General features: G+C 45.0%; 4 protein-coding genes and 1 long non-coding RNA gene across 12 annotated transcripts; 2 read left to right on the forward strand and 3 right to left on the reverse strand.

The window, feature by feature from the left end:
- The first annotated feature begins 24396 nt into the window (after positions 1-24396).
- On the forward strand, positions 24397-32367 carry LOC132206859 (zinc finger protein 239-like). Of its 5 annotated transcripts, none has more exons than XM_059641965.1 (4): positions 24397-24525; positions 25879-25928; positions 29838-29938; positions 31452-32367. In XM_059641965.1, the coding sequence occupies exon 4, from the start codon at positions 31551-31553 to the stop codon at positions 32019-32021; it is 471 nt and encodes a 156-aa protein (XP_059497948.1). In that variant the 5' UTR covers positions 24397-24525; positions 25879-25928; positions 29838-29938; positions 31452-31550; the 3' UTR covers positions 32022-32367. The 5 variants fall into 5 exon arrangements, with proteins under 5 accessions (XP_059497948.1, XP_059497949.1, XP_059497950.1 ...); XM_059641966.1 differs by having other exon boundaries at positions 29838-29924; XM_059641968.1 differs by lacking the exon at positions 24397-24525 and adding an exon at positions 24842-24860.
- Positions 32368-36817: 4450 nt separating this feature from the next.
- LOC132206947 (late histone H2B.L4-like) lies at positions 36818-37222 on the reverse strand. Its single transcript, XM_059642057.1, has one exon. The coding sequence runs from the start codon at positions 37196-37198 to the stop codon at positions 36818-36820; it is 381 nt and encodes a 126-aa protein (XP_059498040.1). The 5' UTR covers positions 37199-37222.
- Positions 37223-45600: 8378 nt separating this feature from the next.
- Positions 45601-53537, reverse strand: LOC132206866 (uncharacterized). 2 transcript variants are annotated; one of them, XR_009443214.1, is made up of 4 exons: positions 53426-53537; positions 52510-52585; positions 47539-47620; positions 45601-46758 (listed from the first exon to the last, which is right to left on the reverse strand). It is a non-coding gene; the product is annotated as an uncharacterized LOC132206866 (long non-coding RNA). The 2 variants fall into 2 exon arrangements; XR_009443213.1 differs by lacking the exon at positions 45601-46758 and having other exon boundaries at positions 47527-47620.
- A 10777-nt stretch (positions 53538-64314) lies between these two features.
- On the forward strand, positions 64315-66675 carry LOC132207120 (late histone H2B.L4-like). Of its 3 annotated transcripts, none has more exons than XM_059642295.1 (2): positions 64315-65453; positions 65590-66675. In XM_059642295.1, exon 1 carries the CDS (start codon positions 64315-64317, stop codon positions 64693-64695), a length of 381 nt encoding a protein of 126 aa, XP_059498278.1. In that variant the 3' UTR covers positions 64696-65453; positions 65590-66675. The 3 variants fall into 3 exon arrangements, with proteins under 3 accessions (XP_059498278.1, XP_059498280.1, XP_059498279.1); XM_059642297.1 differs by having other exon boundaries at positions 66366-66675; XM_059642296.1 differs by having other exon boundaries at positions 64315-64802; positions 65295-66675.
- A 2013-nt stretch (positions 66676-68688) lies between these two features.
- On the reverse strand, positions 68689-69681 carry LOC132207121 (histone H4). Its single transcript, XM_059642298.1, has one exon. It carries the CDS (start codon positions 69679-69681, stop codon positions 69370-69372), a length of 312 nt encoding a protein of 103 aa, XP_059498281.1. The 3' UTR covers positions 68689-69369.
- Positions 69682-71137: the final 1456 nt, after the last annotated feature.

Genomic DNA, 71137 nt, shown 5'->3' on the forward strand with positions numbered 1-71137 from the left:
AAGAGAAAAGCTGTAAGTTCTATGCTGCACGTCTTCATTGTATAAATTTAGGAAAATCTTGATGCATGGAATAGCCATGATTAAGAGATGGCCTGGTTGGGATTGTCTCTTGCCTTCAGCCGTGGGAGAAAAGAAAAGATTAAAATGCACCAACACAGGCTCCGAGCTTTGAGCGTGTGTTTACAACAGAGAGGTAAAGACATTAGCTGAGCATAGGCGCAGATACAGACACACATACAAATACACAAAAGCAGATATACACACACATACAAACACAGCACTATCGTACCATGCAGCACGGAAAGGTTCTTTTGGGTCCCAGCCAGTTTTGCGAATGTCAATGCACTCAAATGGGGAGTGATTTGCTCAGTCCTGCATCTTGTATCAAGTTTCATTTTTTCTCCCTTATTCAATCAATAATCTATGTCAAGTACTTACTGGCAGATGATATTTAAGGTCTGGGTAGCTTTTGACAGCAAAAGCAGAAAGACATTTAACAAGAAAAATCGGAAAGGGGATTATTATCTGCATGGCTGTGAACTGATAGAGGGGAATGTCAAACCAGACTTGCGTGTCTCTTGTACACAAGTTACTGAAACTGTAGATACCACAGTGTAGAGCTGGATGAACACAGCAGGCCAAGCAACATCAGAGGAACAGGAAGGCTGAAATTTCGGCCCTAGGCCCTTCTTCAGAAAATGTAGTGCCTGGTTTGCTTCAGGATGTGGTCAAGCAGTTTCAAGGCCAAAGAGATTACGAGAGAGTTGCCGTGGGAGAGAGATCCACTGAGGTTTTTCTGGAGGGAGGAGGGTGACTTCTTCAAGATAGGCATCCTTAGAAGAGGCTTCGCAGTGGAGTAAAATTGTTCTAGAGATAGGAGGAACTGCAGATGCTGAAGATTCTGAGATACCAAGGTGTAGAGCTGGATGAACACAGCAGGCCAAGCAACATCTTAGGAGCAGGAAGGCTGATGTTTCGGGCCTAGACCCTTCTTCAGAAAGCAAACGGTATATTGGCCATCATAGTGAGAGCATTAGAGAACAGGAGCCAGGATATCTTGCTGCAATTGTACAGTCAGAAGTCACACAACACCAGTTTATAGCCAAACAGGTTTATTTGTAATCATAAGCTTTCAGCGTGCTGCTGTTTTGTCAAGTGAAGTGGCAAAGGAGCATTTACCTGATAAAGGATCAGCTCCAAAACCTATTGAATGGGCAGGGCAGACTTTAGGGGTTTAGTGGTCTACTCCTACTCCTACCTTCTGTGATCCTATAATTTTTCTTTGTCAAAGTAATCCGGGTGTTAATAACACCAATTTCCATTTGCAAAAATGTCTCTCAGTGTTTCAGGATAAATTTCATGCACCCTCAAAGACATTTCTCATGAATTCTTGAGGGCAATTCTGAAGATGAACAATATTGATCCTGGATGGGATGAGAATCATGATTGTTTAGCAAATGGATTATGGCTTGCAGAGGTGTTGCAATTGAGAATGCAGCCATTAATGCTGATTAACTTCAAACAGCAGATATTGTTGCAGTTTCACACAACACTAACCGGTCAGGGTGTTGCTCTGGCAAGAGCACAATCTCAGGATAAAGGGATGCTAATTACAGACTGAGAGGAGGAAGAATTCCTTCTCTCAGAGGGTTGAGCGTCTTTGGAACTGCTTGCGACAGAGAGCTGTGGGGGCAGAGTCCTTGTGTATATTGAAGGCTGAGACAGGATTATGGGCATCACTGGCGAGGCCACAATTTCCTGCCCATCCCTAAATGCGCAGTTCAGAGTCAAACATAAAGGGGCTCCTTGTGACACAGTGATAAGTTTTCTACCTCAGAACCAGAAGGCCTGGGTTCAAGCCCCACTGCTCCAGAGGTGTGTAACCTCTGAACAGTTTGACTAGAAATTCCATGAGAATTGCATGCCCTGAGGAATATATAGGCCTGACAAGGTAGGGACAGGTATCGTAGCTGATAAGGTGACACTGAAACAGCTGATTTGTTTCTTCTCTTCTCCAGTAATCAATAACAGCATCATGAGACATTTAATTCTTGATTTTTTCTATTGACTTCAAATTCCACCATTGGCCATGGGCAGGATTTGAACTGAGGTCCCTAGAATAAGAGATAGTTTGTGGGTTAATAACCCAGCAATAAGGACATTAGGTCATTGTGATAACCCTTCTAAGGCTCATGCAAAGTTACTAATCTCATGGAGATCACTGCGAGTGGGTTGTTTAGCAACAGGCAATGGCTTGTCCATTGAGAACTCATTGCCTGAGCGCTTTATAATGCAGTATGGGCCTGCTGAACTGGCCACCACGGGGTGTGGCTAGCCCAAGTACACCATGAGTAGTGGCTCCTTATTTTGGTGTTCAACAACAAATGATGGCCTCTTTCCAAAATTTGTTCATGTGTTATTAAAGCCAGTGGTGCCATCATTGTCTCACATGTCTATAGGAAAATGATTATCACTGAAATGTATTCCTGCATTCAGAATTCTGTCCCTCTTTGGTTTGCTGCACTTTTCCAAATTATGCGCTCATTTCACTTGTTGTTTCTGTATTTATCGTCAAAGCCCAGTTCATGGGAATGAAAGAACATGGGGTTTCAAGACTAATCTTGAGGATCCAATTTAAATTTGTATGGTATGCATTGTACATGAGAAACAATTTCGTGAAATGTGTTTTTGCCAATGAAAATTGTAAGGCTGTATTGAATAAGTGCCCTGGTTTGCTCTCTACAGAAGCATTCTATCCAAACTCAGTGCGGCCATAGTGGGGATAATGTGTATAACCCATCGATGTTGAGTCCTGAAGGCTGCTGGGTCCCCAAGAGGGAGATGAGATGCCATTCTCCAGCTTGCTCTGAGCTTTGCTGGAGCACCGCAGCAAGACCCCAAGGTGAAAATGTGGGTTGGAGTGGAACGTAGTGCGATGTTAAAGGGACACAAGACTGGAAGCTCAGGATCATTTTTACAGACAAAATATCAGCATTCCTCAAAGCAGACACCCAGTCTGTTTCATCTCCCCGGTGTGAAGGAGACCCGGCTGTGAGCACTGAAGACAGTTGAGGTGTAGTGCAGCGAGATCACTGCTTCACCCGGCAGATGTGACTGAGCCCTTGGATAGTGAGTGGGGAGGAGGTAAGTGGGCAAGAGTTCCACAACATAATATCCGGTTAGCGACAGCAGCTTTTGTTTTAAACCACAGGTGGAAGTTCAAGTGGCCCAGGAACATACTATTCCAATCCCCAAACACATCACAATTCACCTTATTGTACACAGCAGCCTGACTAACCCGCAAGGTTATGTGGCCCATTTTGGATACACCATTCCCCCTCCGCCAGAATATTTCCCTTCCCTACTCAAAGCAGTCGAGGTGTCCCAGAAGCACATTTACACACAAGAACAGAAACCTGGGGAAGTAGGGAAAGGAATAACAGAACTAACAGCACAGGTCAATCTGATAAGAGTTTGGTTTTACTTCCTGCCTTTGGTTGAGGTCAAACAGAGGAGCTGTACTCAATCATTGCGCAGAGCATCGTTTGCCGTTGTGGTGAATCAGTGATTTTCTGAGATCTTCAAAACTAACGTCCTGCATCTGACACCTTTCAATGATTCACACTATTTGTCATCGCTCTATTCGTCCATCCATTCATTTATCAATTTATCTTCACATGGCTCATTTCTTCAGGTTACATTCCAAGAATTAAATAAGCTGCTAATGCTGCTTTTTTCTGCACCAAGAGTTGAATAAAAATACATTGAAGCTGCCACTTACAGAAGCACAAACCTGCCCGATATTCTTACTGGACATACTTGCTTCGATACAACAGAGAACAGCACAGCAAAGGAACAGGCTCTTTGGCCCACAATGCTGTGCCAAACTTGATGCCAAATTGAACTAATCCCTTCTGCCTGTACATAGTCTATATCCCTTGCATATTTGTGTGTTTATCTAAAAGCCCCTTAAATACCCTTCTGACTGTCAACCTACTGTATCTATGCCTCTCATCATTTTATAAAGCTCTGTGAGGTCTGCCATCAGCCTCTGCCGCTCCAGAGGAAACAACCCTATTCGGCCCATTGAGATAACAAGGTGTAGAGCTGGATGAACACAGCAGGCCAAGCAACATCCGAGGAGCAGGAAGGCTGTCTTCTTCAGAGTAAGGGTCTAGGCCCGAAACATCAGGCTTCCTGCTCCTCCGATGCTGCTTGGCCTGCTGTGTTCATCCAGCTCTACACCTGTTATCTCAGATTCTCCAGCATCTGCAGTTCCTACTATCTCTGAACCTATTCTGTCCAGCCTCTTCTTCTACCCTCTAATCCAGACAGCACCTTCTGCACCCTCTGCAAAATTTCTGCATCCTTCCTGCCGTGTAATGGCCAGAACTGAAGAAAATACTCTGAAGTGCGGCCTAACCGAAGCCTTATAAGGATGCTACAACATCACTTCCTGACACTTGCACTCGATGCCTGACCAATAAAGTCGAGCACACCCTATCCACACATGGGCCCACTTTCAGGAAGCTATGGGCTGGGACCCCAAGCTACCTCTGGAAATCAATGCAATTAAGGGACTTGCCATTAACTGTACATTTTCCTTGAAGAAATGATCTCCCAAAATGCAACAAATCTGCAACTGGTTCATCTCCCAGTTTACCCCACACTGTCCACAACTCCTCTGATCTTTCTGCTGCCTGTAAAAGCACTAACCCACATATCTAGTTTTCATCAAAGTCATTTTTAAAAATTAGAAACAGCAGAGATCCCAACATGAATCCCTGAGAAACACTGATCCACCACAATCCTCTGTCGGCGATGGGCAAGCCAATTCTGGATCCAAATGGAAGTCACCGTTGATCCCATGCATCTTATTCTTCTCGATGGGCCAAACATGAGGGGCTTATCGAAAGCCAAACTGAAATTCACTGCTCTGTCTTCAAACGCACCCTCATCGCCTTGTCAATTAAGTTAGGAAGACATGACCTGCCCCACACAATACCATTCTGACTGTCCCTAATTAGGTTATGCTTTTCCAAAAGGGCATAAATCCTATCCCTAAGAATTCTCTCCAATAGTTTCCCAACTATTGTTGTGAGATTCATCAGTCTAAAATTTCCTGGATTATCCCTGTTCCCCTTCTTGAACAGATGGACGACATTATCTACTCGCCAGTCGGCAGGGACCTCTCCATTGGCTACAGAGGATAAAATAATCTTGGTCAAGGCCCCATCAATCTCCTCTTGTGCTTCTCTCAATAACCTGTGGTAGATCGCAATGGGCTTTGGAGACTTCTCCACCTTTATACTCTTCAAGAGATCTAGAACCACTTCATTCTTGACCTCAAAATGCCCCAGCATATTAGCATGCCCTACACGAACCACACTATTATCCAAGTCCTTCTCTGTGGGGAATACTGACACAAAGTACTCATTTAGGATCCTGCCCATATCTGCTGCCTCCAAACACAAGTTCCCTCCTTTTCCCTTGAGTGATCCTATTTTAATGTATGTATAAAATGCCTTTGGATTCTCCTTAACTCTATTTGCAAAGGGCATTTCATGGCCCCGCATTGCTCTCCAAATTTACTGCTTCAGTTCTTTCCTGCTAACCTCATATTCCTCACAGGCCCTGTGTGATTCCAACTTACTAAATCTTACATATACTTCCTTTTCCTTTTCGACTCACAAACCTCTCCTGCCATGCAAGGATCCCACAGCTTGCCATCCTCATCTTTCCTTGTCCTTCCTCCTCACTGGAACATGCTAATTCTGAACTCTGTTCAGATGGCATTTCAACAATTCCCACATGTCGAATGTGGACTTGCCAGATTACAGCAACTCCAGATGCTGGAGAATCTGTAATAACAAAGTGTAGAGCTGGATGAATACAGCAGGCCAAGCAGCATCTTTGGAGCACCAAATCTGATGTTTCTGGCCTAGACCCTTCATCAGAAATAAGGGAGGGGAAGAGGGTTGTGAAATAAATAGGGAGAGGTGGGAGGTGGATTGAAGATGGATCGAGGAGAAGATGGGTGGAGAGGAGACAGACAAGTTAAAGGGGCGGGGATGGAGCCAGTAGAGGTGAGAGTAGGTGAGGAGGTAGGGAGGGGACGGGTCAAGGGGTCGGGCTGAGGTTAGTAGGAAGGAAATGGGGGTGCGGCTTGAGGTGGGAGGAGGGGACAGGTGAAAGTAAGAACAGGTTAGGGAAGTGGGGACGAGCTGGGCTGGTTTTGTGATGCAATAGGGGGATGGGAGGCTTTGAAGCTTGTGAAATCCATGTTGATAACATTGGGCTGCAGGGTTCCCAAGTGGAATACGAGTTGCTGTTCCTGCAACCATCGGGCAGCGTCGTTGTGGCCCTGAAGGAGGCCGAAGATGGACATGACATCTGTGGAATGGGAGGGGAGTTGAAATGGTTCACGACTGGGAGGTGCAGTTGTTTATTGTGAACTGAGTGTAGGTGTTCTGCAAAGCGGTCGGTTACTTCAACGTACAGGAAGCCACAGTGGGTACAGCGGAAGCAGTATACCACATTGGCAGATGTGCAGGTGAACATCTGCTTGATATGGAAAGTCATCTTGGGGCCTGGGATGGGGGTGTGGGAGGAGGTGTGGGGGCAAGTGTAGCATTTCCTGCAGTTGCAGGGAAAAGTGCTGGGTGTGGTGGGGTTAGAGATAGTGTGGAGCGGACAAGGGAGTCACGGAGGGAGTGGTGCCTCCGGAAAGCAGACAAGGGTGGGGATGGAAAAATGGCTTTGATGGTGGGTTGGGATTGCAGATGGCGTAAGTGTCAGAGGGTGATGCGTTGGATCCGGAGGTTGGTGGGTTGGTACGTGAGGATGAGGGGCACTCTCTTTTGGTGGTTATTGCGGGGACGGGGTGAGTTGCGGGAAATGCGGAGACACGGTTGAGGGCATTCTCGACCACTGCAGGGGGTGGGGGTTGCGGTGGGGAAGTTGTGGTCCTTGAAAAACGAGGACATCTGAGATGTACGGGAGTGGAATGCCTCATCCTGGGAGCAGATACAGCAGAGGTGTAGGAATTGCGGATAGGGGATGGTATTTTTGTAGGAAGGTGGGTGGGAGGAGGTGTATTCTAGGTAGCTGTGGGAGTCAGTGGGCTTGAAATTGGTATCGGTTTCTAGGTGGTTGTCTGAGATAGAGGCAGAGGTGTCCAGGAAGGTGAGGGAGATGTTAGACATGGTCCAGGTGCAACAGGGCTCCAGCCTAATACTGATGGGAAATTACAATGTTGGAGTGTTCCTATTTATCTGCTGCCCCGGTCTTCTACATGGAAGTGGCTGTGGCTTTGGAAGGTGCTGTGAATCGGAGCCTTGATGAATTTCAATGGCACATAGCCCTGACTTGGTGCATCAGTGGTGAAGGGACTCTGCTCATCTCAAAGTATCCACCCCTCAGTACTGAAACACTGACAGTGCGGCACTCCCTCAGTACTCAATGCCCTACCTCAGATCAATCTCTTTCTTTCTCTCGACCTCCCTTCACTGTCACCCTCCCTCACTCACTCCAGTTCAGTCTCGACCACTTTTTAGCCTCTCCATCGTGACTTGACGTTTCTCTTTCTACCCTTTGTGTCACATTTGATTTCCCATACAATACTCACATTCCAGCTCTGAGCAGTAGGCAGAGGAGAACAGCCCCAGGAACATATTCCTGCTCCCTGTCTCACAATCACCAACAAAATGAGATTCTGACCTCCCTGCACCAGTTACATCAACTTGAGAACTTCACTAACCAGTGATTTAACATCAGCTGTAAGGCTCTGGCTTGACCTGTCGCGTACCTGACCAGGGTGTGGTTGATTGGGACAGCTTTCAGATTGAAACAGTAGGGGGTTCTTTGCTTTCACTTTAAGAGAAGAACTTTACTTTGGATCTAACACTGCACTGTCCCTGATCTTGGGGTGTTTCATGGGGACAGTGTGGAGACAGATTTCAGCTGGAAAGAGCAAAGGCAGCTTTATTTTCAGTTTAAAGGAATGGAGAAAGCTTTACGGTATATCTAATTTTATTCTCTCCCTGTCCGGGGGCGAGGGGTTGTTGGTGGGGATACTGTCCAGGGAGCCTTACTTTCAGTTTAAAAGAGTAGGGGTAGCTTGACTTTCAGTTCATAGAAGCAGAGAAAACTTTGTCTAACCCCATGCTAGATTTGTCCTGTGAGTGTTTGACGGGCCATGTAGAAAGAGGTCTATTTTCCATTTGCTTTTATATTAAAAGAGTAGAGAAGTCTCCATTCTGTATCTGATCCCGTGCCATACCTGTCCTGAGAATACTCAATGCAGAGAGTTTAAGAGATAGCTGGGCATGTTAAACTAGTAGCTTAATATTCCCACTCGCCCATGTGCCTGTGGGATGTAGTGATTGTGTTGGAGAAGGAGTTGGAATAAATGCTTGTTGGATTCTTCAATACCACTCTTCTCCCAGTTTTTTATCTAAGGTGTGAAAAACACCATCAGATGAGCATCCTGTAGGAGGAAATCTCACTCCTCTGGGTAAGGAGGTTCATTTTAATCACCAAGAGTGGCTTGGCAGCCGCATTACTGATCAAGCTGGTCGGCTCCGAAAGGGCACAGCTGCTACAATGTGTCTGCCCAAGTAATAAGGGAAGAACCAGCAAGAGGAAAAAAAAACTTACTTGACTTCATCCTCACTGATCTGCAGGCTGTAGATACTGTCACAAACAAATGTATCAGTAAAAGTGACCTCTGCACAGTCCTTGTGGAGATAAAACCCCACCTCCACATTGAGAATAACCTCCATTTTGTTGCATGGCACTGTCGTTGTGCAAAATGGGACAGACTTCAAACAGATCTAGCAACTCAAGGCTGGACTTCCCTGGGGTGCTGGAGGCCATGTCCAGCAGAATTGTACTCCAGCACAATCTGCAACTTTATAGCCCAGCATATTCACCACTTAACCGTTACCATCAGGCCAGGGCATTAATCCTAGTTCAATGGAGAATGCAGGAGGGCATGTCAGGAGCAGCACCAGGCATACCTAAAGAGGGGTCAACCTGGGAAGCGAGTTCCTCAGGGCAATGTCCTCGGCCCAACCATCTTCAGCTGTTTCATCAATGACCTCCCCTCTACTTTAATGTCAGAAGTGGAGGCGTTTGGTCATGTTTGCACAATGTTCAGCATCATTCATAACTCCCCAGACAATGAAGCAGTCCGTGTCCAAACGCAACAAGGCCTGGGCAATTTTCAGGCTCGGGCGGAAAAGTGGCAAGTAACATTTGTCCCACACAAACGCCAGACATAGTGGTCTCAAATAAGGGACCATCTAACATTTAATGGCATTACTACCACTGAACCCACACAATCAAAATACTGTGGAGATTATTGACCAGAAACTGTGGCTGTGAGAGCAGGCTATGAATGTTCGCAGTGTGTCGTTCACATCCTGATTCTCCAAAGTCTTTCCAGTGTTTATCAAGTCAGGTGTGTGAAGGAATATTCCTCACATGCCTGGATGTGCGCAGCTCCAAGAACGTTCAAGAAGCTTGATACCCTCAAGGACAAAGCAGTTTGCTTGACCGGCACCGCATTCACAAACATCCACTCCCTCTACCACCTATCCTCAATAGAAGCACGGTGGACTATCTGTGAGATGCACTGAGGAAATTCAAAGGCTCCTTTATACAGCACTTTATAATCCCACAACCACTTGCATTTGAAAGCTCAAGGATAGCAGGCACATGGTAACATCACATCTGTAAGTTTCCCCTCCAAGTCACTCATCGTCTTACTTGGAAATATATCGCCGTTACTTCAGTGTCACTGGTTAAAAGTCCTGGAGTTCTCTTCCTTAAAAGCATTTTGAGTCTTCATAGAGCACACAGATTGCAGCAGTTCAAGAAGGCAGCTCACCACCACTTTCCCAAGGAACAATGAGAAAAGGACAACAAGTCCTGGCCTAGCCCACATCCCATGAGTGTTTTTTTCTTCATGAAACCTTTCAAACCTCTCAATTAGTTCCAAGCTATAACTCACTCTGGATATCTATTACTCTACCTGCGATCCAACCAGAATGTCTCCATTTAATTCCAGTGTGACTTGTTCTGCTTAGTTTAACCTGGGCTCACCATGACTCTGCCTAGTTTACTCAGTTTTCTGGGAGTTGGCAGCCTGCCCTGCACTGTCTTGCTATTCAGGGCACTATGTAGAGCTCTATAATAGATGAGCTGCAAAGCTCGGAGATGCTGAGGGATCTGCGTGCTCGAGTGCATGAATCACACAAGGTTCGTCATTGTTTGTGTCTGTGTGTGCGGTTGATTTCGTGTGAAACCTCCCTGAACAGTGGATGGTGCGTTTCATTGTTCAGGCCCACAGATGTGATGTGGTGAAAGGCTAAAGCCAGTGGGGTTAGATTCTTAATGAGTTGTGAGTGAGTTTCTGTTTACTGCTTATGGTTTCAAAGCTTTAATATACCTCTAAACTTGACATGCACTTTGCCAAATTAGGTGTTTGGAATTTCACCTCAGCAACTAACTAGTGCCCTGAGAATGGTCATCCCATCACCCCCCCCAACACCCAGGTCACAGTATTGATCCAGTGTCACTCCCCAGTCTCGCCAGAGCTCAGTGAGTGAGTGTGCATGGCAAATGTGAGAGGCCAGGCAGGCAAGAAAAATGAATAATAAGGCACACATACACACAGTTTCAAAAACAGTGAGGCCAAAAATAAGCAGACGTTGAAAGGCACACAGGTCAATCTCTGTCAGAGGTTTGTGAAGAATAGTTTCCAGAACAATGACTATTGAACAATTGATGTCAGGATGCTTGGATTTTACAATTTTGTGTAAATCATTTTAAAGACCATAAGATGTAGAAGGAGAAGTAGGCCACTCAACCCATCGAGTCTGCTCTGCTATTCAGTGAGATTATGCCTGATCTGATTATCTTCAACTCCAGTATCCTGCCCTTTTTCCCATATCACTTGGTTTCCATTACTAATTTGACATCTATCGCATCTTTGAATATACGTAATAACCCAGCCTCAAAAGCCCTCGAAGTAAAGAATTCCACAGATACACTCCCTTCATAGAGAAGAGATTCCTCCTGATCTGTATCTTAAGTGGACAATCCGTTATTCTGAGATGATACCCTCTGGTGCTAAAGTCTTCCCACAATGGGAAACAGCTTCTCCACATCCAGCTTGTCAAGTTCCTCCAAGAAACTTCTATGTTTCAATGAGGTTACCTCTCCTTCTTTGAAACTAAATGAATGCAGGCCCAAGCTCCACGACTTCTCCTCATCAGACAATCCCTCCATAACTGAGATCAGCCTTGGAAGCCTTCTCTGACTGCCTCCAATGCCAATATATCTTTTCTTAGATAAAGAGCTGAAAACTAGAAAACTATTCACTGTTGTCCAGCTGCGATCTGACTATCCTCTTGTATAGGTTCAGCAGAACCTCCTCACTTTGATACTTTATCCTGTTTTGTTTTGATGGTGGTTGGCTGGTAGCATTTAGAGTGAGAGATTCTTTTACCTGCAAAGCAAGGGCTGCTGTTGGGTGAGTTTTTGGCTGCGACTTTTCCGGTACTGTGGTGCTTGATCCCCAGCTGGTGGAGACAGGCTTGTAGTTCACTAGCAAACCTCTGCCACTAGCCCTTACCAGGGTTGCACTCGATATTTAACCACTTGTATTTTATATATTCCTGGGAAGATAAGACATAAACTTTAGGAGAGGTCTTTCTGTTAAAGGGTAAGCGGGGGGTGGGGACGGTGAGGGGAGCGGGTGATATAGTCAGCTCCTTTATGATAATTTTCTGTCACATTTCTCTCTCTCTCTCATTTGAAATTTTGCTGACATATTGCAGGCGTCACGGCATTGTTTCAGGCAGGGGTCATAATTTCGGGAGGGAACATGAGGGAGGTCAGAAAATAGCTCATGTTTAACAACAAAAAAATGAAAGGCAAACAAACAAAGAAATTTTACAGCTGACCTTAGAGAGACTTCAATATTGGAAATACTCACAGCTGGGAGTGTCAGCATTTCACAGCATTGATCAGCTAAATGTTTGTTGAATCTGTTTTTTAAAAAATCTATTGTAATGAGTAGGGTGAGATTTTTCATGTTTTACTGAGATCACTCTCTTGATTTAAAAAAAATAAACAACAGGTATTAAGTTATCCTAGAGCAGTAAGACTGCGCTATTTTCTGGGTTGTTGATGAAGACACAGAGATGGCCTTTAGTAGAGTGATGTGCTCTTCCTGCCTGATGTGGGACATTCAGGAAAAAATCAGTGGTACTGGTGATAATGTCTGCAGGAAGTGCAAATCCTATTGGATCACATAGAGTAGCAGTTAGAAGTAATGAGGAATTTGCTGGAGCCAGGGGTGTGATGAATGGAAGTATCAAGAAGGTAGAAAAATTCCAGGTACCATTAGGTAGATGGGTTACCTCTAGGAAAGGTAGGAGGGAAGGCCGGTAATTCAGGAGTCTCCTGCGGCTATCTCAATATCAAATAAGTTTGCTGTTTCGGAAAATATAGTGGGTGATGGACTCTCAGGGGAATACAGCATTAACAGCCATATTTCTGAGGCTGAGGCTGGCTCTGATGAAATGGGGGTGATAAATCACATTTCAAGTGATCAATTGTGACAGGGGACTTTCTGGTCAGAGGCACAGATAATCACTTCTGCGGCCAACAGTGAGACATCAGAATGGTGTGTGGCCTCCCTGTTGTGAAGATCAAGGATATCTTGGAGAGGGTGCAGAATATTCCCAAAGAGGAGAGCGATCAGCAGGAGGTCGCTGTACATATAACATAGAACACAGAAAAGTACAGCACAGTACAGGCCCTTCAGGCCACGATGTTGTGCCGTGGAATAATCCTAATCCAAAAATAAAATAACCTAACCTATATTCCCCTCAATTCACTGCCGTCCATGTGCATGTCCAGCAGTCACTTAAATGTCACTAATGACTCCGCTTCCACGACTACCACTGGCAAAGCATTCCATGCGCTCACAACTCTCTGGGTGAAGAACCTCCCTCTGACATCTCTATACCTTCCTCCTAACACCTTAAAACTATGACCCCTCGTGGCAGTCAATCCTGCCCTGGGGAAAGGTCTCTGGCCATCGACTCTATCCATGTCTCTCATTACCTTGTACACCTCGATCAGGCCACCTCTCTTCCTCCTTCTCTCCAGAGAGAAAAGTCTGAGCTCAGTCAACCTCTCCTCGTAAGACAAGCCCTCCAGTCCAGGCAACATCCTGGTAAACCTCCTTTGCACCCTCTCCAAAGCCTCCACATCTTTCCTATTATAGGGCGACCAGAACTGGACACAATATTCCACGTGTGGTCTCACCAGGATCTTGTACACAGCAGCAAAACCTCATGGCTCGTAAACTCGATCCCGCTGTTAATGAAAGCCAAAACACCATATGCTTTCTTAACAACCTTATCCACTTGGGTGGCAACTTTGAGGGAGCTATGCACTTGAACACCAAGATCCCGCTGTTTCTCCACACTGCCAAGAATCTTGCCTTTAATCCTATATTCAGCATTTAAATTCGGCCTTCCAAAATGCATCACTTCCCATTTATCCAGGTTGAACTCTATCTGCCATTTCTCAGCCCAGCTCTGCAGACTGTGAATGTCTCACTGAAGCCTGCAATAGCCCTCGATACTATCAATGGCACCTCCAACCTTTGTGTCATCAGCAAACATACTAACCCACTCCTCAACCTCCTCATCCAAGTCATTTATAAAAACTACAAAGAGCAGAGGCCCAAGAACAGAGCCCTGCAGGACACCACTCAGCACTGGGCCTCCAGGCAGAATACTTACCATCTACAACCCCTCTCTGCCTCAGGTCAGCCAACCAATTCTGAATCCAGACAGCCAGATTACCCTGTATCCCATACCTCCTGACTTTACTTCCCATCTGTTTTTACTCAGGAGAAGGATGTAGGTGCAGAATTCTTGAAGAGAGACTGTGAGGTTCTTGAGCAGATTGACATCGGGAGTGAGGAGGTATCAGAGGTTTTGGCAGGTTGAAAGTGCACAAAGCCCCAGGTCTGGCTGAGTTGTATCCCAAGCTGCTGTGAGAGACAGAGCAGGAAATTACAGCTGCTCCGACCCAAAATGCTCATTGCTCTCTGGCCACAGTGGAGGTGCCAGGGAGCTGGAGGACAGCTAATGCCATTCTACTTTTCAAGCCGGTTGTGAGATAAACAAAGAAATTAAACTCTAGAGAGTCTCACATCATGGTAGGGAAACCTCAGGATAAAATTCAGAAGGAGAGACTTAATCTCCACTTGGGAAGCCAGATTTGATAAGGGATAGTCAGCATAGCTTTGTCAGAGGGAAATCTTATCAAATATGTCAGACTGAATTTTTTTGCAGAGGTGACCAGCTGTGTGGGTGACGGTAATGCAGAAGATGTGGTTTATAGGAATTTCAGCAAGGCCTTTCACAAGGTCCCACATGGGAGACTGCTAAAGAAGGTAAAATCATCTTGGCAAGTTGAGTCCAACGTTGGTTTAGTGCCCAGAGACACAGAGTGGTAGAGGCACTGTTTGAGTGCCCGGAGTCTAGTGTGCAGTGGGAGGTCACAGGGTCCTTATTGTTTGGGAGGTATATAAACAATACAGATCAGAGTGGGGAGAAGGTGTGGAATGATAAGTAAGTTTGTGAATGACACAATGATTGTGTGGGCGGTTGACAGTGAGGAAGAAGTTGTTAGGTTAGAGAAGGATATAAATGGATTGGTCAGATGGACAGATCAGTGGCAGGTGGAACTTAACCCTGGTAAATGGGAGGTGATGCACTAAGACAAAGAGAGTTCAATGAATGATAGGACACTGGGAAGCTCAAAGGATCAGAGAGATCAGGAGTGCTTATCCATGAATCCCTGATGGCAGCACAACATGGTAATAGGATGGTTCGTAAGGCATTTGGGACACGATTTTATCAGTTGAGGCATCGATTTTAAGAGCAGGAAGGTTATGTTGGAGCTGTACAGAACATTGGCTCGGCCACAGGCAGAGTGCTATGTGCAGTTCTGTTCTCCAGACTATAGGAAAGATGTGATTACATTGGACAGGGTGGAGAGGAAAGTCACCAGGATGTTGTCTGGGACGGAGAATTTCAGCAATGGTGGGAGGCTGGATAAGCTTGGGTTGTTTTCCTTGGAGGGGAGAAGATAGAGGGGGAACCTGATAGAGCTTATGAGGGGCATGGACAGGGTGGATAGGAAGCAGCTGTTCAACTTAGTCGATGGGTCAGTAAGAAGGGGCATAAATTTAAGGTGAAAGGCAGGAAAAGCTTTTTCACCCAGATTGTGGTGGAATCGAGAAAGGGCTAGTGTTCCTGAGCTCACCCTGGAGGCAGCATCCCTGGAGCTGGCCACTTGTTCAACAGGTTGACTTTATGATACAATGGTGACTATGCATTTCAATTCAGATTTTAGCTGGACATATTAATAACATCCTCTATTATATAACATCTAAATAATGGGTTGTCAAAATGTACAGCAATCAGTCAATTTCTGTGTCATGCAGTGCGTGTGAAATGAGATTGCTGTGAGACAAGAATAAGTCATCTCACCAACCTGCCTCTGAGCGGAAAGTTGCTGCATGTTGTCTGTCCTAAAGTGATACTTAAGATCAAGAGAATTGTGCTACTGAAATCATACTGCTGTGTGTCATCCAGGGCTCCCTTATTGAGCCAGGTTCACAGCACCAATTAAAGAACGCATATTCTATGAGGTCTAGCTGGTTGGCTTCATTATAGTCACTACAGTGGGTGCCTGGAATTTGCTGCCCAAGTTGGTGGTGGAGGGAGACCCTTAACTCTTTTAAAAATACCTTAACCCGCACCTTAAGTGCTATAAAGCTGTACGGTTATGGGCCATGTGCAGGAAGATTGGATTAAAGAGCATCTGGATGTCTTCGAGTCATCATAGTCAAGATGAGCTGAATGCCACCCTTCTGTGCTGTATCATTTCTATAGTTCTAATAGGAAGTAAACTTCTGCACCTTCCCTTCACATCTTTGCAATAGGAACATCAGTTGTCCTGACACAAATTGGATTGGCAATATCACTGTTTGAGTTCACCGAAGTCAATGCAATGCAGGCGAATGTGACTGGTTTAACTGCCTGAGATTTGGAACAGTTATGATCAGCTGATTCCAGGTATGTCTGAATAGAAACTTACAAAGACAACATTTATGACCTCCAGGAAGCTGACTGAGCAAGTATGACGTCAGTTATTAGTCATTTTTTTGAACAGTTTGCAACAGGGTAGGTTGTCCTTGGTGGTGTCTGTTTGAAATATGAATTATAAAATCAAGCTTAACTTTTGTTGAAGGGTTTTAGGCTTTGCCATGCAATTAGTATCTGTACCCAAATTCTATGGGCCTAAATGCTGAAAAGTCCCGGGATTATGGTCTGTGCCAGAAATCTTTAAAAGATCTGTCTCTTGATTAAGCTTTAAAAGTATAAAACATAGGTAATAAGTTTGCCTGAACCAGTGCTTTTTAAAGCCATAAGACTGTACTATTTTCTGGGTCTGTAGATTGTTAAGGTGCACAGATGGCCTTTAGCAGAGTAATGTGCTCTTCCTGTCAGATGTGGGAGAGTTTCCACGTTACTGATGGTTATGTCTGCAGGAAGTGTGTTTTGTTTTGAATCCCGTCAGATTGCATGGATCTTTTGGAGCGGCAGTTAGAGGCAATGAGGGGTTTGCAGGAGCTAAGCGGGTGTGTGATGGATGGCAGTTGCAGAGTGAGAGAAAAACAGAAGGTATTGTCAGGTGGATGGGTGACTTCCTGGAAAGGTAGGTGAGCAAAGCAGGGCAAACAGGAGTCTCCTGTGACCATCCCCATCTCAAACAAGTATGCTGTTTTGGAAAATGTAGAGGTTGATCGACTCGCAGGGGAACGGAACACAAATAGCCAGGTTTCTGGTACTGAGACTGGCTATAATGTAACGAGGGGTACATCAGATCCCAAGCTATTGATTGTGATCGGGGATTCTCTAGTCAGAGGCACAGACAGATGTTTCTGTTGCTGACAGTGTGAAATCAGAATGGTGTGCTGCTTCCCTGGTGCCAGAATCAAGGGTATGGGGAGAGGGTGCAGAATATTCTCAATGGGGAGAGGGGTCAGCAGGAGGTTGTTGTATGCATTGGATTGAATGATAAAGGAAGAGAAAAGGATGAGATTCTGAGGAGAGAATATTTGAAGTTAGGCAGGAATATAAAAGGAGGTCCTTGAGGGGAATAATATCTGAATTACTCCCAGTGCCATGAGCTGGTGAGGGTAGGAATAGGAGGATAGAGCAGATGAATGCGTGGCTAAGGAGCTGGTGCAGGGGAGAAGGAATCACATTTTTGGATCATTGGAATCTCCAGAACGTTAACGTGAAGGGTAAGGCTGGTAGGTGTAGGGAATGCTGGGTGATGACAGAAATTGAAGTTTTAGTCAAGAATAAGAAGGAAACATATGACAAATATAGACAGCAAAGGTCAAGTGTACAGGTTAGTACCAACGACAGAGGAAGAGAAAAGGATGAGTTTCTAAAGCGAGAATGCAGGAAATTATGAAGCAGGCTGAGCATAGGCCCTCAAGGGCAATAATATGTGGCTTACTCCTGTGCCATGTGTTAGTGGCAGTCAGAATAGAAAAATAGAGCAGATGATTGTGACTGAGGAGCTGGAGTGTGGGAGAAGGAAACACATTTTTGGCTCATCGGAATGTCTTCTGGGGTACAATTGATCTGTCTAAGAAGGACATGTTGCACCTGAGCGGCACAATGGCTCAGTGGTTAGCACTGCAGCCTCACAGCGCCAGGGACCCGGGTTTGAATCTGGCCTTGGATAACTGTCTGTGCAGAGTTTGCACATTCTTGCTGTGTCGGCGCGGGTTTCCTCTAGGTGCTCTGGTTTCATTCCACAGTCCGAAGATGTGCAGGCTAGGTGGATCAGCCATGCTAAATTTCCTGTAGTGTTATAGGGATGGGGCTGAGTGGGATTCTCAAGGGGCAGTGTGTACTTGTTGGGCTGTAGGGCCTGTTTCCACACTGTAGGGAATCTAATCTAATCTGACACGGAACACAGATTTGCCCTCTCGGGAGTTTCTTTTGAGGGGATGTCGATTGTGTCGGAGAAATAGTGAGGAAAGATGTCAGTCCGAGGCTGGAGCAGTTGAGAAAAGGAGCAAATCAAACAGTCAAAGCAGTCTGGAGCAGGACTGATAAATTGCACTGCATTTATTTCAAAGCAAGAGGCCGGTCAGGTAAGGAAGATGAACTCAGGCCATGATTGGGAACATGGGACTGGGATATCATAGCTATTACAAAAACATGACTCAAAGATGAACAGGACTGGCAACTTAATATTGCAGGGCTCAGGTGCTCATGGAAGGATATGCTATGGAGGTGCCAGTGAGGAAAGGATAGAAAGGGGGACAAGAAAGGAGGAGGAGTGGTAATCCTTGTTAGGGATAACATTATGGCTGTGCTTAGGTAGGATATTCTGGGGAGTAGGTCCAGTGATGTTACTTGGGTCAAATTGAGAAATGAGAAAGTGGTGATCACCTTACTGACACTGGTGTATAGCTGCACCACCCCCAACCCCCCAATAGTCAGTGGGAAATTGAGAAGTACATTCGTCAGGAGATCTCCGTTATCTGTAAGGAAACTTGGCTTGTAATGTACGGGATTTTAACTCTCCAAATATAGAGTTAAGGACTTGGAGGGAGAAAAAATTGTCACGGGTGGACAAAAATATTTTTCTTACCTATTAGAGAAGGACCAAAACTTGAGCTTCTTTTGGGAAATGAGGCAAGACTGAGGTGTCAGTGGTGTGGTACGTTGGGACCAGTGATCATAACTCTATGCATTTCAAAATAGTTATGGGAAGTGTTAGACCCGATCTAAAACTTGAAGTTTCAAATTAGAGGAAGGCCAAGTTTGACTGTGTTGGGGAAGAACTTTCAAAAGTTGATTGAAACTGGATATTCACAGGTAAAGGTACGGCTAGAAAATTGGTGGTCTTCAAAAAATGAGCTAATGAGAATCCAGAGACAGTAAGTTCCAGTTACTGTGAAGGGCAAGGCTGGTATTGTATAGGGAATTCTGGATGACGAGAGGAATTGAGGCTCTGGTCAAGAAAAAAAGATGGAATCATAAGTCAAGTACAGGCAGCAGCGTTCAAGTGAATCTCAAGTAGAGTATAAGGACAGTCAAAGTATACTCAAGAGAAAAATGAGGAAGACAAAAAGGGGACATGAGATAGATTTGGCAAGTAGGGTATGGAGAATCCAAAGAGATTCCTCAAATAGATCAAAGATTAAAGAAAAAGTAACGATGGAGATAATAGGGCCCCTTAAATGTCAGGAAGGCCACCTATGTATGGAGCCGCAGGAGATGGGCAAGATAATAAATGAGCATTTTGTGCTAGTATTTACTGTGGAGAAGGGGACGGAAGGGAGGGAACTTGGAGAAACAAATAGTGATAGCTTAAAATGTGTTCCTATTACAGAGGGGGTGGTGCCGGACATCTTAAAGTGCATCAAGTTTGATCAATCCCCAGGACCTGATCAGGTGTACCCCAGAACTTTGTGGGAAGACAGGGGAGTGATTGCTGGGCCCCTTTGCTGAGATTTTGTATCATCAATAGCCCTGGGTGAAGTAGCAGAAAACTGAAGGTTGGCTAATGTGGCACCATTATTGAAGAAACATGTTACGGAACAGCGAGGGAACTATTGACCAGTGTGCCTGTTGTCAATGATGGGTAAGTTTTTGGATTCTGAGGGACAGGATTTACATATATTTGGAAAGGCAAGGAATGATTAGATATAGTCAACATGGCTTTGTGCATGAGAAATCATGTCTCATGAACTTGGTGGAGTTTCTTTAACACATTTATATGGAATTCAGTAAGGCATTTGAAAGGTCTTAAAATGCACAAAGTTAGATAAATCTCCAGGACCTGATCAAATACTTCTGTGGACATATGGGAAGCTAGGGAAGAAATGTGAGCCTGAAGTGGAGGTATTTGCATCTTTTACAGCCATAGGTGAGATGCCAGACGACTGGGGAGTGGCAAATGTTGTGGCATTATTTCAAACGTTTGCAATGAAAAACCAAAAAACTTATATTGAAACTACAAAGCAATGAGCCTAATGTGAGCCATGATAAGTTGTTTGAGGGGATTCTGAGAGATAGGATCTACGTGCGCTTGCAAAGGCAAGGACTGATTATGGATCATCAGCATGGTTAGGTGTGTGAGAAATCAGTCCTCACAGATTTGGCTGTGTTTTTTGAACATGTGACCAAGTAAGTAGATGAAGACAAAGTGGTCGATGTTGCCTATGTGGCCTTTATCAAGATGTTCAACAAGGTTCTGCATGGTAGACGGGTTATGAAGGCTGGAAGGTGTTGAATCCAGGGAAGCTCATCAGCTGGGTACAAAATTAGGCTGACAGTAGGAAACAGAGGGTAGTGGTGGATGGCCATTTTTCAGATCGAAGGCCTGCAACCAGTCGTGTACTGCAAGGGTCAGTGCTGGGTCCAGTGTTGTGTTTCGCTTATAAAAAAATGATTCAAATGAGAATGTAAGAGGCATGATTAGTAAGTTTGCGGATGACACCAACATTGGTGGTAGAGTGGATACTGAAGGTTATCTAAGACAACAACAGGACCTTGTAGTGTTACCTAAGACTACAACAGGAGGAAAGGTCACTGGACCTTCACAGATGCTGCCAGACCCGCTGTGCTTTTCCAGAAACTGTGTTTTTTTAACAACAGGATCTTTTTCAACTAGGCCAATAGGCCGAGGAATCACAAATAGAGTTTAATTCTGATGTATACAAGGTGCTGCCTTTTGGTAAAACAAACCAGTGCAGGATTTGCACAGTTAATGGTAGAGCCCTGGGAGTGGTGTCAAACAAAGAAACTTAGGGATGCAGGTACATATTACCTGGAAAGCGGCAACACAGGTAGACAGGATGGTAAAGACAGCCTTTGGCCCACTTGCCTTCATTGGTCAGAATATTGAAAATTGGGGTGGGATGTCATTTTACAGCTGTGTAATCTCTGGTAATGCCACATTTGAGATACAGTATACAATTTCAGTCACTCTAATATAGAAAAGATGCTATTCAACCAGATTGTCTGTAAAGTAGACTTACAAAGATATTATTGAAACTGGAAGATTGAGATTTAAGGAGAGACTGGATAGCCAGGGACATTTCCTCATGAGGGCCGAAAGAAAGTGAATAACGAAAGTCTCTTCTCCCAGGTGGGGGAATTCAGAACTCGAAGGCAAAAATTTAAGGTGAGAGGAAAAGATTTAAAACGGACCAAACAGGCAACTTTTTCACTCAGTGCGTTGTACATATATGGAATGAGATGCTGCAGGAATTGGTAGAGGCGTGTGCAATTACACATTTAAAATGCATTTGGACAGGTTCACCAATCGGAAAGGTTGAGACGAATATGCACCAAATGCAGGCAAACGGGATTAAGTTCAGTTTGGAAAAGTTGGTCGTCGCGGACGAGTTGCAAGTGTGTGGGGAAAATAAAAATAATTTATTCACATTACATTTCACCTGCCATGTACGTGCCCTCTCACAAGTTTGTCCAAATCAAAAATCACGCATAAGCCGATACAGATCAATTGGTCACAAACTCCTCAGACATGAGCAAGATTGCCCCCTAAAAAGATGGCGGCGACCCGTGCACTGCCGAGCAAACCGGGCCGCCGCCTCTGCGCCCCTCATTTCAAATCAAGATGGCGGCAATGAACCGAGCTATAAATTCCGGGAGAGGTGAAAAAAAAACCCGGTAGCATTGGAAGGTCGTGGTCAGAGGTAATGAGAAGCGCAAACGCTGGAGATTCCAAGATAACAAAATGCGGGGCTGGATGAACACAGCAGGCCAAGCAGTATCTTAGGAGCACAAAAGCTGACGTTTTGGGCCGAGACCCTTCATCAGAAAAGAGGGATGAGGAGAGGATTCTGAAATAAATAAGGAGAGAGGGGGAGGCGGACTGAAGATGGATAGAGGAGAAGATAGGTGGAGAGGAGAGTATGGGAGGGGCTAGGTAAGTCCAGGGAGGACGGGCAGATCAAGGGGGCGGGATGAGGTTGGTAGGTGGAAAATGGAGGTGCGGCTTGAGATGGGAGGAGGGGATAAGTGAGAGGAAGAACAGGTTAGGCAGGCGGGGACGAGCTAGGCTGGTTTTGGGATGGAGTGGTGGGAGAGGAGCTTTTAAGCTTCTGAAATTCACATTGATACCATTAGGCTGCAGGGTTCCCAAGTGGAATATGAAATGCTGTTCCTGCAACCTTCGGGTGGCATCGTTATGGCACTGCAGGAGGCCCAGGATGGACATGTCGTCTCAGGAATGGGAGGGGGAGTTCAAATGGTTTGTGACTGGGGTGTACATTTGTTTACTGTGGACCGAGCGTAGGTGTTCTGCAAAGCAACCCCCAAGCCTCTGCTTGGTTTCTCCAATGTAGAGGAAGCCACAGCGGATGCGGTATACCACATTGGCAGGTGAACATCTGCTTGATGTGGAAAGTCATCTTGGGGCCTGGGATGGGGGTGAGGGAGGTGGTGTGAGGGCAGATGTGGTACTTCCTGCAGTTGTAAGGGAAGGTGCAGGGTGTGGTGGGGTCGTATTCGGATTTACGGCTTACCGAATATGGTTAGGAAGCTTTTCCGTCGTGTCCAGTGCTCCCCACGCCGTCCCGAATTGTTAATCGTCCTACAGAAGCGACTGAAACCGCTTGTCCATCACCGTGGTGGATCTCGTGCATGCTCTATTCACACGTCGTCCTGCGCCCATGCACTGTTCTCCTTTTCCACAAGCAGATGGTGAGGAGGTGGTGGTGTTGGACCGGGGTGGACAATGTCTGAAAGCGCACAACATCAGGTGATAGACCAACATTCTCTCTCTCTGTCACACTCACGTGAATCTATGGGGTGAATTTGTATTTGCAGGGACATTCAGTTTTGTTCAAAAAGCAAATAATCTATTGATAGTCAGTCAAAATGGTGTTTTGTAAATTCCTGCTTGAGAAATAAAAACCAGTTTGACTCCAAAGTAAAACAGAAACAGATTCTGAACAAGGTCTCACTACTGATGTGCACTGTCCGACCAGAAATGTTACCCCCAAAAAAACCTTTATTTCTCTCAGGGCAACAACGACAGGAATTCGGGGATTTACACGTACATATCAATCAATTTAAAACCTTCTTACTGATGAAAGATTTTACAGCATCTTGTTTAACACGGCCTCATCAGTGGTTTGACCCTTTGATCTTTTATCTCTGAAGAGATGGTCCCCACCGCCAAATATCCCGGGTACTTGAGGCACAATTGACTGTTGGCCCGACTGTCGTCTCGACGGGAGGATCGATTAGCTCAGCTTGCTGGATGACTGATCTCAGCATCGTCGGCTTAATTCTTGAAAAATCTGAGTTTACCATTGCTTTGCAACGTCCCCATTGCCAGATTCGCGGCGACCCCCTTATTTAAGTGAGCAGCCTGAAACTCCAGTTGGACTATGGCGACTTTGCCTTTTTATTGAGTCAGTCTTGTTGTTATGCAATATAGAATGGAGCCGAGGGAAAACAAAACACTTAAATAAAATAAAGAACTGCAGATGCTGGAACTCTGAAACAAAAAGCTGATGAATGTGGGACTTTTTTTGTCCTCGCTGTTTAACTGGTTAAACTGTTCTCCATTTATCTCAAAGCTATGTCGGTCATGATGAATTTAAGTGACTTTGTCATATCTTAATGTAATGATTTGAGATAAACGTCTATAAACTTTCACTTTCAAATAAAAGGAGTTTGCAAATGACATCACTCTCAGTACAGGGTAGAAATTCAGAACACAATTTTTTTCTCTCTTATTTTGCCCCTCCTGCTGTCCCAAAGTTGTAAATGCTGGCCACACGCACGTCCATTCCTCTTTGGGGTGAAATCCATATCTACTGTTTCCTTCCACAATTCCCAGATTTCTTCCGACTCCCAACTCTTCTGCTTCTCTCCATTACTGCAGTTCCTATCTGTTCACAGAAAATCAAACAAGTGAGAGTTTGAGGCTTGCAACGAATTCTGTGCAATTATACAAGGAACTATTCAGGCCTCACTTGGAATGCACTGAATGTTTATGCGTTTGTTATATGAGAAAACAAATCAGAATGGCACATATGCCATTTCCCTCAAAGAAACATTAGAACTGGAAATCATACAGTTAACTGAGTTAACAGAACCAGCCAAGTAACATCCTGTGCGTACAATAGTCAATGGCGGCACAGCTACCCAGAATGCCAAAGAGCATTAAATGTTCCCTAGTCACAGGACAGGAAAATGTGCGCCGGCGCAGTGCCATGTGTGACGACTTTGTGCAGGGTGATAGCGATGGAGGAGCGTTGGTTCAGGCGGCTCTTGGACCGCTAACAAACGGACAGAACGACGGGGCCGCTGCATTCAGCATATGGACGGAAAAGCTTCGTAAAGATGTTCGGTAAGCTGTAAACCCCAGCACGACCTTCTGATGCTTCCGTTTGTCGCCAATGCCGGAGTTTAAAGTTGAATTGATGGCCGCCATTTCGTTTGATAATGACGGGCGGTGGGGCGCAGGTGCGGCGGCAATGTTTGTTGGGGGAATGCGCTCGCGGTGCCGCCATGTTTTTAGGGGGCAACATTGTTCCTGACTGGAAGGAGTTTACCACCAATTGCTTACAATGAGGATAACTCTGATGCTGCTTGGCCTGCTGTGTTCATCCAGCTCTACACCTTGTTATACCAGTTTATTATCTGAATGGTTATGGATTTGAGAAGGGACACCAGCTTGTGAAGGTAAGCATGTATGCACAGCAGGCGGTGAAGATTGCAGATTGTATGTTAGCCCTCACAGTGAGATTATTTGAATACAGAAGCAAGACTGTTGTGCTGGAATTGCACAGGGTCATTGTGAGACTGAGGGAGCATCCGATAGAAATGTATAAAATTTAGAGTCCTATAAGATATATGCAGAAAAGATGTTCCCAATGACTGGGGGGGGTCCAGAACCAAGGTTCGAGGTTGAAGGATGCAGTGTAGGACCAAAGACTAAGATGAACATAAATGTCTTCACCCAGGGAGTGGTGAGCTTGTGGAATTCTCTCCCACAGCAAACAGTTGAGGCCAAAACATAGGACTGAAGTGTTCAAAGAGAAAGAAGGAACAGGGTACTAAGTTGCATGTTTGGCCATGATCATTCAAATGTTGAAGCTGTAGGAAAGGGCTGAATGGCCTTCCCCTGATGTTAGTTTCTCTGACTGTATTGATGACGCATGAAGTAACTGGTGCAAGAACTATTCCAAACATCAACTGGGGTAGTCATAGTGTGAAATGTTTAGAGGAAGTGGAATTCTTAACATGCATCCATGGCAGCTTTTGAAGCCAGTATTGAGAAGATCCCACATGAGAGGGAATGGTACTGGACTTAGTTTTAGGTAATTGAAGCTGAGCAAGTAGTTGAAATATCAGTGAGGGAATCAGTTGTAGACATTGATCATAACTCTGTTAGATTCAAGATTGTCTTGTACTGGACAAGTGGTGAGCGGTGAGGTCATTGTTTCTGACTGGCACAGCCTGAATGGGCTGAAGGGCCTTTTTCTTTGTGTGTGGACCTCGACGACTGTTGTAACTTTTATACTGTTATCACCCCGCTGTGTCCTTTTATTCACTTTGGGGCAATGAGTTTTTTGAATGCAATCTTGCAACTAAAATCCCCGATCCCTCAAACCGTTCTGATAAAGCCATCGCCCACTCTGTGGGGAATTTCCTCAAATGTGGGATTTTTCTGATTCTGGTGTTTCTGATATCTTTGCAGGTGCCGGCTCCAGCGGGAGATTTCCAAATTGCAGACGGTGAAATTATTGAGTGAGTAACTTTGACCATTCTTTTACAATTTTGAGGTTTTTGGTGAGTGCCAGTTATATCTGGGATGATGCATACGGTCGCTTTGAAATCAATCCTTGATGGGATGCCTGGTAACTTGCCAAGCTGGACCCAAAATTGGCTCAGTACTGGGAAACAGAGGGCGATGGTAGAAGGCAGTTTGTGTGACTGGAATGCAGTGTGCTGTGACATACCACAGGGATCAATGTGTTTTCGTGATATTTGTACGTGAAGTAGATAAGACTTGAGAGAGATGATGACTAAGTTTGTGAATGACACTAAAATTAGTCGGGTGTTTGACAGTGAGGAGACAGGTGTTGCGTGACTGGAACATATGAACAGATTGGTCAGAAGGCAGATTAGTGGCAGTTGCAGTTTAACCCTGATAAATGGGAGGTGATGCACTTTGGCAGAAGGAACAAGACAAGGGTGTACTCAATGAATGGCAAAACGTTAGGAAGCTCAAATGAGCAAAAGGATCTTGTGTGCTCATCCACATACTCCTGAAAAATATAGCAGGACAAATCAATTCATGCAGTTAAGAGCATATAAGGGATGCTTCCCTTTATGGATCATTGCATAGATTTCAGGAGTAGGGTGTTATGAAGCAGTGGAGGGTCGAACGTTCAGTTAATTAACCCAAAACTCAAGCCCCAATCTGATGTTGTGGGAGTAGAGGTTCATTTCTAATGGTGTCCTTAACACCCAGAGAAGCTTGCTTTGTAATCTGTTAAAAGAATAGAACATTGAACATAGAACAGTACAGCACAGAACAGGCCCTTCAGCCCATGATGTTGTGCCGACCATTGATCCTCATGTATGCACCCCCAATTTTCTGTGACCATATGCATGTCCAGCAGTCTCTGGTTCAAAGAAAAGAAATCCCTGATCTCCACTGGAGAAGTCACAAGTAAAAGTAACAATTTATTTATTTAGCCCTAACAATAACCAAATTGTCAGAATTACTGACAAACAGAACAACTTTTGCCCCCACCCCACCCCATACACCAGGCACGATCTATTCCCTAACTGAACTGAATTCTCTTGGCATGCTGTCCAAAGAAACACAAGTCCCATGCAGTATAAGCCCAATGAATAAGAATAATAAATTAAAACATAATCTCTCCAAGTTCGCATAGAATCTGTCTCTGGAACGCTCTTCCTTCTGTTCATCTCATGCCATATACACTTTTATACCGCTCATTCTGCTGTCAAGGATGTTTTCTCAGTGAAGACTCTTTGCTGGAAGTGCCGTGGTGATACCTTTTGTGGATCTGATGGCGCTTTCACTGACAGCTTCGTGATTTCTTGTGTCAGCTGGGTGCTTATTTGTCAGATGGCAGTTGGCTCTCTGCCGATTTTCCAATTGTCCTCTTCATATATACCCTTGATGACCCGTCCATTTTTTTACAATTGCATTGGCTGCTCGGGTTATGAATTGGCTGTTTCCAGCTCATTGCCAAAACATCACAACAAGCCTACGGATTTCAATTATGCAACCAATCAGTACATGCTTCCATTTTTGGTACTGCCTGAAATCTGCAGCTGTTTAGAGACCCATTTTCTGTATAATTCTCTAATCTCAGAAAAGCACTCTATCTTTTTTGTAACTTGCACACCCTAAACATTAACCGATTCTCTGTCCTCAGATACTGCCTGACCTGTTGTGATTTTTCAGCATTTTCTGTTTATTTCAGACTTGCAGCAGCAGCTACGGTATTTTGCTGCTCTTTTGATGATAAGTCCATAAGACAGAGGAGCAGAACCAGAGTCTGCAGTCAGTCATGGCTGATACATTTCTCAACTCCATCTCGGCCTTCCTCCCAGAACCAAGTCAAGAAACACACACTGATGAATTAAAAGGCCATTTCTAACAGGGTGGGTGGTGGTCATATTGTGGCCTATGGGTTCCTATTATTTGAGTCACACAGAATCACTGATTACAGTGGAGAAGGAGGCTACTCTGTCCATTATGCCTGTGCTGGCCTTTCTCCAAAAGCAAATCAGTGATTCCTATTATTTGCCCTTTTCTTTCGTCTTCAGGGGCTTTTTCCAGTTAGCTTTTGTAAGTCTTTGTATCACATTGAGCTGGAGTGGTGATGAATGAGAAGTGGCTGAGTTTACCCCGAGTCCTTTCAAAGCCAGCTGGGCCCTACAACTTCCAGCGTGAATTTGTCAAAGGGAGCTGGACACTACAGAAGATTGGGTCGCTTAACACTCCAGACAGTGTATAACAAAAGAAATGGCTTGGCGAACAAATATTCTGCAGTTGTTTCAGAAACATGGGTGTTAACTTTCCAAAATGCATCAGATTCTGGAAAGTTTCTGTCTCACTGCAAAACAACAGACACAACCTCTGTATTGAAGAGCTGAGGAAGGCAGACAACAGGAAAATACAGGCCAGTTAGGGTGATCTGTCATGGAGGGAATGAGAATCAATTATTTGGCGGTATTATCACCAGACTATTAATCTGGGGACCTGGGTTCAGATCCTGCCATGGCCGGTGGTAGAAATTGAATTGAATAAAACTCTGGCTTTAAGTTGAACAATGGTCAAGAATCCATTGCTGATTTTTCGGAACAAAACCATCTGGTTCGCTAAGGTCCACTGGAGAAGAAAGCTGCCATCCTGAACTGGTCTGGTTTACGTGTCCAGACCCACAGCAATGTTGACTGTTAACTGCCTTCTGGGCAGTTTATGGATGACAGTGAATGCTGGCCTAGCCAGTGCCGCCCACCACCTCTGCATGAATTTGAAAAAAAAACTGAAGAAATAAGTGAACAAAAGGATTTAAATGTGCTTAGAAAGATAAAGACTGATTAGGGAGAGCCAGCATGGCTTTGTGCATTGGAAATCGTGTCCCAGTCTGTCAGTTGTGTTATTTTTTTTGAAAATGTGGCAAAGAAGATTGAAGGTCGGGCAGTAGACATTGTGTATATGGACTTCAGCAAAACACTTGACAAGGTTCCGCATGGTAGATTGGTTAGCAAGGTTAGATCACATGGAATACAGGAAGCACTAGCCAGTTGGAATCAAATATGGATTCAGGGTATGAAACAGTGTGGTGGTGGAGGGTTGTCTTTTGAACTGGAAGCCTGTGACCAGGTGGTGTGCCATAAGAATCAGTCCTGGGTCCACTGCGTTTAGTAATTATCCAAATGATTTGCATGTGATGGTATAGCTCATAGGTTTGTAGATGACACCAACATTGGTGGTGTATGGACAGTGAGGAAGGTGATCTTCTCTGAGTAGTTTGGGATCTTGATCAGTGGGCTGAGGAGTGGCAGATGGAGTTCAGACAAATGAGCGGTGTTGCATTTCAATAAGGAAAATCAGGGCAGGATTTAGACAGTTAATGGTCGGGCCCATGGGAGTGTAGCTGGACAAGGGGATTAGGGTTGCAGGTGCAAAGTCCCTTGAAGGCGGAGTTGCAGGTAGACAGGGTGGTGAAGAAGGCATTTGGTACGCTCGCCTTCATTTGTCACTGCATTGAGTTATTGGAGTTGGGATGTCATATTGCGACTGTACAGGACATAGTTAGAATACTGTATTCTGTTCAGGTCTCCCTGCTATGGGAAAGAAGTTGTGAATCCTGAAAGCGTTCAGAGATGATTCACAGGGATATTGCCGGTATTGGAGTGTTTGGGCTGTGGGATGGGGCTGGAAAGGATGGGGCTTTTCTTCCCTGGAGCAGTGGAGGTTGAGTTGTGAGGCTTGCCGCATCAACGGCCGTCCCAGGCAGTGCATTCCAGACTTGCACCACCCTTTAGGTGAAAAATGTTTTCCTCCATTCCCCTGTAAAATTCTTGCCTTTCACTGCAAAATGATGCCCAGTGTTATTCACCCTTCATCTAAGGGAACAATTACTTCTTTGTGTTTCTCCAATTTAGTGGAATTCTTTGAGGAGTGACTTGTGCTGTGGATAAAGGGAGCCTGATGATCTCTTGTTCTTGGCTTTCCTGAAGGCATTTCACAAGGTACCATGGAAAAGGTGACTGTTTTGAGTGGGAGCTACTGGTTTAGTGGTGCATACCGGCCTGGATACTGGATTGGCTGGATGATAGAAAACCGAGAATATCCGTAAATGGGTGTGTTTCAGATTGTCAGAATGTGATGAGTGGGGAGCCACAGGGCTCTGCTGAACCTAAACCTTTTGCAGTTTATATCAATGACTTGGACGAGGGAAATGAAGTCATGGTAGGTACACTTTGTGTTGCTACAAAGCTATCAGGAAAGGTGGCTGTGAAGACTTAATTTCCCGACATCAGTTTGCAGCCTTTTTGAATGAATATTTCAGGTGATCTATGATATAACAAAATGTGAAATTGTTTGCTTGAGGGGAAAAATGAGAAAAGAAGACAGGTGCAGAATCTTTTGGGGTTTAGATATCAGGGGGATCTGGTGTAAAATACACAAAAGATTGGGATATAATTAACAAGTGAAGATGAAGGCTCATGGAATGTTCTTGTTTATCATGAGTGGAATCGAATAGCAAAGTAAGGATTTGATAATTCAGTTGTACAGGGAATAAGTGAAACCGCACCTCCATGACTGTGTGCCGTTCTGGTCTCATTATTGAAGGAAGGATGTAAATGCGGTGGAGATTCAATAGACTGATACCTGAATGAGTGGAGATAGTAGGAACTGCAGATGCTGGAGAATCTGAGATAACAAGGTGCAGAGCTGGATGAACACAGCAGGCCAAGCAGCATGAGAGGAGCTGGAAGGCTGATGAAGGGTCGAGGACTGAAATGTCAGCCTTCCTGCTCCTCTGATGCTGCTTAGCATGCTGTGTCCATTGAGCTCTACACCTTGTTATCCCTGAAGAGTGGGTTGTCTTCTGAGGATATTTTGGACAGCCTGGGGAATGCTCACTTGTTCAGAAGAGTGAGGTGTGACTTGCCTCATGTTTAATAACCTGAATGGGTTTTGACAAGGTGAATGTGGACATATTTTCTCCTCAGGCTAAGTCCAGAATGGGGGAAGATGGCTTTATCATGAGAGGAGTTCTTTATACAAGATTAGTGTGACTTTGGAACCCTCTGCCTCAAAAGACAGTCGAGACTGGATCATTGTGTGGAGCTGGATGAACACAGCAGGCCAAGCAGCATCTTAGGAGCACAAAAGCTGATGTTTCGGGCCTTGACCCTTCATCCAGCTCCACACTTGGTTATCTCGGATTGTCCAGCATCTGCAGTTCCCAGTATCTCTGAGACTGGATCATTGAACATTTTTAAGGCAGAGGTGGGTAGATACTTGTAGATACTTGTTCAGCGAGGGTATCAAAAGTTATTGGGTGTAACTAGAAATTCAAAACATGATCTTATCGGTCATCGTCGTATTGAATGATGGAACAGGCGGGAGGGCCCGATAGTTCAAATGTTAGCCGTTGTGTTCATACATTTGACATGGAGCCAAATGCGATACTGGGACAGATGCATGACTTTGTATTTTTATGGGGAGACTCTCACTTCCATTAATTCTGTTCTAAATCAATTCCACAGGATATTAGAAGGAGAGAATTTACAGTCGGGAAACTGCAACCGATCAGGATTTCAGAGTGTCCCAATTTGGTGTAACCTGAATCTCGTTGGGTTTTGAACATGGAAGGAGAATACACTGTTGACAGCGGTGAGAAACTGTACATGTGTGACGTGTGTGCACGAGCATTCAGCCGATCATCTGACCTCTCGAAACATAAACGGAGTCACAAGGAGAAACTGTGGAAATGTGGGGACTGTGGGAATGGATTCAGATCCTCGACTGAACTGGAAATTCATCGGCGCAGTCACACTGGGGAGAAACCATTCTCCTGCTCTGAATGTGGCAAGGGATTCAGTCAGAAATCCCACCTGCAGAGACACCAGCGAGTTCACACTGGGGAGAGACCATTCTCCTGCTCTGAGTGTGGGCAGGGATTCACTAATTCCTCCAACCTGCTGATACACCAGCGAGTTCACACTGGGGAGAGGCCGTTCATCTGCTGTACGTGCGGCAAGGGATTCACTTTGGCTTCCAGCCTCCAGACTCATCAACGAATTCATACTGGGGAGAGGCTATTCACCAGCTCCTAGTGTGGGGGGGGGGATTCCCTGACACATGTAGCTTGATGACACATTGGTGAATTCACACTGATGAGAGAGTGTTTACCTGTTCCTACTGTAGGACAGTGTTGAGTCAATTCACATAAACGACTGTACATCAGCAGACTGCCTGTGGAGAAGCTGAGTGAGGGGATTCACTGAATCTGCCACCTTTTGGACAGTTCACACTGGGGAGAGGCTGTTCACTTTCTCTGTGTCAGGGAAGGGGTTCATTGAGTTATGAAAACTGCTGAAATGTCAGTGAGATCCTGAGTAACTGCTGTGATGAAGGATGTATAATTTATATAAATTCCAGTTTGGAAGTTGGCTTTTATAATAGTGACACTGAATTTGGTTCATTTTCTGAAAGTTTTCTTTGAAAGAAAAAGTGTGAATCCTTGTGAAACAGTGACCTTCCTCCAGCACTGCTCAGAATGCAAGTGGCTGTGGAGCCCCATGTGGAGTGAATGGGAAATTGTTTAGACTCTTGTTGATTTGCAATGGATGAGCAAACATCAAAGGACATCATCTTGTTTTCAGTTCAGAGTAATCAAGGATTGATTTTTCTTTATAAACCCAAGGTTAGAAGGTATTTTGGGGATAATGGGAACTGCAGATGCTGGAGAATGCAAGACAACAAAATGTGAGGCTGGATGAACACAGCAGGCCAAACAGCATCCCAGGAGCACAAAAGCTGACGTTTCGGGCCCGAAACGTCAGCTTTTGTGCTCCTGGGATGCTGCTTGGCCTGCTGTGTTCATCCAGCCTCACATTTTGTTGTCTTAGAAGGTATTTTGTTTAGTTTGGAGATAGGACTAAGATCAGAATCAAGTTTAGCCTGTCTACTATATAGAGCTCAGAATAAGTCACTAGAAACAAAAGAACAAAAAGTTACCTGAGTAGAACTTCTGAGGAGGGTTTGGTTTGAGCTGTGAAGGTATTAGAAGCGGAAAATGTTTATACTCTCAAATTTCGGAGAATTCATGAAAGAAAATTCCATAGTTCACAGGATGTGTTTGGGCCAAACCATTTCAGATATAATTTAGAGATTTAATATTTGATGTAATTTCTCTGGATTTAAACCTGTGTTTAGAAATGTGGGCACACAGTTGCAGCAGGTAATCAGGAAGGCTTGTGGAACAATGTCACTTCAAATCTCCAACTCTCTTGAAGTAAAGTTGGGATGTCTTCCTGCAACTGTACAAGGGGCTGGTGAGACCACATCTCGAATGCAGCGAATAATTTTGGCCCCCTTACGGAATGAAAGATATTATTTTATTGGAGGTCGTTCAGAGAATGTTCTCCAGGATATTCCCTTGTATGGAGGGACTGTCATGTGAGCAAAGGCTAAACTTCGTGGGAGTCTATTCACTGGAGTTCAGAAGAATGAGAAGTGACGAAACGTATTAAATTAGGCTTGAAAGGGTAAATGTTGAGAGGATTTTTCACTTGCTGGAAGAATCTCAGACCAAAGTGCATTGTCTCAGAACATAGGGCCACCACCAATTTAAGACAGATGAGGAGGAATTTCTTCTGTGGAGCGTTGAGAGCCTGTGGAACTTGTTGCCACAGAACAGGGAGGCAAAGTCGGGCCTAGTCTAAAATGAAGGCTGATGTAGATTCTTGATGAAGAATTATGAGAAAATTACAGGAAAGCAGCCGTGAAGAATGTACAGAATCAGGGCTGATCTGACAATGGCAGAGCAGGCTCAAGGGACCAAATAGTGCTGTTGAGAAATAGGTTGGGAGCATTGTTTTTCTCTCTGTTTTCGTCTTGTGTAATTACAATTTTTTTTTGATTTTGCTGAAGAATCTCTGCAGCGTCACATGATTGACCACCATATTAACCAAATTAAAAGAGTAATCTCAAGTGGAGATAGTCAGACACACAATTAAACTGTCACCCAATGTACCAGAAGATGTGGAAATAAAGTGTCATCCAGTATAAAATAATAAATGAAATTCAATTCCACCTGATACTCTAGTTGTTCAATAATTTACCCCATATTTACTCACAGGAGCAAAGACTGTCAGAAGCAGAGTGAAACTCTTGGTTGCGTACCAGACTTAAGGTGGATTTTTACAGAAGAAATCCCTCCCTCTCCCAGAGAGCAGCTTGCAAAATGAATAAAGCTCAAACAGCCCTCCAACTCCATTTTAATTTAATCCCTACTTCCTGTCACGTTTTTCATGTTGTTATTGCCCTGGTCACATCGTGTTTTTGCTGGTGGTGAAAAGTCCAGCAGCTGTTTTGGTGTATCTCGGTTCAATTTGAAAGCCTCTCACTGACAGCAGAAAGCCTCATTTCCAGCATTCTACCACCAGGCAGGACCCCTGCAGAGAGTTACAAAATTAATAAAAAAAACAGAAACATATAAAATGTATTTGCAGAACTCGGAGGGAAACAATTTTCTTTTACTTGCTGGCAAGGGATGGGACACTTGTTTGCTGGGTGTGAAACTCAGGGTTCGTATTCCACCAGGGTTTGAATCTCCTGCACTAATGGAGTATTAAAAAGGAACTTGAACACACAAGTAGCTGAAAAATGACACTCTGGTGTGTAATTTGCTCGTTCTCTGTAGATGCAGGGAAAATGGGATGCATCTGAGAATAAGGTGTGCATCGGGTCAGTGATCACTTGTTAATTTATGCAACATTTGTAAAAAACACAATGCACTTTCCCAGAATCACAATGGTTTAACTGACCTAACCTGGATATGCTTCAAGTATTTATTCAGACAAAGCTTTCCCTGATATAATCTCCCCTATTTATATATAACTCTACTCCAGTTGTTGTCAGAATTATGATGGGAGAGCTGAAATGGCCATGTGAGGGACAAATGTATTGATGGTGCAGGGATAAATTCAGTTTTTGTTTTGAATATCTGACTGTGCACAGGATCCCAGATCATAGCATGAGTTTTGAGATTGCTAAAACTGCTATGGTGGAAACAAGGAAAAGAAATGGAGCTAACTTCAGAAGGATGCAGGGATTCTGATAAAATGGACAACAAACCAATGGGTGGGATGTGAAATGGGTGCAGGGACAGTGAAAGTTCTGGTTTAATTTACGTTAAACTGAATCTTACATATGTGAAAAATAAGGCTGGAGTTCTGTCTTTTCAGGAAAGGCATGTTCGGCTGTGGTGAGGGTCCAGTTTCTTTCACTGATGTTGTGGGTGGCTCTTAAAAGAGCCTTTGGTTGTCAGGTTAAAGAACGGTCTCTTCACTTTTTAGTGGCGCCCCCAGCGGCGGTTTTCTTGGGCAGCAGCACGGCCTGGATATTCGGCAGCACCCCGCCCTGAGCGATGGTCACCCCTCACAGCAGCTTGTTGAGCTCCTCGTCGTTGCGCACGGCCAGCTGGAGGTGCCTGGGGATGATGCGGGTCTTCTTGTTGTCCCGGGCCGCGTTATCGGCCAGCTCGAGGATTTCAGGCGTCAGGTACTCGAGCACCGCAGCCAGATAGACCGGCGCTCCGGCACCCACACGCTCAGCATAGTTACCCTTTCTCAGGAGCCTGTGAGCTCAAGCAAACCAGTAATAGAGACAATGGCTCAGCTTCTTTCAATGAAGTTGTGGGTGGCTCTTAGAAGAGCCTTTGGGTTTTGGATGTGTTATCTCAGCAGAATGTGGTGTCTCACTTGGAGCTGGTGTTCTTGCTCACCGCCTTTTTACTATCTTTCATCGTGAAACTTGATTCTGCAGGTTTTCTGCCGGGCCTTGTGTTCACTGCCCTTGTGGAGAAAAGGTTTAGTTCCAGATCCAGTTGGGGGCGGGAGTTAGCTGGAGGCGGAGCTGGACATTTCTCTGCCTGTCACTCAGTTGCCTGCCCGGGCCGCCTCTCACTCTCTGTCAGCTCTTTCTCAGTCAGGTCGGGGCGGGCTATATAAAAAAGGAAGGTGAGGCACCTCGGGTCTTATTCGGCAGCGATTGGAGTGAAGAAGCGTGATGTCTGGAAGAGGGAAGGGAGGTAAAGGCCTGGGAAAGGGCGGAGCGAAGCGGCACCGCAAAGTGCTCCGTGATAACATCCAGGGCATCACGAAACCAGCCATCCGGCGCCTGGCTCGCCGTGGCGGGGTCAAGCGCATCTCGGGCTTGATCTACGAGGAGACCCGCGGGGTGCTGAAGGTTTTCCTGGAGAATGTGATCAGGGATGCGGTGACCTACACTGAGCACGCCAAGCGCAAGACGGTGACTGCCATGGATGTGGTGTACGCTCTGAAACGCCAGGGCCGCACTCTGTATGGATTCGGCGGCTGAGCAAATCGTCCCTTTTCCAGCGAACCCAAAGGCTCTTTTCAGAGCCACCCAAACCCTCGAAAGAGACCGGAGACCCGAGGATAGCCTTGTATATTTCACACTTGCTATCGCAATTCGGCAGCTGCTCTGGCTTTATCTCGGTTCATTGTAAAATTAACAACAGCAAGTAGATTGTAAAAAGGGATTCGATGTTAATTTTGTTTCCCGGGGTCATCAAGTGTGAAAGAGGAACTTGGGAAAAAAAAATGGAAGTTGTTGATACATGATTCATTGGAGATAATTATGCTCTTTGCAGATACAGGGAAACGAGACAGGGTATGGCTGCAACCTAAAATAAAGGGCAGATGAGGGACCACACATCAAGTTCTAAAACAATTACATTATTTTTAAAAAGCCGACTGACATTACTAATACATACCGAAAATCATTTGCAAAAAGTTGGTTCAGCTGTTTCAGCGAAGTTGTGGGTGGCTCTGAAAAGAGCCGTTGGGTTTTGGATGTGTTTTTCTCTGCATAATGTGGGGTCTCACTTGGAGCTGGTGTACTTGGTCACCGCCTTTGTACCCTCCGACACGGCGTGCTTGGCCAGCTCCCCGGGCAGCAGCAGCCGCACCGCGGTCTGGATCTCCCGGGAGCTGATGGTGCTGCGCTTGTTGTAATGGGCCAGGCGGGAAGCCTCCCCCGCGATACGCTCGAAAATATCGCTGACAAACGAGTTCATGATGCTCATGGCCTTGGAGGAGATGCCGGTGTCGGGGTGAACCTGCTTCATCACTTTGTAGATATAGATGGCGTAACTTTCTTTCCTGGACTTTCTCCTCTTCTTACCGCCTTTCGCTGGCGCCTTCTTGATGATTTTCTTGGCGCCCTTCTTGGAAGTTGCCTGCGCTTTCTTCTCATCTGCCATCGTAACGGTCACTTTCAGACACAGAATAAGCGAAAACGGGCTCGGAGCTCGCTTTTTATAGCCTTACCGCGTCAGCAATGCTAATGAGGGATGGGGGAAAGTCTTGTTCATGATTGGACAGTTAAAAAGAATGTCGGAGCATGACATCAGCCTCGCTGTGATTGGTTAGTTTATGGAGACAATGCGGATCTATCAGGATCTTCAATGAAATGCGAGACACAAACCAAATTCTGTACACGGAACAAACTCCGAGCTCACTCGCAAATCAACTGGTTATTGTCATTTAATGATATCTTGAACACAGTATCTGAGTGATTTTAATTGTGGCAGTGTGTTTTGTTCTACTCAAAGTAATCTTTCTGTGTAATATTATTTTATTTCATCTCTCTCTGAGTTCCGCAGGACACTTGTGTCATTGAGAGATTCAGGTTTATTGAAGGATAGTTTTGTCCAATATCTGTCAGTCTTTCCTATGTGAAAATGCGAGTGCAGTTATCTATCCGTCCCTGTCTGTTTATGCAGTGTGAATGAATATCACTCTCTCACAATCTGTTCCTGTCATACAGTCATAGAGATGTACAGCACTCTTGGGTCCACCTCGACCATAATAATGATATCGTAAATTAATCTAGTCCCATTTACCAGCATTTAGCCGATACCACTCTGAACCCTTCCAAATCTTGTGCCCATCCAGAAGCCATTTAAATGTTGTAATTGTCGTATCCTCCACCACGTCCTTTGGCAGTTCAATCCAGTTATGCATCACTCGCTGCGAGCTAATGTTGCCCACCTAAGGTTGCTCTTCAACATTTTACCTCTCCACTTAAACCCATGCCCTCGAGTTATGGATTCCTCTACTCTGGGCAAAAGAACTTGATTATTCACCCTATCCATGCTGCTCATAATTTTATAATCTTCTGGAAGGTCACCACTCGGCCTCCAACACTCCATGGAAAACAAGCCCCTACAAACCCTGTCTCTTCAGTCTTTCCCCAAAGGCCAAGTCTCCAACCGTGGCAACAATCTTTTAAACATTTTCTGAACTCTTTCAAGTTTAAAAACCCCTTCCCATTTTAAGGGGACACCAGACCCGAATGCATTTTCTCAGAAGCTGAACCAATGTTCTGTACATTCATAACATGACCTCCCAAACCACACATTCAATGCACTGACCAATAAAGGCAAGTGTATCAAACACCTTCTTTGCTGACCTGTCGATCTGTAATTCCATTGCAAGGAGCTATGAACCTGTACTCGAAGACCCTTTGGTTTGGCTTCCCTGGAGCTTATTTGGAGTCTGCCAGTCCTGCCCTGATTTTCCCTAACAAAATGTAGCACTTCATGTTTGTCAAGATTAAACTCCATCTGACAATCCACAGCCCATTGCTCCTTTTGATCAAGGTCCCATTGTAGTCTGAGGTCATACAGCATGGAGAAAGGCCCTTCAGGTCAAATTGGTTCATGCTGACCGCAGTGCTGATTCAGCTAGTTCCAATTGCCTGAATTTGGTCTGTGTCCCTCTAAACCCTTGCTATTCAAATGTTTTTTTCAATGTTCCTATTGTACCTGCCTCAACCACTTTCACTGATTCCACATATGCACCACTCTCTCATGTCCTTCTTAATCCTTTGCCCTCTAGTTTTCAATTCCCTATTCTTGCAGAAAAAATACACTGTATGCATTCATCCTAACTGTCCTCTGATGATGTAACACACATCAATAAGGTCATACCTCATTCTCCTCTGTTCCAAGGAATAAAGTACTCTTCTGGCTTACCTCTCCCTATAACTGAGGCCTCCTTGCCCTGGCAACATCCTCGTAAATCTTCTTTGCACACTTTCCAGTTTAAAAATGACTTTCCTTTAACAGGATGACCAAAACTGTACATTATCCTCCAAATGTGGCCTTACCAGCAACTTCTACAACTGTAACGTAACTCTTATACTCAATGTTCCAACCAATGAAGGCCAGCATGTCAAATGCTTTCTTCACCACCCTGTCCACTTGTGGCATCACTTTCAATGAGCCATGTACTTGTATTCCAAGGTGCCTCAGTTCCACAACACTCCTCAGGACCTGAACACTTCCTGTGCAAGTCCTACCTTGGTTTGACTTCCAAAGTGCAAAACCTCACACTTCTCTGTGTTGAATTGCATTTTCCAATCCTCAGCTCACTTACCCATCTGATCAAGATCCTTCTGTTATTTTTGACAAACTTCCTCGCTATTAACAATGCCTCTCAATATTGTGTCATTGGCAAACTTACTCATCATACCTTGTACATTGACATCCAGATCATTTATGTAAATGACACATAACTAACGTCTCAGCACAGACTCCTGTGGCACACCACAAGTCACAGGCCTCCAGTCCAAGAAACAGTCTTCAACCATCACCCTCTGCTTCCTCCCATCAAATACATTTTGAATCCAATTAGCCGACTCACCCTGGTAGCCATGCAACCGAACCTTCCTTACTGGCCTGCTGTGCAGGACTTAGTCAAAGGCCTTACTAAAGTCCACACAGACAACATCCACTGCCCTACCCTTATCTCTCTGTGTGGTTACCTCTTTGAAAGTCTCAAAACATTTGTCAGACATGACTTCCAACTCTCAAATCCTTGCAGACTATCCCTAATCAGACATGGAATATCCAAATGTTGGTTGATCCTGTCCCTCACTATCCTCTCCGCTAACTTGCCTCCCAGTGATGTCAGCTCACTGGCCTGTAGTCCCCTGGCTTGTCTTTGCTACCTTTCTTAAACAATGCAACAACATTACCCACCCTCCAGTCTTCCAGAACTTCACCAGTGGCTAAAAAGAAAGCAAAAACCTCTGCAAGGGCCTGTGCAATTTCTTGACTAGCCTGCCACATCATCCAAGGCTGGACTTGATCAGGCCTTGGGATTCATCCATCTCAATATGCTCTCAGGCTGAAAACACCTCCTCTCTGGTAATATATATGCAGTCTAAAAATATCTCCACTTGTTCCCCTTATTTCCTTCGCATCCATGGTTCTCTCCTTAGTAAATACAGAGGAGAAATATTCATTAAAAATCACCCCCCACCCCAAACTCCTCTGGCACCACGCATAGACCACCATGTTGACCTTTAAGGGGGCCTGTTCTCTCCTGAGCCACCATTTTACTCTTAATATAGCTGTAGAACCGCTTGGGATTACCTTTTACCTAATCTGCCAGATCCATCTCATACCCTCTTTTTGACCTTCTGATTTCCTTCTGTAGCTATCTGGGGATTCATCAGAGTCTGATCGCTTAAACGCAATATATTCCTCCTTGTTTTCCGTGAGCAGAGTCTCAGTATCCCTCAATATCTCAGGTCAGCTTTTGTCACTTCTGTCAACTTCTGCTGTCCGAATGTGTATGTTATTAGTCCGTAACATTCAGTTTGTGCTATGTGAAAGTACAGGTGTAATTCTCAATCTATACCGATCAGTTTCTACAAAAGAATGTATGAGTGTTGTGACTAGTCCCTACATGTCCATTCTGTTGCATCAATATGAGTGGGCAGGCATTGATCTGTACCTGCCAATTTGTGCTCCATGAATATGAGAGTTTAGTTTCTGCAAGGCAGATGCAAGAGTGTAGTTATCTCACTCTACCTGGGGAATATTGTTCTGTGACTATTTGAGTTCAGTTGTCACAGTGTACCTACCACATGTTACTTGGTGAATATGAGAGTTTGGTTTTAAATCTGTGACTGTCAGCTTCTCCTTGGGGAGTTTGTTTGTACAATTATCAATCTATCCCTGAAAGATTCTGCAGCGTGAATGTGTAATTGTAGTTATCATTCTGTCCATATCAGTCTTCGCTATGTGAATAGGAGTGTATTTACTAATTTGTTTCCTTCAGTTTCCTGTCATATGAAAATGTGAGGTTAGTTATCAATCTGTTCATTTTTGTCTGCGCTCTGAATGTTTGGCAGCAGTTATCACTCTGTACCTGTCAGGTTATGCTCGATGAATACATTTTCAGTCAATCCATGACTGTTTCTGTTATAAGAATGCAAGAGTTATTTATCATTCTGTTGCTGCCAGGCTCTGCTATGTGAATGTCTGATTGCTTTTATCAGTCTTTCCCTCTCAGTTTCTCTGTGCATATGGGAGTGTGGGTATGGGTATCAATTTGTACCTGCCATTTTCTGGTATCTGAATATGAGAGTTTGCATGTCAATCTGTACCTGTCACCTTCTGGTGTGTCAATATTTGAGTGCATCTGTTCCTGGCAGTTTGTGATACACAAAGGATGGCAGTGCAGTTATCTATCAGTCACTGTCACTATTTACTGTGTGAATGCATGAATGCAGTTATCCTTACGTATCTGTTAGTTTCAGCTGTGTGGCTTTGTGAATGCAGTTACCAGTCTCCGCCCGTCAGTTTTTGCTGTGTTAAAATATGAGTTTGATAATCAATCCATGCCTGTGAGTGCGTGCTCTGTGAATGTATGGCTGTCATTACCAGTCTCTACCTCAAAGTTTCTGCTGAGTGTGTGTTTCGATATCCATCTGTACCTGTCAGTTTGTCATGTGAATGTCTGACTGTTGTCATCAATGTGACCCTATAAGTTTCTGCAGTTCAACTATGTGACTGTAGTTATTAACCTGCACCTTCCCATTCCTGCTGTTAAAATCTGAGTGTATTTATCTATCTATGCCTGTCAGTTCCTGCGATGGAAAGATATGGCTGTTGTCATCCGCCTTTACCTGTCAATCTCTGCTACGCGAATGAGAGTTTAATTATCAACCTATATCTGACAATTTCTATGAGGTTTATGCGAGTGTCAGGCAATATGCTGTGAAACCATGAGTGCTGTTATCAACTTATACCTGTCAGTTTCTGTATTGTGAATGAGAGGACAGGTATGAATCTTTCTCAGTCACTGCTGTGTGAATATGTGAGTGTGTTTACCAATCTCTCCCTGTCAGATCTGCGCTGCGGACATGAGAGCATAATTGTTAGTCAGTGCCTGTCATTTTCTGTGACGTAAATGTTAGTGTCATTATTATTGTCTCCGTGTCAGTTTCTGCTGTGTGAATGGGGGAAGCAATGGCCGAGTGGTGTTATCACTGGACTGTTACTCCAAAGATCCAGATAATGTTCTGGGCACCAGGTTCAAATCCCGCTATGGCAGATGGTGGAATTTGAATTCAATAAATATCTGGAATTAAGAGTCTAATGATGACCATGAATCTATTGGCAATTGTCAGAAGAAAATAAAAATCATGTCTCTTTGGGCAGGAAACTGCCATCCTTACCTGGTCCACGCTACATGTGACCCCAGACCCACAACAGTGTAGTTGACTCTTAACTGCCCTCTGGGCAATTAGGGATGGGCAAAAAATGTTGCCTTGCCAGCAACACCCTTGCCCTGTGAATGAATAAAGAAATGTGAGCTTACTATCAATCTGTATCTGTCAGGTTTTGTTTTAAGCTCTGTGGCTATGGGTGTCATTTTCAGTCTCAAAAGTTTCTGCTATTACAATGATTTTAGTTATTGATGTGATGTTAGTTTCTGCCAGGTGACTATTTGAGCAGAATTATCAATCTGTAAATGTCACTTTCCAATATGCAAGTATGAAAGTCTGGTTGTCAGACTGTTCTGGCAGGTATATGCAATGTGAATAAAGGGAGTGTAGTTATCGGTCTGTCTCTGTCAAGTTTCTGTCATGTCAACCTCTGAATGTAACCTGAAAGTTTCTGTAATATGCATGTGTGACTGTAGTTATCAACATGTCCCTGTCATTTTCTGCTGTGAGAAGGTGAGTGTACTTATCCTTCTAGGTCAGTCAGTTTCTGCAATGTCCATCTGTGAGTTTAGATATCAATTTATCCCTGGTGTTTTCTGCTCAGTGAATGTGCGTAGTTATCAAAGTGAACCTGTCAGGTTATGCTGTGGGAGACAGAGTGTTATGATCAGTCTGTTCATGACAGTTTTTGCTCTGTGAATATGTGAGTGTAGATATTGACCTGGACCTTTCAGTTTCTGATTTGTGAATGTATGAGTGCAGTTTTAATTTGTACCTGTTAGTTTCTGCTCTGTGAATCTGAGAGCGCAGTCATCAACACAGTCCACACAGTCTGTGTCAAGTGAATGAATGCAATTATCTGTCTCTGTTACGTCTGTTGAGTCCATCGACCTGCACCTGTCAGTTAATGCAATTGGAATGAAAGCGTATAGTGATCACCCTGTACCTGTCAGTTTGTCAGACTTGACTGTGTGAGTGTTGTTATTCATTGACGCCTCTCAGTTTCTGTAATATGAAGGTGAAAGTGCCGTTATCAATCCATACTATTCACTTCCTGCTGGGTGAATGTGTGAGTTCATTCTCTGTTTCTGCTATGTCAATATGACAGTTTAATTATCAATCTGTACATGTCAGTTTCTGTGAGGTGAATTTGTGAGTGCAGTTTTCAACATGTAACAATGAGCTGCTCTGTGAATACTTGAGTGTCATCATAAATCTAAACCTGTCAGTTTATGCTGTGTGAAACTGGGAGTGTTATCATCAACCTGTTCCTGTCAGTTTCTGCTAAGTGGGTACCTGAGTATGGAGATCATTCTCTTCCTGTCAGTTTCTACTCAGTGAATGTGTTTCTGAAATTATCAGTCTGTCCATGACACACTGCTTTGCTACGGTAATGTTTCCTTATCAATCTGTATTTGTCAGTTTCAGCTCTGAGCATCTGAAAGAGTAGTTATTAAGGTTTGTAATTCATACAGGTCAGGTACTCAACTACAACAGCAATCATCCCAAGAACCACAAACAAAGCTGCATCAAAACGCTGTTCAAGTCAGCCACAATACACTGTCACACCCGGAGCTGTGTAGAGCCAAGGAAGAACATTGATACAGTGTCTTTAGAAGTGATAGTTACCTGAAAAGCGTCATTGCCAATAACTACAAAACAGATGACAACAGAAAGACACAACATGTCCAGAGACACTAGTCACCCTGCCATACATTAACGGCATACCAGAAATGACCACTAGATGACACCGCCCAGTAGGAATCATGGTAGGCCACAAACGGACAGCTACTGATGAGAACAAAGGATCCGCAAACCATGACCGACAGAACCAACGTTATTTACAAGATATGAAATGTAAAAAGGAGTTAAGTTATTTACAAGATTATGAAGAGATCGTCGTTACCATCACACAGGGTAAACCGGTAGGAAATTAGCCTTCAGGATAAACACCAACTAGCTACCAAGAGACATGACCAACTATCACTCATCTAAATGTACACGGACAAAGACGGACACCAATTTGACTGGGACAACGTAGGCATACAAGGAGAAGCCAACCAAAGACATGCACCAGAATTCCTAGAGGCTGGCACTCAAACTGGAACTCCATTAATAAACATGTCAAGCTGGACTCCATGTACGAAGAGACAAATCCAGAAGTGATGCCACCCACCCCAGCAAACCGAGGCACATAAACAGCAAGTAGGACAGAACACCACTGCTTCACTGGAGGCGCACTGATGATGTCACGTAGGATGATGACAAAATGTCTGTAAACAAACTTACAAGCTTGGCAAGCAAGTCAGCAAAAGCATAGTTATTAATCTGACCCTGACAGTAACTGCAATGCAAATGTGACTGCAATTATCAACTTCTATCTGTCAGTTACTGCAATTTTGAATGTTACTGTTATCAATCTCAGTTTCTACTTGGTGACCATGTGAATACGCTTATAAGGACCAGCCAGATTCTGCTCTGTGAATATCAGAGTAGTTATCAAAATGTACCTGTCAGTTTATGCCATAGAACAATACAGCGCAGAGCAGGCCCTTCGGCCCTCAATGTTGCGCTGACCTGTGAGCTAATCTCAGCCCATCCCCCTACACTATCACATTATCATACATATTTTTATCCAAGGCCAGTTTAAATGCCCCTAATGTGGCTGAGTTAACCACATTGGCAGGCAGGGCGTTCCAGTGCCTTAAACACTGAGTAAAGAACCTGCCTCTAACATCTGTCTTATATCTATCACCCCTCAATTTGTAGCTATGCCTTCTTTTGCAAGCTGATGTCATCATCCTCAGAAAAAGACTCTCACTGTCCACCCTGTCTAATCCTCTGATCACCTTCTATGTCTCTATTAAATCGCCTCTTAGCCTCCTTCTCTCCAATGCGAACAGACCCAAGTCCTTTCGTCATAAGGCCTTCGCTCCAGACCAGGCAACATCCTGGTAAATCTCCTCTGCACCTTTTCCAATGCTTCCACATCCTTCCTGTAATGGGGCGACCAGAACTGTACGCAATATTCCAAATGAGGCTGCACTAGTGTTTTGTACAGTTGCAACATGACATCACCACTCCGGAACTCAATCCCTCTACCAATAAAAACCTAACACACTGTACGCCTTCTTAACAGCACTATCAACCTGGGTGGCAACCTTCAGGGATCTATGTACATGGACACCAAGATCCCTCTGCACATCCACACGACCAAGAATCTTTCCATTGACCCAGTATTCTGCCTTCCTATTATTCTTCCCAAAGTCAATCACCTCACATTTATCCACATTGAACTCCATTTGCCACCTTTCAGCCCAATTCTGCAGTTTATCCAATTCTCCCCGCAACATTCTTCCACACTGTCCACCACTCCACCGACCTTAGTGTCATCTGCAAGCTTACTAACCCATCCACCTAGGCCTGCGTCCAATTCATTTATAAAAATGACAAACAGCAGTGGTCTCAAAACAGATCCTTGAGGCACATCACCAGTAACTGGACTCCAGGCTGAATATTTTCCATCAACCACCACTCGTTGCCTTCTTACAGAAAGCCAGTTTCTAATCCAAACTGCTAAATCTCCCTCAACCCCAAGCCTCCGTATTTTCTTCAATCGCCTACCATGTGGAGACTTACCAAAGGCTTTACTGAAGTCCACGTACACCACATCAACTGCCCTACCTTCATCCACATGCTTGGTCACCTTCTCAAAAATACTCGATGAGGTCTGTGAGACATGATCTGCCCTTGACAAATCCATGTTGACTATCTCCAATCAAATTGTTGCTTGCTAGATGATTATAAAACCTCTCTCTTATAATCCTTTCCAAAACTTTTCTTACAACAGACACAACGTTCACAGGTCTATAATTGCCTGGGTCATTCCTACTGCCATCCTTGAACAAGGCCACAACATTTGCAACCCTCCAGTCCTCTGGTACTAAACCTGTAGACAATGAGGCCTCAACGATCAAGGCCAAGGGCTCTGCCACCTCCTCCCTAGCTTCCCAGGCAATCCTCGGAAAAATCCCATCCGGCCCAGGGGATTTATCTACCTTCACACCTTGTAGAACTGATCTCACTTCCTCCTTACTCACCTCAATCCTTTCAATTCTAGTAGCGTGTAATTCAGTCTTCTCCTCTACAATATTCTCCTTTTCACGTGAAACTGGGAAAGCTGGCTCCAGCATCTGCAATTCTTGCTATCTTCAAGGTTATTTTCAAACTTTTCCTGTCAGTTGCTTCGATATGGAAATGTGCATGTACAGCAACTTGTATCTCAAAGTTTCTTCTCTGTCAATTTGAAAGTAAACTGATGTATCATTATGTACCCATGAGAATCTACTTTGCAAATATTTGAGGACAACGATCAAACTGTGCCTGTCAGTATTTTTCAAATCTGCGGATATGTGAGTGCAGTTACAAATTTGTACCTATCACTTCATGCTTTGTGAAATTGAGAGTGTTATCATCAATATGATAATGTGGATATGACAGCGTAGTTATTGTTCAGTTGCTGTCAGTTTGCTGTGTGAATGTGAGCGTGGTTATTAATGTGTGCATGCCAGTTTTGGCTATGCGAATATTTTCATCAATCTTTACCTGTCAGTTACTGCAAAGTCAATATGAGAGACTCATCAATCTTTTTTGGTCTGTTTGCATAATATGAATCTGAAAGGTTAGATATCGATCCATGTTTGTTGCTTTCTACTTCTAAAAGTGGTTTAATTGTCAGCAATCAGTAATTTTATGGGTTGAGATGTGATTCATAATGTGATAGATGTTATTAGAGTCATTTTATGTAGATTTTCTTCAATTTCTGCGTGTATACTTTGGACAAGGAGGTCTATCCACCTTAAAAATGGTGTAAATATCAATGGGCTATGAATGGTGAAACTTATTGGAACTGGGCATTTTGAATGGAGAGCAAAGAAAAATAAAATTGCATTTTTTATGTGCTGTCTTACTGTTGGTTTGAACAGATCTGTTGGAAATTAAGCTCAATGTGTGACTGACTCGATCCGCTCTGTGACTGTAGAAAGGATGTTCTCTACTCTGACAGTGGGAACATACCTGCTGTTTATTATAATGAGCTGGTCACACTTGGCTTTGATCTGAAGCAATGTTACATTGTCCTGGTCCTTCCAGTGTTTGTCTGTAGGAAGACGGAACAGATAGCTCCTGTAAACCAACATCAGTTGGGTTTGACAATATTTAACTGATCAATGCAACATTTTGCTAATAGTCATTTGGATATTTTGTTTATCACCAGGAATTCTAACATAACTATGGGTCAGATTCCAGTCTTGCACTGAGCTGCTTCTTGTCTAATAATTTTTAATGACATCAACACCATTTGAGTGAGGTCTCAAAAGTAACCAAAACCTGCACAGCTCCATGACTGCATCTACCTTAGACAAACCTGTCTGTGGATATGAGTTTAGTTATTGATTTATTCGTGTCAATTCCTACTTGGCGAATGTGAGAGCGTTGTTGTCAAATTTGGTAAATTATTTATGTATTACACAGCAGAGACTGACAAGGACAGAATGGCACAGATCTCTAGACTGACTTAAACGATCCAGCACAGAAGGCATCCATGTGGCTCATCATGTCCATGCTGACCCGAACAACACCAGACAGCCATCACCATCCCATTTTCCTGCACACATCCCATAGCCCTGCAGCTTACAGAACTTACGGGGGAGGTTCAGGTTGCTCTTAAAAGAGTTCGTGCATTGTGTATTGGCATCATCTCACTGCATTCGTTGTTGTGTCAGAAAATCAGTTTCCTCAAGTCCTTAATTGCATGAATAAGGAGAATACCTGGTGCTGCCTATTTGGTCTTCTCTGTTACTTGTTTCTTCCATTCACAGGTACAATTTCTGTATATAGGAATTACTTCTCTACCTGTCAGAATGTGCTATTCAATGGGGCTGCAGGTTTCAGTCCATTGCCCGTTAAAATTAGACAGACAGTCAACACAGACCAGCGTGATTATTTTGTGAAGAACTTGGAAAATAAAATTTAACACTCAGGACTAGGGCTGCTCTCATGTGCAAATTCTCAGAATTCATCTGAGAGTTTTTTTGAAAAGAGCTGTTGTGATGAAACAAGATGGACAGCCACACTCAATGGATCCTGTTTCACTCTTCCTGCATTATGCGACTGAGCGGTGTAAATGTTTCCTGTAAATTGGAGAACCATTTACCACAGTGGGAGAGGAGAGAGTTTTCAAGTCATCTCTCCTGTAGTGAATGGGAAAGACCGTATGTTCTTCAGTTGTTTGAGCGTGTAGCTTTCACAGGCAGATGAAAATGCAGGACATTGCAATAGTATGAGTGTTGGCTTTTCTTCAGAGTTGAGGAGGGAAAAGGAACGGACCTTTGCAACTGCTATATTAGAGTCCAAACAGCAGTGGTGATATCAAGGGACATCTTCGAGTATGATATGAGTATTGAGTATTGATATGAGTATTGTTTCATATTGCATAGTGACATACGTTTTGGAATACTGAAGTAAAGGTATTAATTTAATATGTTATAGCCAAAGAGAAAGTGCCATGAACAAATCAACTGCATTGCAGCTGACTGATCACAATGTTCCTTGTGCAGGAAAGAAAATTGGCTTATTTACTTCTATTTTATTTTGTGGCTCAGACATTACCCTTGCTGTGTGGGGAGGAAGAAGACAGAATTTTTATTTTCTGTCATGCAGTGGAGAAAACTGCAACAGTCAAACTAAATTTACTGAAGAATAAACATTGCTGAACTCTCCTGGCAAACAAAAAAAAAGGAGAATGTTTACTATCTACCTGATTTGGCCAAATCCTTCTTTCTCCACTGTTTTGAAGAATGGCTTTTTATTGTGTTCCTTATTTGAGAAAATGGCAACTAGTTTTCTATTGTGTGAGATGTAATACTTCAAAGGGAGTGTCATGTGGAACACAGGGCTATTTGAATAATATTTAAGCTAATTAGAAAAAAAAACGTCCATGATTATAAAGTCCTCCTGCTTAGGACAGAATAAAAGAAAAATATATTTCTGCTCGGTGACAAAACTGACAACTATCCGGCAATAAAGGTAGGGATGGTAGTTCCTCTACCACCATGATATATTGATGGAAATTGAATGCTGGCTGAATGGATGTAGAATTGTTGCCTCGTTGTTTCTAACCAGTACAGACTCAGTGAGAGACAGGACTGTTTTCTGTGTCGCAGATGTCTATGACTGTATATGTGTGAGTGATAATCATTTTGTGTATATCATTTTCTGTTAGCTGGAGTTTAAATGGAACTCCACAGTTGTTAGTCCTTGCATCATATCTGTAGTTATGGCGTTTGCGCTTTGAACTAATTCTGGATCAGTCAGTACCTATGTCGGTCAGTCCATCCACATGGAGACAAAGCAGAGTTAATATTATGGGACCTGTGACACTTCTTCAGAACACTCATTTCTCTTCACAGATGCTGCCAGACTTGCTGAGGTTTTGCGGCAACTTCTACTTTTGTTTCTGATTCCTATCAGCTGCAGTTCCTTGATTTTTCTATTTGTCAGGCTTTGACACTAAAAATGCATGTGGAATTCACGTCATTTATTTGTTGTGTTTATGTATGGGATTAATATTTATCAAAGGAGCAATTCTGTCCTGATCAGTTATTGGTCAACTAAACTTAAGTATCATTCATCATTTATTTCGTTGACTCATGGTGACTGCAGTATTTCCCACATCTGTATTAAACATCGATCTCTAAGAAGACTGTTGAAACAATGTAACAGTGATCATCTGGATTGTAACTTGAAAAATATGCTTAATAAACATAGAAACTGAATTCAGTCAGAAACTGAATTAAATCTAAAACTGACAGACTGATTGAAAAAGACATTTATATATTCAGACAGCCATCCCTACCTCTCTTTTCTGCAATGTCGATATGTGAGTTTAGTCATCAATCTGTTCATGTTAGTTTCTGCCACGTGAATGTTTGAGTGCAGTTATCAGTTTGTATCTGTTGGTTTCATGAGCAGTTCATGAGAATTCTGTCACAAAATCCAACAGTTTTTTTCTTCTGAGGGAGCGACCAAATGATATTTAGTTTATGACCACAGCAATTACCATGGATTTAAATGCACGGGAATTGGATGCCTTCGCTCACATTCGGTACTGTTTGTCTCTTATGAAAAGGTAGCTCTCTGATCTGAAATCCATGAGGAGAAGCAATTTTGAATGTTACATGCTCTGAGGCTTGCAGTGTATTTGATCTTCATGCCTGGTACATGTTTAGCACATGTCAGGGCCGTGTATGTATTTGCAAGTCATTGTAAACCACTGTCGTGTGTATGTTGAGAGTGTGTTTGTGGTGAGACTTTGAGAGCGAAAAAACACATGCACTCAATAAGCATTCTCTGTCAGGCTTTGACACAGGATGTGTGCATTTAAACGTCACATTATTTAATTGTCCTGTCTCTGTCTGGAACATGTGTTGGTCAAATGATTAATACTATCCTGCTCAGTTACTGATGTGAATGTTTCCATCCACATCTGTACTCATTACCTACTTCACATCTGGTTGGCGTAACTATGCAATGGCATGAACTAATTATTCACCTTTAAAAGGAATGCTTCGTGCACCTTGTTCTGATATAGGAAAGCCTCCGGAGACTAATTAACATCTCTATTTGAAGCTTTCCCCCAAATGCTTTTAGTGACTTGTGTTTTATTATGTGCATATATTTCTCGATTTCATCATAATTATCGGAAGAGTCTTTAAAAGTATTTCTTAATACTATGAATAATATGAAAGAAACAACAAATTGCTGCATAATGGCCTTATCTGCTGTTTTCATGAAATTCTAGGCTGACTGTCATCTGGGATCATTCACATCCCTTGCCCTAACCAACTCTGTTCACCCGAAGGGACAATATCCTTTCATTAATGAGATTGGAATTAATCATGGCTGTAATTTGATGAATGTGTTTGATCCTCTGGTACTTATGCAAACCATTAGTTCATCTGTTTGTTCTTGCAGGAGCTTACTATCCCCTTCAATGTTTGTTCCAAATCTTCAAACTGTCTCGCACAAACCTTCTCGCAGTTGTTCATACAAATGCTCCCTCTTGTGTCAGAATAACGTCTTCTCTTCTAATAGTAATACCTGTAATTTTTTATTCATTCACAGCATGATGGTGTTGCTGTCTCAGCTTGCATTTATTGCCTGCACCTAATTGCCCAGAGAGCAGTTCAGAGTCAACCTCATTGCTGTGGGTCTGGAGTCTCACGTAGGCCAGACCAGGTAAGCATGCCAGTTTCCTTCCCTCAAGGAAACAAGTGAGCCAGATGGATTCTTTTTCCTGACAGACAATGGACTCATTGTCATCATTAGATTCTTAATTCCAGATCTTTATTGAATTCAAATTCCGCCATTTGCTGTGGGGTGTTCGAAACCATGTCCCCAGAATGTTGTCTGGTCTCTGCATTAACAGTGCAGTGATACGACCACGAAGTCAATGCCTCCCAGATCTGGTGGCCTTTGTTCAGAACTGAGGAAGCGTACCAGGCCTGAAACATTAACTCTGATTTCTCATCACAGATGCTGCCAGACCTGCTGTGCTTTTCCAGAATCTTCTCTTTATTATTTGTCTTCCTCAGTCACTGATAACATGTAAAGTTTCCTTCCATGTCTGTACCCAATATCCACTCCATATATGGTTACATTGTTACAAGGACAACTTGAACTATTTACATACCTTGACTGTAACTTTAAAAATGCCCTTCCTCAACATGCATTCAATGCAGTTAGTGAGCATATATTTGTGAAGAAGATTCAATTGATCCCTCTTCAAATGCTTAAAAGAGACAATGGACTTTCAAAGATGAACTTTACTGGAACTGCACCGGTTTATGGGGAAAGAGATACGTTTGTATTTTGTTGATGTTGTTTGACCCTTGGATTGAATGTATATATCTGGAATTTGAGCTCAGTGCAAGTCTCACCCCTATGACTGTGGAAAGTAAATTCTCCACTCTGACAGTGCTAACATACCTGCTGTTTGGTTGGAGCAGCTGGTAGATGCTGTACTGATGAAATATGACACAGTCTTGGCCCATCAAGTATTTGCCTGGAGGAAGAAAGAACAGAATTCTCCTGTAAATTAACATCCAACAATTTTGAAAATATTAGAACTGATCAAGGCAAAATTTAATTAATACTCACAATACTTCCTTGTTTTAAAGCCAACAATTCAAACAGAGAACACTTGGCTCGATAATTTACCTGGACTCCTCCTCATCTTTCTTTGTGCAAAATTCTAAAACAATTTATTAAGATACAAAAACTAACCAACACCTGTACAGTCCTTGAACTGAATGTTTACACATTTCAATACCCAGCTCCCAATACACTACCTATTTAAGGGAAGAACAACAGGCACTAAAAAAAATACGAGTGCTCTCTGATGAAGGGTTTAGGCCCGAAACGTCAGCTTTTGTGCTCCTGAGATGCTGCTTGGCCTGCTGTGTTCATCCAGCCTCACGTTTTATTATCTCGGATTCTCCAGCATCTGCAGTTCCCATTATCTCTAATACGAGTGCTGTGTTTATCCTTTACATGATTAACACGTTTGCATGGACTGTGACTTCTTTACGATTCAATGCCAATTCGCAACAAACAACGTGAAACAGAAGCTAAACGATGAATTACCATCAGCGTTCGGAGAATTAAATATCACAAGACTGACCCCCAACAACAGCTTCTTGCCGCTGTGTCTCCCTCAGCAGGCCCACACACAGCCCGAGAAAGGCCTCTCTCTCCCCGCCCCCAGGCCCAGGCCGCTCACTCCAAGTTCCGGGACCAGTTCCTGCTCTGCTCCGCTCCGCCTCTTACCAACAGCCCCCGGTTCTCCCTGAACTGAGCCCGAATCAATGCCGGTCTCGGAGCCCCCTCTGTGTCCCAGACTCACATCTCGATGCGCTGCTGGAAGGAGCCTGCTGTTCCCTCGCTTCCCTGTGCGCTGGTCTCTCCATTGCGGCCTGTCTCAAACAAACCTCTCCCACTCACTGACTCAATGCTCCTCAGTGGCAGCGCTGGGGGAGGACCTCACGCATGCGCTCCTCCAGTCACAACAAGCAGCTTTTTTGTTGCCTTTGGCGGTTTTGGGAGGGGGGGCGGCGCGCAGAAACAACATCACGCATGCGCTGCACTTCACAATGCTCCCCAGAAACAAACATCATTTGGTCATTGTCAGTCGGAACTGCAGACGCTGGAGAATCTGAGATAACAAGGTTTGAGCTGGATAAACACAGCAGGCCCAGCAGCATCAGAGGAGCAGGAAGGCTGACATTCCAGGCCTCGACCCTTCTCTCTGAAATGGCTCCAGGCCCGAAACGTCAGCCTTCCTGCTTTTCTGTTGCTGTTTGACCTGCTATGTTCATCCAGCTCGACACCTTGTTAGAAATTGGTCATTTCCCTATTCCCTTCACTCTCAGTTAGAGCAAAGCCACTCCGTCCATTTAATGTGCTTCACTATTCATAGAACATAGAACATAACAGCACAGTACAGGCCCTTCGGCCCTCGACGTTGTGCCGACCTGTCATACCGATTTCAAGCCCATCTAACCTACACTATTCCATGTACGTCCATATGCTTATCCAATGACGACTTAAATGTACCGAAAGTTGGCAAATCTACTACTGATGCAGGCAAAGCGTTCCATTCCCTTACTACTCTGAGTAAAGAAACTACCTCAGAAATCTGTCCTATATCTTTCACCCCTCAATTTAAAGCTATGCCCCCTCGTGCTCGCCGTCACCATCCTAGGAAAAAGGCTCTCCCTATCCACTCTACCTAACCCTCTGATTATTTTATATGTTTCAATTAAGTCACCTCTCAACCTTCTTCTCTCTAATAAAAACAGCCTCAAGTCCCTCAGCCTTTCCTCGTAAGACCTTCCCTCCATACCAGGCAACATCCCAGTAAATCTCCTCTGCACCCTTTACAAAGCTTCCACATCCTCTCTTATAATGCGGTGACCAGAACTGTACACAGTACTCCAAGTGCGGCCGCACCAGAGTTTTGTACTGCTTCACCATAACCTCTTGGTTCCAGAACTCAATCCCACTATTAATAAAAGCTAAAACACTGTATGCCGCCTTAACAGCCCTGTCAACCTGGGTGGCAACTTTCAAGGATCTGTGTACATGGACACTGAGATCTCTCTGCTCATCTACACTGCTAAGAATCTTACCATGAGGCCTGTACTTTGCCTTCCGGTTACTCCTACCAAAGTGCATCACTTCACACTTGTCTGCATTAAACTCCATTTGCCACCTCTCAGCCCAGCTGTGCAGCTTATCGATGTCTCTCTGCAACATACAGCATCCTTCGTCACTATCCACAACTCCACCGATCTTAGTGTCGTCTGCAAATTTACTAACCCATCCTTCTACGCCCTCATCCAGGTCATTTATACAAATGACAAACAGCAGTGGACCCAACACCGACCCTTGCGGTACACCACTCGTAACTGGTCTCCAGGATGAACATTTCCCATCAACTACCACCCTCTTTTCTTTCAGCAAGCCAATTTCCGATCCAAACTGCTATATCTCCCACAATTCCATTCCTCCGCATTTTGTACAATAGCCTCTTGTGGGGAACCTTATCGAATTCCTTGCTGAAATCCATATACACCACATCAACCAGTTTACACTCATCTACCTGTTTGGTCACCTTCTCAAAGAACTCAATAAGGTTTGTGAGGCACAACCTTCCCTTCACAAAACCGCGCTGACAATCCCTAATCAATTTATTCTTTTCTGGATGATTATAAATCCTATCCCTTATATTGTTTTCCAACACTTTACCAACAACTGAGGTAAGGCTCAGTCGTGTATAATTACCAGGGTTGTCTCTACTCCCCTTCTTGAACAGGGGAACCACATTTGCTATCCTCCAGTCATCTGGCACTACTCCTGTAGACAATGACGAGTTAAAGATCAATGCCAAAGGCTCGGCAATCTCCTCCCTGGCCTCCCAGAGGATCAGAGGATAAATCCCATCCGGCCCAGGGGACTTATCTATCTTCACCTTCTGAAGAATTTCTAATACCTCTTCCGTGTGAAACTCAATCCCACCTAGTCTCATAGGCTGTATCTCAGTATTCTCCTCGATAACATTGTCATTTTCTAGAGTGAACACTGTTGAAAAATATTCATTTAGCGCTTCCCCTATCTCATCTGACTCCACACACAACTTACCACTACTATCCTTGATTTGGCCTAATCTTACTTTCCTCATTCTTTTATTTCTTAAATACCTATACCTCGGCCCGAAATGTCACCTTTCCTACTTCTAAGATGCTGCTTGGCCTGCTGTGTTCATCCAGCTCCACAGCTTGTTATCTTGGATTATCCAGCATCTGCGGTTCTATTTATTGCTGATACAAACAGATCAAATTGTTACTGAGTTACAATGACCATATATGGAGTAGGTATTGAGTACAAATATGGAAGGTAACTTTTGATGTTATCAGTGACTGAGGAGGACAGAAATAATAAACAAAAACAGAATTTTCGGGTAGAGCTCAGCAGGCCTGGCAGCATCTGTGAAGAGAAATCAGAATTAATGTTTCGGATCCATGTGACCTTTGTGCAGAACAGTGGAAGTGTTTGAAAAGTTAACTATGATTTCTCTTCACATGCTGCCAGACCTGCTTTGCGTTTCCAGCAAATTCCATTTTTGTTACTGACATACAGCACCGGAAGTTTTTTTGAATTTTTATTTAGGACTAAAATAATCTTTTGATGAATACATGTCCCATACAAAGACACAGAAATTAAATAATGTGAAATACAAATGCACTTTCCCTGCCAAAGCCTGACAAGTAGAGAATGCAACATGGACTGCCAGATGCAGAATAAAACTCTGCAAATAAATAAAACAAAAAATCCTAGTACAAGGTAAAACTAAGTATCTGTGATACCATAGAACCCTAAAAAACGAAACAGCACACACTGACTCACAGGGCCAGCTTTTTAAAAAGAAAAATTAGCTTGTCTGTCCATTTCTACATGATATCTTTATCCTGATACACTATACCACAGATGGATAAATGAAAATGCCTCAGAAATACAGACCTGGTACATGTCAGCAGGAGGCCATTCAGCCCATTGTGCTTGCTCTAGAACATTTGTACTCTTTGACTGACAGAAAGCTCATAAACAACAAATGGAAATGGGATGAAAGCTCACTCTCTACACCCTCATAACTATTCTCTCAGATTGAAGCACAGTCACAGAATATCACTGGTGGCCAGAGAATAAAACCACTTTGATGCACAAGAGTAGAAATTGATTATTTTGGATTGAGAACTTCACTCACACAGTCACACAGCAAAAACTGGTATATTTGCAACAATTACTAAACTCATAAATGGACCTAACAGAAACGGAAAGGCATACATTAATAGTTGCTCTTGTTCACGTTGCAGTAACTGACAAGAAGAGAATGATGATAACAGACACATTCTCATTGTTCAAAACAGGAGAGGGGTTCGACAGTTAATGGGAGGGCCCTGGGAAGTGTTCCCCAACAAAGACACCAAGGTGCTTGTGTGCGTAGTTCATTGAAAGTGGAGTCGCAAGTAGATAAGGTGGTGAAGCAAGTGTTTGCCTTCATTGGTCAGTGTATTGAGAATAGGAGTTGAGATGTCACGTTGTGGCTGTACAGGAAATTTGTTGAGTCCCACTTTTACTGCTTGAAGTTGTAGCCAACCTGCCGTGGGAAGGAAGTTGTTGAACTGGAGAGGGTGCAGAAAGTATTTACAAAGATGTTGCCTGGACTAGATGGTGTGAACTGTTTGGAGAGGGTGAACAGGCTCGGGCTTTCTACCCTGCAGCATCAGAGACTGAGGGGTGACCTTATAGAGGTTTATAAAATCATGAGGGGCATGGATAGGGTGAATAGCCATGGTCTTTCTTTCTTGGGTGGAGGAGCCCAAACCTTAAGGGCATGGTGAGAGGGTCAATGTTAAAAGAGACCTGAGGGAGATTTCTTTAGTGCAGAGTGTGCGGCATGTTTGGAACAAGCTGACAGAGGTACACCTTGTGGAGGGTACAATGATAAGTTTTAAACACCATTGGACGGGTAGATGAACAGGTCGACATGAGAGGGATATGTGCAAAATGCTGGCAAATGGGACGAGATCAGATTGGGATGTTAATCTATTGCAGACCAATTGGATGAAAGGGTCTGTTCCCATTCTGTTTCACTCATGGACGCTGTGATGCTCGAGCTGATTCTGTACATAAATACAGATACTGCAAGGACAGGTCAGAGTCTGGGTATCCTGCAGTGAGTGTCTGGTCTCCTGCTTCCCCAAATCCTGTCCAACATCTAATGTGATCAAGTCAGGAATGTGATAGTTTAGCCCCACTTACCCGGATGAATGCAGCTCCAAAAACACACCAGAAGCAAGGTACCATCCAGGAGAGTAACACTTGATTGGCTGCACATCCGCAAACGTCCATTCCCTCAAACACCAATGCTCAAGCAGCAATGTGTACCTTCCAGAAGATGCACAGCTGGAATTCACCAACGCTCCATAGACAGTGCCTTCCAAGCCCACGACCACTTCCATCTAGATACCACTGTGACACAGGGTGCCATCCAATACTTATGTGTTGCTTCAGTGAGAATGTCCCATTTCTTTCATTTCTCTGTATGTTCTTTCAACATTGAATTAATATTTACGGGATAAAGGTCAAGGTGAATGAATACTACAGTTAACAGCTCACTTGGATCAGATATTGTCATTGTACAGTGGAGCAAATTGAATGGGCCAAATTTTAAATCTGCTGCTTTGATTCCTTGCAGGAGTGAAACTGCAGACCTTGGACAAAGACTCGGGGTACAGTCAGAATTCAGGGCCATCGCAGTATTTCGTCAACCAGTCACCAGATCATGCGGGGAGAGGGCCACAGCCACCCCTCTTGAAGATGCAGTTACCGCATTAATCTTTAGCTCAGATTGGAAAGCGAGAGTGATGATGCTCTGATTCTTGCAGTGCAATACATTTTGTGTTACAGTAATCCAATGCAACGGGATCACTGTACCCTTCCCCTTATTCTATATGACCAATCGTTTGAAACTCCTAATTGGAGATGGACCCACCATTAGCCAGGCCAAGGTTTGACACAATCTCATAATGAGTTTTGAGAAGATTTGTAGCTCAGGTTGAGGTTCTGGATGTGAGTTGGCTCACTGAGCTGGAAGGTTAGTTTGCAGACGTTTCGTCACCCTTTTTTTATTTGAAAAAATATACTTTTTTCATAAGATGTACAAAAAATAACACATTTACACACCTACCCAGTCATGCAGACCGCTTTGAGTTACCCAGGGGGTACATACACCAACTAAAGGAAAAAAAACAAACAAAGAAGAAAAAAAACAAAGCAAAGAAAATACCCCGGCAGTCGTCCACCCGCACAGTCCCCGTTGGCCCCCTGGCCAGTTGGGGAAGGCTCCAGCTGGGCCCAGTTACCAGATATGGCCCTTTTTACCATTCTGGATGAGGGGTTTCATACAGTGGTCTTTCCCCACCCCGACAACCCGGAGTCGATGGAGGAGGCGTCAGGTGATCCAGGGATGGGCGACGGTCCGGAAAGCAAGGAGGAGGGTGCGCCTGCAGGCCCAGTCACCGCAACCATCAGGCGGTAAGAGACAGCTGCAGGGGGGCTATAAGAGCTCCTCTGATGAGGGAGATTCGGAGGCGGCCCGCCCAAAGCAGAAGCTATAGATCTCAAGGGAGAAGGAAAGCAGCACCCCGCTTCCAGGTGACGGGAGGCGTCCTGAGGCTCTCTCCGACACCCAGCCACGTGCCGCTGGCGCCCTGGAGGGCCCCCTGGAATTTTCAGGTGGGAAGGAGAAAACAGCATGTCCCCAGCCTGACCCAGAGCCAGACTCTCCTGCCTCCCAACCCCCGCCGGGTGGATGCCACCCAGAAGGCAGCACACACGGATTCCTGAGCCTGGAGATCGTCCAGCAGTTATCCCGGGCAATGGGCATGAAGGGACAGATGGATGGGCTGGACCTTGAACTTGGGGAGGGTACTGTGTTCACTGCCCACAATGGGGGTATGAGTTGCGAGCATTAATGTGCGCAGCGTCAAGTCCACCGCAAGATGTGTGTCCATGTTGGCCAACCTGACCACCGTCAAGGCGGACCTCCTGTTTCTACAGGACTGTGGGATACTGCACCTCAGCAGGCACAGGGAAAAGGTCCAGCGCCTGGACCTGTGGGCCTTTGATCTGGTCGGGTGGTAACGACTGTCGCTCCTCGGGCCTGGCTATTCTGCTGCGGGGGCGCGACTTCGCCATCTCTCAAGTTCAGGAGGTGGTGGGGGGTCGCCACCTCGTGGTTGATGTCACCGACAGGAACGCTCTCCGGAGGCTGATCAATGTGTCCGCCCCAGCGGTACGGAGTGAGCGGTTGGCCGTCCTGCAGCGGCTTCCACCCCTGCTGGCTACGTCCAGGCCGGTCATCCTAGGCGGAGACTTCAACTGCATCATTGATGCAGATGGAAGATCCGGTGTGGGGATAGTGGGTGGAGGGAGTCAACTGGTCGTCATGTCCAGATTCCTGATGGGCACGATGAATGACGCCAATCTGCTCGACGTCTTCTGTATCCCTGCCGACGGAGCCCAGCGGAGATGCACCTGGTCACGGCCAGACGGGTCTATCCGCTCAAGGATAGACTTCCTGTTTGTGTCACGGGTGTTCTCGCTCAGCTCCACCGACATCGAGCCGGTGTTCTTCTCTGACCACTGCCTCCTGCTGGCCGACTGTCACTTACAGGATGACCAGCAGGCCGGCAAGGGAACGTGGAAGCTCAACACGACTCTGTTGACCCCAGAGAACGTCAAGGAGCTTAAGAGGGAGTACTCCAGTTGGAGAACAGTGAAACCCCTCTTTGAGACTCCGGGCAACTGGTGGGAGACAGTGAAGGAGAACATCAAGAGGTTCTTTGTCCTCAAGGGTGTTCGGAAGGCGAGAGAGAGGCAGGGAAAGCTGTCACTACTCCAGAAAAGGGTGCAGAACTTACTCCTTCTGCAGTCGATGGCGGTCGAAGTCACGGAGGACCTCCGAGGTGAGGGGCCAGCAAGTCTCACTCTTTGCCGCGGAGGCCTCCAGGATAATCTTCCAGTCCAGGGTCTGCTCCGTGGAGCAGGACAAGACGTGCTCGCATTTCTTCTTTCAGAAGGTGCACCAGGAAAGCTCTGTGCTCAGCCGGCTGAAGGAGGATGATGGCTCGGTGACGTCGTTCTTGGCCCGACATTTTGAGGATCAGCAGATCCTTCTATGCCGGACTGTACGACGTGAAGCCGACAGACAGCATGGCCTCCAAGTCGTTCCTGTCATCTATCACAGAGGTCTTAGATAACAGCACGAGGGAGTGGCTGGACCGGCCGATATCCCTGGATGAGCTGACTAGAGTCCTCAAGTCCTTGGTGTGGAATAAGACTCCTGGGAGCAACGGCTTACCGGTCGTGCTGTATTCCGCTCTGTGGGACCTGGTCGGCCAGGACATGCTGGAGGTGTACGATAGTGCGCTTCGGGCAGGGGAAATGTGCAAGTCCATGACGAAGGGCATCATCACCCTCATTTACAAGAGGAAGGGGGAGAGGGAAGAAATTAAGAATTGGCGTCCCATTTCATTATTGAACATGGACTACAAAATCCTGGCCAAGGCCATAGCCAACCGGGTCAGGTCTGTCCTGGAGTCGATAATTCACCCGAACCAAACCTGTGCTGTGCCTGGCAGGAAGATCACTGAAAGCCTCACGCTGATCAGGGATATGATCGCCTACGTGGAGGACAGGAGGGTGGACACCTGCCTCGTCAGCCTGGACCAGGAGAAGGCCTTTGACAGGGTCTCTCATGCTTACGTGAGGGACATGCTCTCCAAATTGGGGTTTAGGGCAGGCATCCGCAATTGGATCCAGCTGCTCTACACCAACATCGTTAGCGCAGACTCGATCACCAGGTGGGAATTGGGCAATTTTCCCGTCAGATCTGGAGTCAGGCAGGGCTGCTCATTCTCTCCTGCCTTGTTCATGAGCTGTATGAAGCCCTTTGCCGCAACATCAGGGAGGACGTGAATCTGAAGTGCGTGACTATCCCAGACAGCGGAGGCCTTCAGGTCAAGACCTCCCTGTACATGGACGATGTCGCCATCTTCTGCACTGATCGTTGGTTGGTGGGGTAGGCTGTTGGACATCTGCGGCCAGTTTGAACTGGCCTCGGGTGCCAAAGTCAATAGGGGTAAGAGCGTGGCCATGTTCTTCGGGAACTGGGACGACTGCCCCTTCATCCCCTTCACCGTCAGGACAGTCTACCTGAAGGTGCTCTGTGTTTGTTTCAATGGAGCTGGAGCGTTCACTAAGACTTGGGAGGAGCATATCACCAAACTGAAGCAGAAGCTGGACAGGTGGACGCTCCGGTCCCCCTCCATCGCGGGTAAGAACCTGTTTTTCAGGTGCGAGGAGCTTTCGGTACTGTTGTATGTGGCGCAGGCCTGGCCTATTCTCTGGACCTGAGCCGCTGCGATCACCCGGGCCATCTTCCAGTTCATTTGGGGGTCAAGGATGGACTGGGTCCGTAGGGACACCATGTACAATAACCTGGAAAACGCGGGAAATGATGTACCGAACGCCACCCTCGCCCTGATGGCTACCTTTGTGTGCGGCTGCATCAAGCTGTGAGTAGATCCTCAGTACGCAAACACCAAGTGTCACTACTTACTGAGGTTCTACCTGTCCCCTGGTGTTGTGAAGGATGGGCCTGGCCTTGTTGCCGCAGAACGCTCCGAGTTGTTGTACCGTTCCATAACACCTGTCCTTAGTGGAGAAATTTTTGAAAGGAAACCCCTTTGACCACAAGGCCGTCAGGCAGTGGTCAGCACATCGTATCCTCGAGACTCGTTGGGAAAAGGAGAGGGTGGATCCCGTCGTGTGGTTCCCCATGCAGACTGCCAAAGTGGTTCGGCAGAATGCCTCATCACCAGAACTTTCAAACAAGCACAAGGACATTGCTTGGCTGGCGGTGAGAGGGGCTCTGCCAGTGAGATCCTTTATGCATGCCCGGAATCTCTGCGCCACCGCACGCTGCCCTCGAGGTGGCTGCGGGGGTGCTGAGACTGTCAATCACCTCCTTCTGGAGTGTGCCTATGCACAGGAGGTCTGGAGGGGGATGCAGTGGTATTTGTCGAGGTTCGTCCCGAGCAGCTCCGTGACATGAGACTCTGTGCTCTACGGGCTGCTTCCCGGGACGCACATTGAGACCAACATCATCTGCAACTGGAGGACTATCAATGCGGTGAAAGACGCTCTTTGGTCTGCCCGCAACTTGCTGGTCTGCCAGCTGAAAGAACTGACCCTGACTGAGTGTTGCAGACCGGCTCACTCCAAGGTCCAGGACTACGTGCTGAGGGACGCTCTAAAGCTCGGGGCAGCTGCCGCGAAGGCGCCGTGGGGAAAACCACCGTATGAAACCCCTCGCCCAGAATAGAAAAAAGGTCCCTATCTGGTAACTGGGCCCAGCTGGTACCTTCCTCAACTAGTTAGGGGGCCAACGGGGACTGTGCAGGGAGACGACTGCCGGGGTATTTTCTTTGTTTTTTTTTCTTCTTTGTTTTGTTTTTGCCTTTCGTTGGTGTATGTACTCCCTGGCTAACCCGGAGCGGCTTGCATGACTGGGTCAGGGTATAAGTTTTTTTGTACATTGTATGAATAAAGTATGTTTTCTCAAATTAAAAAAAGCGACGAAATGGCTGAAAAATGAACCTTCAAGCTCAGTGAGCAAACTCACATCCAGGATGTTGCCACAGTTGGAGAGTTTGAGTTTCATGGAGAGAGTGAATAGACAGGGCTTATTGTGGTTTGTTTTGCAGCTTGTTTTCCATGGAGTGTCAGAGGCTGGGTGGTGACCGTATAGAAGATTATTCACGCTGTCCATGCCCCTCTTAATTTTATAATCAAGTTCTTTTGCCCACGGAAGAGGAGTCCAAATCTGGAGGGCATGGGTTTTGGATGAGAAAACTATGATTTAAAGGGAACTTAAGGTGGGCAATGTTTGCACACAGAGAGTGGTGCGTAATTGCAGTGAGCTGCCAGAGGAAGTGGAGGAGTTGAGTACAGCTACAACATTTAAAAGGCATCTGGACGGGTATATGAATAGGAAGGGCTTAGAGTGATGTGGGTCAAATGCTGGCAAATAGGACTAGATTAATTTCGGATATCTGGAAGCCATGGATGAGGTGGACCCACGAGTGTTGTACAATCGTCCACACTGCATGAATAGTGTCAGGTGGATAACTGCACTCCCATTTTCAGATCGCAGAGACTGACAGATATTCGACAAAGTTTCCCTCATTTAAAATCGAATTCTTAACACAATACAGCTTATTGTGTACTGCAGAAATTACAGAGTGAAGAAACAAAATAATGTTATACATGAAACGTTGCTGTGAGCAGAATAAATGCATTGTCGCAAATAAAACCTCTCAGGTACTGTGTTCATTAAATGGCAACAACTAGTTACATTTAAAGTGATCGGTATACAAAATTTCGTTTGTGTTTCACTTTCCGTTGCATATCCTGGCAGATCCACGTTGTGTCCCACAGTAACCAATCACAGAAAAGCTAATCACATGGTCTGAGATTCTTCAAAACTGCCCAATCATGAACCAGAGTTTCCCCCATCCCTCATTAGCATTGCTGACGTGGTCAGGCTATAAAAAGCGAGCTCCGCGCCCATTTTCCTTTATTGTGTGTCTGGAAGTGATCGTTTCTATGGCTGATGAGAAGAAAGCGCAGCAAGCCTCCAAGAAGGGCGCTAAGAAAATCATCAAGAAGGCGCCGGGGAAAGCCGGCAAGAGAAGGAAACGGTCCAGGAAAGAAAGTTACGGCATCTACATCTACAAAGTGATGAAGCAGGTTCACCCCGACACCGGCATCTCCTCCAAGGCCATGAGTATCATGAACTCGTTCGTCAAGGATATTTTCGAGCGTATCGCGGGGGAGGCTTCCCGCCTGGCCCATTACAACAAGCGCAGCACCATCAGCTCCCGGGAGATCCAGACCGCGGTGCGGCTGCTGCTGCCCGGGGAGTTGGCCAAGCACGCCGTGTCGGAGGGTACAAAGGCGGTGACCAAGTATACCAGCTCTAAGTGAGACCCCACATTGTGCTGAGAAAACACATCCAAAACCCAACGGCTCTTTTCAGAGCCACCCACAACTTCGCTGAAACAGCTGAACCAACTTTGTGCAAATGATTTTCGGTATGTATTAGTAATGTCAGTCGGCTTTTTAAAAATAATGTAATTGTTTAAGAACTTGATGTGTGGTCCCTCATCTGCCCTTTATTTTAGGTTGCAGCCATACCCTGTCTCGTTTCCCTGTATCTGCAAAGAGCATAATTATCTCCAATGAATCATTTATCAACAACTTCCACTTTTTGAACCACTTTTCGTTTGTAAATGATTCTCGGTGTCTATAATTAATGTCTCTAATCTTTATCTTTGTTTACACAAACGTTCTAAACATTAACGTGCGGTCCCTGTCCCTCTGTCGGTTACTTTCGGTTGCCTTCCTACCCAGTCTCTCTTCCCTCCCTGTACAGAAAGCACATTCATCGTCACTCAGTCATTTTTTTTCAACAACTCCTGTGTTCCAGTTATTATTTACCCCTTGATCAGGAATTTCACCCCCTAGAAAGAAAACTAACTGCTCGAGTCCCATGAACAGATCTTGCAGAATACTTGTCATTTCAGGATTTCAGCTGTCGGTGAGAGGCTTTCAAAATGAGCTGAGATAAAGCCAGAGCCAGGATTGCAGTCGCAAGTGTGAAACTGTGTGTTCAAGGAGAATATGGGAGGGCAACTTCCAACTATTGTTTCAAGTTTTAACCCGTTCACCCCGAAAAACGTTGTGTAAGTTTTTATAAATACATCAGCGTGCACTTGTAATGTGCAAGTGAATTAAATTCTAAGAAAAATTAAACTGTTCAATCCTCTTTGTAAAACTTTACCCACTATGTTGAAGGGTTTTTCCAACTTGTCCCAATAGGGTATGAAGGCTGGATTCATCCGTGGTAATGAAAAGTTTGATCGCTTATTTGAGTCCCATTAAGAGAAATGCCGTGCGATTCCTTTTTCAATTTCCAAATCTGTAAGGGAATTTATCCGATTTTTTTTCAGTTTGCAGTGTGTGGGGCTTTCTGCTGTCGGTGAGAGTTTCAAAATGAGCCGAGACCGATCGGAAAGACTGATCCAGCACAATAAGTGAGGGCTATTTTACCATGTTTTCTGAAAACGGTGTTGCTTAGGAAGTGACAGATTGTGAAGTGAACATTTTTAACTGAAAGGAAATTAAATCGTAGGCATGAACGCAAAAATCCTGGTTAAAAACTCTTGGTCGTATTGCCCATGTTGGCGGGCTTTTCAAATCGGACAGAAAACGGTTTATGATTTGGCGCCCGTATTTTCCTACGGTTTCCACGCAGAGGAATTTTGTTTTATTTTCAAATCTCCCCGCGGGTTCTATCCGGTTTTGCAGAAAGCTGTAAATGAGGCTTTCTGTTGTCGGCGGGAAAATTTCCAAGTGAACCGAGAGGAAAGCAGAACAGCTGCCGGACTGGCATCGCAAAAGTGGAAATATTGTTGATCTTGTGCAATCGGGAGAGCGATTGTAAAATATTGTTTAAAGCAGGAATGCGCTCAACGGGAAAGAAACAGTTGTGATACTTTTATCAATATAACCGGGTGCTGATGTGTAATAAATTCAATCTGTGCAGAGAATAACTTTCGGCGGGCTTTTCTTTCCCGCTTCCACTTATTCTTCAGTTTTTGCGGGGAAAAAAGAACTTCAAGATCAAAAATAGACGGATTCAACTAGGCCGGGGAATCAGAGATTGTGTGAAGTATACAGTTGTATTCTAAAAGTAAATTATCTGGAATATGAACGCATTCTTCTTTGTAAATCTTCTACCCGTTTGAAACTATTGGATGGCTTTTCGAGTTTGAAAGAAAGCGGTTGATGATTTGGTGCCGGGGTTTTCCGGCCTCCTCCCCGGGCCCCCTCCGGATTGGTGAGTGAAGCAGATATCTGATTGGGCATTGAAACGACATTAGGAGATACTGAAAAATGTGACCAATCAGCAATGGCCGCACCCCCATTCCTCCCGAAGGTATAAGAGGGCGGGATGTGGCCGCATTGCAGCATTCTCTGTGAAAGTGTTTGAGAGACTGTGGCGATGTCTGGGAGAGGAAAGGGCGGTGGCGGGAAAGCTCGGTCGAAGGCGAAGTCCCGGTCGTCCCGGGCTGGGCTGCAGTTCCCGGTGGGCCGTGTTCACAGGCTCCTGAGAAAGGGTAACTATGCTGAGCGTGTGGGTGCCGGAGCGCCGGTCTATCTGGCTGCGGTGCTCGAGTACCTGACGGCTGAAATCCTCGAGCTGGCCGGTAACGCGGCCCGGGACAACAAGAAGACCCGCATCATCCCCAGGCACCTCCAGCTGGCCGTGCGCAACGACGAGGAGCTCAACAAGCTGCTGGGAGGGGTGACCATCGCTCAGGGCGGGGTGCTGCCTAATATCCAGGCCGTGCTGCTGCCCAAGAAAACCGCCGCTGGGGGCGCCACTAAAAAGTGAAGGGGCCGTTCTGTAACCTGACAACCAATGGCTCTTTTCAGAGCCACCCACAAAATCAGTGCAAAGCAGCTAGACTGTCACTGCTGGTTGATTAATTTTCATTTTATGTGCAAACATAATTCCTTTTATTTTTTCCCTAACCGAGATGAAACTGGAGCAGCTACCGGACACGACGAATAAAGTCTGAGGTTTTACTGCAGGGACAGCGACTTGAAATAATAACTCAAAGCGGTATCCCCATCAATACGCTGACGGAACAAAGGACATGCAATAAGTCGCCGCAACAAAGAGGCCATTCGATACGAAACCGACCCGCCTCAGAGGATCGAATGAATACATTAGTGGGAGATTTGGTCGTGCAATTGAAATTTTGCCCAACGCATAAAAATTGTTTGTATGTTTTGATGGGCTTTTCGATTTGGTAACCTTTTCCCACCACCCTCCTCCGTCAAGCTCCGTTATAGCTGGCAATACGCCCAGTGAAGAAATTTGCCCACGGAGGCGTTTCAATCGGAAACTTATAAAATATGGGGTGCAATACTTCAATTGTGTTATGATTTCTGAACATTTATGAACCTGATTGCCCCGAGTTACCTTTTGTCTTTAATGTGAATTAGTGTATCTCAGAACCAACAAATTTCTCTAACAGAAATTATGGGAACTGCAGATGGTGGAGTATCCAAGCTGTGTAGCTAGATGCACACAGCACGCTCAGCAATATCCCGACACGTCAGCTTTTCTGCTTCTGAGATGTTGCTTGACCTGCTGCGTTCCTCCAGATACACACTTCTGTTGTCTAAGCTTCTGCAACAGCTGTGGCATTGAATCACATCGATAGCTCGCTGTGGGTTTACATTAATTAAAGTTCATAGTTCCTAACTCCCGCACCAGGCGCTGGAACGGCAGTTTGCGGATCAGCAGCTCGGTGGATTTCTGGTAGCGGCGGATCTCCCGCAGAGCCACCGTGCCGGGCCGGTAGCGATGAGGCTTCTTCACTCCACCCGTGGCCGGAGCGCTCTTGCGGGCCGCTTTGGTCGCCAGCTGCTTGCGAGGAGCTTTTCCTCCGGTGGATTTGCGCGCTGTCTGCTTGGTTCTGGCCATTCTCTTCAACTCTCTGCAACAAACACGCAAGCTGCTGCTGTCACTGCCGAGCCTGCTGCGGCGGTGCCAATTTATGGGAATGGAGAGCCCGCCCTAGAGCTGGGATTGGATACAGTCCCGTCCCTCAACCCCTCTGAGAAATGGGAACTGCAGATGCTGGAGAATCCAAGATAATAAAGTGTGAAGTTGGATGAACACAGCAGGCCAAGCAGCATCTCAGGAGCACAAAAGCTGACGTTTCGGGCCTAGACCAAACAGCTCCGGAAGGTACGGAAAAGGCAATAAAATAATTGTTGAATTCAGATTGGTTAACCTGAAATGACAGTTTGTCAATTTGAAAAAAGCCCGCCGATTTTAGGTTAAATATTTAAAGGAAAAATAATGTCCGACGACGATAAAATCTGTACTTTGTGGGATTTTTTAAAAACCAAACTTACAGTTAACGCGGAAAAGACGCGGGTTCATTGCCTGATCTGTCTCTAACAAGCAGGAGTAAAGCGGGGTGTTTTAACAAAGCCCAGATAAACGAATCAACCGGCCGCCTACCCCCCGTTAATGAATCTAAAAAACACCGCCGATTTAAGCATATTCAAAGCTAACAGGGTACTAAAGCTACACAATCTCAATTAATCGGCTCATTTTTATTTCACCCAGATATAAATAGTCCGAAAACTGTCACAGAGGGTAACAAGTCATTAAAATATCTGCATGCTTCCTTGAATGAAAACTGAACTGAATTCCTGGGAGGAATGAAATAGAAAAACTGCAATATGTAACATTTAGCATCAGGGCGAAATTACAAATCGAGATCTGAAATCCGGCTGCGGCACAGTACACCCTCGCTGTGTGCTGCCTTTCCTGTGCTCAGGTCTCCGTTCTCACTGCTTGATCTTTCTCTAACATTGGATACGAAATTAGTGTATTTTTGTAATGGAATGAGCCAAAATTAAAAGTCGCGAAAAATGTGAAATAACCAGCTGCAGTACACTGTCTCCTCCATATGTGCTGCCTTTTCCCATCCTCGGGTCTCCGCTCTCAATCGGAGGGTTTGGGTGGCTCTGAAAAGAGCCTTTGGGTTCGCTGGAAAAGGGACGAGTTGCTCAGCCGCCGAATCCATACAGCGTGCGGCCCTGGCGTTTCAGAGCGTACACCACATCCATGGCAGTCACCGTCTTGCGCTTGGCGTGTTCAGTGTAGGTCACCGCATCCCTGATCACATTCTCCAGGAAAACCTTCAGCACCCCGCGGGTCTCCTCGTAGATCAAGCCCGAGATGCGCTTGACCCCGCCACGGCGAGCCAGGCGCCGGATGGCTGGTTTCGTGATGCCCTGGATGTTATCACGGAGCACTTTGCGGTGCCGCTTCGCTCCGCCTTTTCCCAGGCCTTTGCCTCCTTTGCCTCTTCCAGACATCACGCTTTTTCACTGTAATCGCTGCCGAATGAGAGTGGAGCTGCCTCGCCTTCCATTTTTATACAGCCCGCCCCGACCTGACTGAGAAAGAGCTGACAGAGAGTGTGAGGCGGCCCGGGCAGGAAACTGAGTGACAGACAGTGAAATGTCCAGCTCCGCCTCCAGCTTACGCCCGCCCCCAACTGGATCTGGAACTAAGATATCAAAGTGTGAAGCTGGATGAACACAGCAGGCCAAGTAGCATCTCAGGAGCACAAAAGCTGACGTTTCGGGCCTAGACCCTCCATCAGAGAGGGGGATGGGTGAGAGTTCTGGAATAAATTGGGAGAGAGGGGGAGGAGGACCGAAGATGGAGAGAAAAGAAGATAGGTGGAGAGGAGAGTAGAGGTAGGGAGGTGTGGAGGGGATAGGTCAGTCCAGGGAAGACGGACAGGTCAAGGAGGTGGGATGAGGTTAGTAGGTAGGAAATGGAGGTGCGGCTTGAGGTGGGGGGAAGGGATGGGCGAGAGGAAGAACAGGTTAGGGAGGCAGAGACAGGCTGGGCTGGTTTTGGGATGCAGTGGGGGGAGGGGATGAGCTGGGCTGGTTTTGGGATGCGGTGGGGGAAGGGAAGATTTTGAAGCTGGTGAAGTCCACATTGATACCATTGGGCTGCAGGGTTCCCACGTGGAATATGGGTTGCTGTTCCTGCAATCTTCGGGTGGTATCATTGTGGCACTGCAGGAGGCCCATGATGGACATGCATTCATCCAGATTGAATTCTCTAAGTCATTTTCCAGCCCATCGAGGTATTTGATCAAGATCCATTTGTAATCTTAGGACACGTTCTCCCCTTAATACTATGCTACACACTTTGTTATCATCCACAAACGTGTTTACCATGACTTCTCATTCAGATCATTTATATAATGACAAGCAAAAGAGGACTCAGTCCCAATCCCTGGGGAACACTTCTGGATGACAGGCCTACAGTCCAAAAAGCAACCCTCCATCTTCACTCTCTGTCTCTTGCCACTCAGCCAATTATACCTTGCTTCCCTTTGCAACAAGTGTTCCACCCTACACCATGCTGAACTCATACAATGTGTTGAATGTGGCTGGTTTCTGTGGTAGGGAATTACAAAGGATCACCACTTTCTAAATAAAGAGACTCTCACCTACTCAGCCATGAATGGCTTATCCTTTCTCCTAAAAATATGACTACTATCAACATGAATATTCTTTTTGCATTTACATTTTCTTGGTCTGACAGTGTCTTACAGATTTCTAAGAGAATCCCTCATTCTTCTGAATTTCAGCAGATATATTCACAACCAATTCAACCTCTCCTTCATCCCAGTAAGCTGCCTGTTAAAATTATATTCACAGCAATACCATCCTTACTCAGTAAGAAGGCCAAACCTGCTCTCAATATTCTAACTGCTGTCTCACAGATGTCCTGATAAATTGTCACAAT

Source organism: Stegostoma tigrinum, chromosome 44 (assembly GCF_030684315.1).
Source record: "Stegostoma tigrinum isolate sSteTig4 chromosome 44, sSteTig4.hap1, whole genome shotgun sequence".
NCBI classification, from domain to species: domain Eukaryota; kingdom Metazoa; phylum Chordata; class Chondrichthyes; order Orectolobiformes; family Stegostomatidae; genus Stegostoma; species Stegostoma tigrinum.

Bases quoted from the DNA above. Each gene is read 5' to 3' on its own strand.
- LOC132206859 (XM_059641965.1), top strand. From the start codon at position 31,551: ATGGAAGGAGAATACACTGTTGACAGCGGTGAGAAACTGTACATGTGT.
- LOC132206947 (XM_059642057.1), bottom strand. From the start codon at position 37,198: ATGGCAGATGAGAAGAAAGCGCAGGCAACTTCCAAGAAGGGCGCCAAG.
- LOC132207120 (XM_059642295.1), top strand. From the start codon at position 64,315: ATGGCTGATGAGAAGAAAGCGCAGCAAGCCTCCAAGAAGGGCGCTAAG.
- LOC132207121 (XM_059642298.1), bottom strand. From the start codon at position 69,681: ATGTCTGGAAGAGGCAAAGGAGGCAAAGGCCTGGGAAAAGGCGGAGCG.